The sequence below is a fragment of the Podarcis filfolensis genome (assembly GCF_964270895.1).
Source record: "Podarcis filfolensis genome assembly, chromosome: Z".
NCBI lineage: Eukaryota > Metazoa > Chordata > Lepidosauria > Squamata > Lacertidae > Podarcis > Podarcis filfolensis.
In genome coordinates this window covers 4,595,892-4,667,980 of record NC_139617.1, presented here as the reverse complement: position 1 = coordinate 4,667,980, position 72,089 = coordinate 4,595,892, and the positions used below count along the sequence as shown (strand labels likewise).

Below are 72,089 nucleotides of genomic sequence, written 5' to 3'. Positions count from 1 at the left end.
TGTTCCCTGCAGGCCACAGGCCACAACCCTTCCTTTCCCTTTTCAAAGGCATGTACCGGTAATCACAGATGACTCTCCAGCTCACACACAGACATACTGTCTACTACATGCTCACAAAACCAAGACTCAGTGTGCTTGATCCTGTGCTCTAAACACACACAACCATCCATATTTCAGTGTGTATGGGGAAGGAAATCCCTTTCCAGACACATTTCCTGGGCAACACATAGAATCTGAGGTTGAGGAGCATCTCAAAAAAGGCACATGTGCGTAAGTTACGCACAGCTAATCACGCTACATTTCTCTGCAGTAACAGCTAACCACAGGTTGCCTTTGTTGTTATTACATTAACACCTTTGCCTTTGTTCCGTGAATTCAGGGAACTGTATGTGGCATTCCTTCCCACCCATTTTATTCATACAACAACCCTGTGAGTTAGACCAGAGACAGACGTGAAAATCCAGTGGTATTTTGAAACCAGAAGGTTCCAGTTTAAATACCCAGAATTTCCACACTCCACACACATATATATGGAGACAGCAAGTGATGAGAAAGACCTTCTTTTGCCTTAGACCCTGGACAGCTGCTGGCAGTCAGAGTAGACAATACTGGGATAGACTGAAAAACAGTTTGAGCTTATATAATAAGGCAGCTTATTATGTTAGGCCAAGGGTTTGTGGCTTGTAGGGCCAGGGCTGCAGTTCTAAATTTTAGACTTAATGGCTTACATGAAATGTCGAGAGGGAAATGTATACTACTTAACTTGCTTCACTAGAAAATTGTGGTATTCGCCACTGATCATTTACAGCACCTCCCTTTCTTCTTTACTTTTTTGCACTGAGCACACAAAAGGTCAGGAGAAGGAAGAGGTATGTCTCTGTTTGTACACAGATAAGGGGATATATTGGCTTCCCTGAAGTCATTCCCCACACCCCCAGTGCCAAATGCTGTTGATATGCAGTTTGCTCAAGGTGATATTATACCAGCAGTTAATATCTCCTACATCTAGAGCTAACTCCTACTACATGGATGGGGACCTCTATGCCTGTGGCTGAATATGGCTCTCTATGTCCCTTAATCTGACCCTCAGAACTCTTCCCAGGCCACACCCTTCATTAGCCCTACATTAAAACCGGAGTGTTCTTGCTAAGGCAGAACAAATTATTGAGTATTGATAATGGCTCTTGCTTCAGGATCAGGGTAGGAGGTGAAATGTGTATAGAAACTATTCTACAACATAAAGGCAAAATGTACATTTGCTGCTCACTCACCTTTGCCTCTGGCTCCACCTACCATTGGCATGTGGCCCTCAGAAAGTTGTCTAGAAGGGAATGCAGACCTCAGACTGAAAATGGTTTCCCATTCCTGTCCTACTATCTAGATCAGGGATAGAGAGGCTCTGGCCTTTCCAGATGTTGATGGACTCCCAGCTCCCTGATTATTGGCCATGCTGGCATGGGGCTGATGGGAGATGGCACTCAGGAACCTCTGGAGGACTACAATTTTCCCATCCCTGATCCAGATCATCAAAGAGCCACATACATAAGAAGAGCCTTGATGGATCAGACAAGAAGGTCTGTCCAGAAACCTGTTTCCAGCTGTGACCACCCAGATGCTTTGAGGAAGTCAGAGCATGAAGGCATTCTTGATTACTTAAACTAAAAGACTAAAACTAGCCTATCTGATCTTCCTTTAAGCTGCAAAGGGATGGCACTCTGCTGAAGGAAGGAAGAATAATATCTAATAAATGTATCTTCTCCTCTCCTAGCATCTAATCACTTGCTGTATGCAACAACACACTTCCTTTGATTCCCCAGGCCTGGTTCCAGAATGAATGATCAGAGCACTGAACTTTGCCAGTGCTGATCAGGTCCTGAACTTTATCCACAACCCAGTCAGGCTGATTTTATTGTTGTCGGTATTTTCAGCGCTGGTCATGGTGGTGATGGCAGTAATTGTATTTTATAGGTCATTTCCACCCTACTTTAAAAGTATCCCCAAAATCAGCACACATAAAAGCAATAAATAAATATACACATTTGCAGGGTAATACAACTTCCCTATAAAATAACCTAATGGTGAATCAGATGGAAAAGCAGCAGGCTAAATGGGTCAGTGAAGGCCAGCTCATCCACAAACCTCATTCAGTGCTTAAACTCCAATCCTAGAGCATCCTCAGCAGATGGCTGACAACTTCAAGCAGGCAAAGACTTCTAGCCAGGGAGAGATCACTGCTCCTTCAGCTAATTGCCTCCACCTACAAATTACTCTTACCACAAAGTTTCTGGGCTGAAACGTTCATCCAAAATTGACTCTCTTATAACTTAAACACAAAAGATCTAGTCCTGTTCTCTGACGCACCAAAGGACATGTATTTGCCCTCTTCTGTGTGACAGCCCTTCAGTTATTTGAAGACTACTGCCACGTCCACATCCAAGTCTTTTGTTCTCTAAGCTAAACATAACCAGTTCAGCTTAGATCTCTTTATGGCTGTCCCCTCTCAGCAGCTGGTGAACTTTAAACTGATGGAAAGGTCTTCCAGAATTGGAAAGTCTTATCTAGTGACAAAAGGTGGTAAAATTTACCTTAGGAGTGAATGTAGCTGCCAGGAACATTTTGTTCCATGACAGGGGTCCATGTTGAAAGGGCCTGAGAGACCCAAATAATCCCAGGAGCTGCAACTATTTGGCTAAACACAAGTATTTGGTTGTTTATTCTTACTTTATACCCATTTTTTGCTGTATAAAGTGAGAAAGAGAGGGGAGAGAGAGAGAGATGATTCAGAATGTCTTACAACCACACTTTCTATGCTGCCTTCAAAACACCAGACTAGACTACCAGCATTGACTCCCTGCATGGAGCTACCCTTCTTTACTTTGTAGAATCACAAGTTTAATTGCAGTGGAAGAAGATTAGAGCAGTGCTCCTGCACCTGCTCTGGTTTTGACCTATAAAGCACCCAATGCAATCCTATGCTTACTTCAGTGATACTAACTTCCAAGTAAATATACACCAGGCATCCTTACCTCTCAGACGCCCATTCAGCCTGTGTAGCGTAGTGGCTAAAGACTGAACCATGGAATCAGGAAGTCCATGGATCAAACCTTACCTCTGCCAGGAATTCCCACAATGGCCTTAAGCAAGCTGCTCTGTCTGATCCTCAGTCCTTTCCATCTGCAACATGGGAGGTAATAATACTGACTTGCACTGCAGGATTGTAAAGGTTACAGTCAGGTAATATATGTGAGCTTAATGCTTTGGGCAGCTGGACACACTATTCTAGTGCTAAGTATTATTATTCTCCTTTGTGTCCAGGTGATAGCACCTGGGCACCAAATCAAGGCACAAACAGGCATCCTTTACTTTATGCCTCTGGAGCAAGCTTCTGCTGGAGCATTTTATTTCCATGAAAATGTGTTTTCTTTATCTAGGCTGGATTTCAAATAGGTATGGAGCAATACAGATGTATTGTAGGATTACCACCCCCTTTTAACAATGGGGAATATCAGATTCTGATTTTAATGTTGCTCCTCCATGCTGATACATTGAGATGGTGTTAGAAGACTATGCAAATCCGTGGAGGATAAGACTACCAATGGCTACTAACCATGGTGGCTATGTGCCTCAGGTCGCATTTGCAGACATTACCATTATGGCACCAGGTTGGCCACTGTGAGAACAGGATGCTGGACTAAATGAGCCTTTGGCTTGACCCAGCAGCCAGCTCTTCTTATGTTCCTAGGGTGGGTTAAAAATAAACTGAATTTTGAGAGAGGGGGAGCAAACTCTAGAGTCTGACTTTTTGCTTCCAAATTTCCAAACACATCATATTCAGATGATGATGATTATCCTCCATTTGTTACAGTGGGTTTTATAACTCTTCCATGACTTGAGATCACGGCTTTTTATCCTTAATGCTGCCACCACACTCTCCCTTTCACGCATAGAGTTCATAGTGGCATTTGCTAGAAGCCAGAAGTTGGCAGCAAGTGCTAAACCCATGAAATCCCTTGGGCTGCCACAGGATTTAAACCTAGTATGGATTATTCGTAAAGATAACATTTAGTTAGGAGTGCGCTCCTCCAGCTGAAACCACGTCCAGTCTTTAGGACGACGTATGCAGAATCTCTGTCGTCGTTGGACTCTGCTGAGGGCTATTGAAACAGGCAGGTGATATCTCAGGACCCTAACATCGGCTGGGAGCGAGTTCCGAGTTTCTCGAGAGTTGTAGCGGTAGTACGAATGGGCTCCCTTCGCGCACGCGGGTCATCACCTACTGTTGGAATTATCAAGCGGTGAATGGGATCGTGTGAACCAGCCCTAAGCCAGTGCTCCAAGGAAAGCGGGGCGGGGCGGTGGAAACAGTAGTCTAGTGAAAGCAGTTCATGCTTAGCATGTAGAAGGTCTCTAGGAAGGACTGGAAAGGACCTGGAGGGCCACTGCTTGGAAAACTCACAATAGCGTCTGCCTTCAACAGTAGTAGCGGTGGTGGTAGCAGCAGCAGAGATCTAGCTTTCCTGGGGTCCCAGGCGCCTGGGAGCTGCCCGCGGTTACTTAGAGAAAGAAAGGCACTTTGCACATCCGCAGAGGTATTACTTTCCCATGTGTCTTGGCTGACCCGGGCGCTAAACCACATGTCCCCCGCCCAACCTCCCCAACCCCAAATCTTGCTTCCTCTGATTCTCTGTTAGGGAAAGATCAGTAAACCCAGTCTCGAAGGCGAAAACGCTACTCGGAGGCAACTGCTTCTGAATGACCTGTACACTATATTCAAATTTGAGTTCTGCGGTTCAGTAAGGTGTATAGCGCCGAGCTGAGAGGGGTGTGTGTGTTAGATTTTTGTTTTATTTCCCCCTCTTTCTTACTCTTCCCGTTCTTCATCTTCTATTCCTACCACTTTCTTTCTTTCTTTCTTTCTTTCTTTCTTTCTTTCTTTCTTTCTTTCTTTCTTTCTTTCTCTAATTCCATTTTTCCCTTCCCCCTTTTCTTCCTTCTCTTCCTCTTTCCATCTTTCCATTTTATTATTCTCCCTTCCTTTTCCTCTTCCTTTCTTTTTTCTCCCTCCTCTTTCTTTCTTTCTTTCTTTCTTCTCTGCCTCTCACCTCTGAAAGGCAAAGACTCTGTGCTTTTACCCGCGGTCTGGCTGTCAGAAATTCAACAGGTGCAGCTCTCCCTCCTCCCCGCCTCCCTGCCTCTCTCTTATACAAGCCTTGCCACTAGAAGCTCGCCCTGCTCCCTTTCCGATTTCCCACAACCGTATTTTGCCTATGTTAACATTTTAAATTGTAAGCCGCCTTTAAAATTGTGAGCGGCATATAAATCAAGGAAGCACAAAGACCGAAGCCAACTGGTAAAGGCTCAATATCTCGCGGGAGGGAGGAGACACGACTTCCTGGAGGCCATCTATGAATGTCCTGAGCGTTTGTACGAATTCCTTAGGAGATGCAACTTTCACGCACATTCCCCCCGTCATTTTAAACCTTTGTTGAGATTGAGTGGAGTGAGACACGCACTGACACACTTTTTTTGGTCTCCCATACCTAATTTAATTTTGTTTATTGCATGTTATATGCCACCATTCTCCTCAATGAACTCGGTGCAATGCGCATGGTTTTCCCGTGCCCGTGTTGTTCCCACAACCACCTTGTGAGGTAGGATAGGCGGAGAGGCAATGACCTGTCAAGGTCACCCTGTGAGCTTCAAGGGCTGGGTGGGGTTTCAAACCCTGGTATTTCTTTCACCCTCTCGCTCCTCCCTCCCAACTGCATCTCCCCCTCAAACACCGAGAAAGACTCCCCGCTTTCCAGTCAGGGAAATGCCTCTCTCTGACGCTTGTATTTAGACAGGACAGCAGCTCACACCTCTGCCACCGACTCTTTACGTGGTCCTGGGCAAATTACATTGACTGGAGAGAAAACCGTGATTTACACGCCTTTGCCAGCTCAGGGTGCCCTGGAAAGTATAACTAGATAACAGGTGAAAGCAGGGCAGTTGCGTTTCACACTTGGGGTGGGGGGACACACTTGGGGTGCGTTTCACACTTGGGGTGGGGGGACACTCTCTAAAAGGCAATAGACAGCGCCCTTGGGCGTTACCTTCCTCGTTAATCTAAGATGGGAAGTGTCGAATTAATCGCCTCTCCCCAGCCGCTTGGAATCTGCTACAGAAAGATCCCGCAGGATCGAATGAGGATCCAGTTTACACCACCCCAGTTTACACCACCACTGGGAACGGGGGGAGAGAAGCAGACCACCACCACCCCTTGCCAGTAAATCGATTGTTCTAAACTTCTGCAGTGGGATACTCAGAAAAGAGAAATATGGAAAAGAGAAAGATCAGCAAAAGTATTAGCAGTTGATTTAACAGACGCGCGCGCGCGCACACACACACACACACACACACACACACACCCCGCCGCTTGGAACAGGCACGTGCAAAAACAATAGAATCTTAGAATCTGAAGAGTTGGAAAGGACCCAAGGATCATCTAGTCCAGCCCCCTGCAATGCAGGAATCTCAGCTCAAGCATCCATGACAGATGGCCACCCAACAACTGCTTAAAAACCTCCAAGGAAGGAGAGTCCACCACTTCTCGTGGGAATCTGTTACATCGCGGAACAGCGCTTGCTGTCAGAAAGCTTTTCCGAATGTTTTGTTGGGATCTCCTTTCTTGTAACTTGATACAAACAAGCTAAAATTCTGTAACAGTGAATGAGGACTAGTAGCTTACTGTACTCTTAAGACATAATGAAATGTAAAGTCATTTTGAATTTTTATCCCTTTAATTAACATTTCTTAACTATATCCTTAGAGCAACAGATAGTGGGGTGAAAATTAAGGGTAGCGGGTTAGGAACATTATTCCCTTAGAGCTAATATTATTTCCCTGGGGATGAGAAGTTACTTCTTGAAGCTGCATGCTCTGTCGTCTTCTTTTTAATAGTGCAGTCCTATGTATGCTAACTCAGAAGTAAGAATCCCAGTTATTTAAACGGGGCTCACCACAAAGGTTAGGGGGCGCCATTCGATTGCCCCTTCTGGGGTCTGTGAGAAGGAGGGCGGTGGTTGAGATTTCTCAGGAGTAAGAGAGACAGGCTCTCTGCGCATCTGGCACTGAGAAAAGAGATCACGGTCCCTTTGGGAGAAGGAGCGTTGCTCAGTGGGTGGAGCATCTGCTTTGCGTGCAGAACGTAGCGGGTTCAGTCTTTTGCTGAGATCCCTGCATTGCAGGGGGTTGGACTAGATGACGCTGGGGTCCTTTCCAACTCTAAGATTCTGTGTTTCTATGATAATCCCAGGTACTGCTGGGAAAGACTCCTTTCTGAAACCACAGTATTGTCGGTGTATTGACAATACTGAGCAAGGCGGACCAATGGTCTGGCTCGCCACAAGTCCTACACCCCTCTTTAAATAAGCCCTTAACCCAAAACCATGAGGACTGGAATCCTGCTAGTCTTCATGCCACAGCTCTAGAGCAAGTGTTTTCGCAAGCAAAAGCTCTCTGTTCAATCCCTGGCATCTCCAGGTTCGGCTGGAAACGATTTCCTGCCCGAAATCCTGGAGAGCTGCTGCCAGTCAGTGTAGGCAGTACGGAGCTGGATGGACCAATGGTGTGACTCGGTTAGAGGGCAGCTTTCTGTGCATGAAAAGTGAAAACCCGCTTCTCACTCAGAAAACCTAATGGTTCCTTGGGCTAGGATGGGATTATGTCTTTCGCCTCTGTCACCCTCCCCGGCTGGGCATCGGGAAGCCACAGACCAGTTCAACCACTGTATGTTCAGGAGTTCATGGCTACGTCGCTGCTTCTAGGACCAAAGGCAGCTTGCCGCAGAGATGGCTATTGTGCGCATACCCCGCTTGTATTGCACCTTGAGCGGAAAGGCGAGTTAAAAATCCAGTAGCAGCAGCAGCAACAACTCGATTTAGCAATTGGGGATGATTCACACATGCAGATAAATCACTTGATTTCTCATTGCACGGTCTCTCCTTACTCTAACTGTCTCCCTGAACGATGGGCATGAAAGTATTGCATTTCAGCTGACGTTGGGTGACTCGGAAATACCTGCGACTTCAGGGTGGCGAATCTGTGACGGCTCCTTCCTACGCCTCCACCCTCCACGCTGAAGGAAGGAACACGCGCTCGTGTGAACTGGCCGATAACCTTGTTGGTTTGGAACGAATGTACATTTCCAGGCTCTTTCCATCCTCTAGAAGCCTTTGAAGCAAGAATTTAGGCTCAACTGAGTCGTGGATCGGACTGTAGTCTTGGGTTCTCCCCGTCTCGCTTCCCGCCTTGGCAATCTCAACTATAAAACTGGTTTGCGCGCGTGTGTGTGTGTGTGCTGATTTTCGTCTGATGCATTATTTGTTGTAACACCGACATGAACATGACACAATATCACTCCACTCGTGTCTGCTCGAGCGTTTTTACCTCCAAGAACTAGGCTAAGAAAGCTTTAAGGAGGTGTGCACGTCTCTATCTCCACACACGAACACACAAACACACAGAGCCTTCCTGCTTTTCGATCAGTTTCCCTTGTGAAGTACCTGCAAAATAATTTAGCAACACCGCCCCCCTCAAGGAATTCAGCAAGGTTCTGGATGTCAGAGAGGAAACATTTGAAACAACATGTTGAAGATTTCAAGAATTAAAGAGAACTCACACAATGCTTCATCTTTACTTCCTTTATAATTTATGCAGTTTTGGCTCATCCCAATCAAAAGCCGTCGCTCACTTAAAAGGAGACGTTAATTTTCTTTATCTCTCCCCCCGCCTCCCCTTCCCACAGTCGAAAGGATCTGTCGGAATATATATTTAATTAGTTCCAAAAAGCCCTGAGATTCAGCTACGTCATTGGGGGGTTTTTTGGGGGGGTGAAGCAATATATACTTTTAGGGATCTTGGGGCGGGGTGAGGGATCATCCTAACAATCCAGATCTTTTTAAATGGAATGATGAAAATAAAAGGAGACCAAAACTCCAATGGAACCAACATTTTGTTTTCTTTCACATTTGAAGAATGAAGGTTGCATGTAATTGCAGCTGTACTCTGAGCAGACCTACTGAAATTAATGGACGTTACTAATTTAAGCCTATTAATTTCAGTAGGTGTACTCTGCATATAACTTAGTTGAAGAGCACATATTGTAATTTTTTTTGCGGGGGTGGCGGATATTTCGAGCAGAGGAAAATTGAAAATGTGTGCAATATATCTCCCAAGATCAAAAATCAGGCCTGGGCACACGTTTTTCTTTTCCTTTCTTTCCTATACCAAAACCAGCTAAATAATTCTTTAAGTCTTCTGGTTGTTATTATTGTCATGACGTGGTTACAAAGGAAATCAACTTTCCAGTCCCCCCCTTCAAATGAGTGGGGGGGGACACCTGCATTGATAGTAGGTTGGAATTCTAAACAGACCCCTGCACACCTAGATGCAATTAATGATGGGGGGGGGTGGAAAGCGAGGGAAAGAAAGATCCAGGAAGACCCAGTTTGGCCTTCAGCAAAAGCAAAGTTTATTTGGGAATCAGCTGAAATTAGCGCCCATTCTAAGTCACAGGTTGCTTGATGTTTCCGTTGCCTTCCAGCTCCACCGCCACCCCCCAAAAGGACCCTTTCCTCAACAGTTGTGCTGGCGAACCCCAGTCAGTTCCCCTCTCTGTTAAAGTGACTAAGACGATCCTAAGGTTTCGTGTGCCCGGAGACTAACTGTGGCGTTTTGCATTTCATTCGCACGTCCCTGAGACAAGCAGATGGCTGGACAGACGGACGATCCCTCGCGTCTAAAATCGAATATTAACAAGAATGCTTTCTAGTGCTGTTCAACAGCGTTTTTAAAACGTTTGTGTGCCAAATCCGTTTGAAAAATCTGACTACTTATTTCATTCTCCTTAATCAGTAGCAGATATTTCACTCTTAGTTTGGGTGTCGAGGGCTGCTCGGGTTCTCTACTTTCTTATATTTCTCTAACTTATTTATTTCTCTTTCTCCATCCTCCTTCTCTCACTTCACATTCGTTCTTTTCCTTCCTTCCTTCCTTCCTTCCTTCCTTCGTCTGCCCCACCCTCGTCTGCCCCACAACCTATTGTGATTTGGGGAGCGGTTTCTCCCTGCAGTAAAAATAGTAGGACTTCTCCAAACCCAGAACCGTCGAGGTCTGAGAGCTGGACCAAAGGGGGTCATACGGATTTCGACTGGAGTCTGTGAGGCCAACGAATGCAGGAAAGGCCCGCCCTAACCTGAGGCCACAGAGGGACCAGGTCAGCCCCAGATGGTAAATTTGAAGGTGCCATTAAAATGAGCAGGAGGAACTTCGGGTTTTCTGGTTCTAGCTAGCCAGATCCATCTTTGCAACACAGAGAACCTTCCTCTTCTACAAAGTGAGGTACACAGCGCAAAATTTGATTGGCAGATAGGCAGGTAATCATAGTTGGTTAGAGCGTTGGTTAGATAACGCCAAGGTTGCAGGTTCGATCGCCGTAAGGGACAGGTGCATATTCCTGCATTACAGGGTTGGAGACTAGATGATCCTCGGGGTCCCTTCCAACTCTACGATCCTAAGAGATAGGATAGGCAGACAGAAGGATACTTTGTGGGTACTTTGGTGCTTTCAGAATCGCATTGACACTTCAGTCAAAGGAGCAGGTGTGCATAGGCAGGGACAGCCGTGCTGTGTAGTAAATGTAAATTGTGGTGCTTCTCATATACTGTATATACATATACATACATACATATGTGTGTGTGTGTGTGTGTGTGTGTGTGTGTGTATGAGGTGCACCACAATTTACATATTACATATATGAATGAAATAAAGCTTCTGAAACCACCTCTCCCTGGAAAGGACTCCTGTGTGATCCGAAAGCTGCCTTCCAGCGTTTTCTGGTGTGTGTGTGTGTGTGTGTGTGTGTGTGTTTAACTTGTTGGTCTCCTCGAAGCACGGTGTATTTTGCTTCGCTGCCATGAGGGTTAGTTTCTGGGTCTCAACCTTTATTTGCCCCTCTTCTTCCCAGTGCGATTTGAATTAATATATACTGTGGGAAAAGTGCTTGAAACTTTCCTCCACCTGATACTTTAAAATAACGTGGGGGGGGGGGGGGGAGACGGTGATGAGTTACAAAAATGAAAAGAAACAGGGACTTCTCTCACTCACTCACTCACTCGCACGCACGCACACCCCAAAACAACCACACAAAATAACATTCCAACATAGCAGGCTATTTATAATTCGGTGAGATACATCGCAAAGATCTGCATAGTTCAAAACAGCTGTCGATTAAAAATAAACAAAATGCAGGTTTAGTTCCACATTAGTATAATATTACATCACACAATCGCGCGCTGGGGGCTGAGTTGGGTCAGGATCCTGGATAGCAAACTTCCAGGTATCGCTTCCATCCTCATACATTGACCATTTGCCCTTTAATAATTATATAGGGAAATAAATTTTGTGAAATAAATAAAAAATAAAAGCCCGGGGTGGTCTTGAAAGGGTTTTTGCGAAGTGTGTGGGGGGAATTTGATTTCAAAAAACCTTTCCCCGTCGGCCTAGATTCTGTGTTATAAATAGTAAGCACACACACGCGCACATACACACGATAGAAGGACGAAAAGGAGAGGGTTGGGGCGGCGGCGGCGGGAGCTGCTTTGCACTGAGGCAGGAATAGATACAGTAGTTGGATATAGATGTATCCCACAGCGCGCGCGCGGATGCACGCGCACGGTCTTCTTGCACTTTTTCATTTGCTCCTTCCCGTCTCTTTCTATTGCAGCTCTCCAGAATCCGCATCTCACACACCCTCGCTCGCCACTCTTATTTATTTCTCCCCCCCGCCTCCCCGCCTCTCTCTCGCACACACTAAAGTTAAAGGCGTTGTCTCTCAGCCTAGGTAAACACAGTTGTTTTAATTAAAAGGTTTTGGCGCTGGAAGGGTGTCGAAGAGAGAGACGGGGAGAGGAGGAGACGTAAGCGGTAGATGGGCTCAGCAGACACTGGATAAAAGGCGACGGCTCAGAATAAACTAATTAAAACATTGTGTTTGGGCCACATCGGAGTTCTTTTTTTGATCTTCCTTATGTTTTAAAGAAATGTCAACGCACTAGAAAGCCGTCGCGGGGAAAGAAACTCACACTCACCCTCCCCAACCCCCCCAAGCTCCTTTTCCTAGAAAGCGCGGCGCTTTTCAAAGGCAACGCCGGTAGATTTTCCGAAAGATGCCCCGCTGGGATAGCTGGCGTATCTCCTCTTTGCCAAAGTAAGCTGCTGTCCATCAACGGCTTCCGCAGCCAATCCGCGTCCTCCTCTCCTCCGAGCCACCCTTCCTGCTGTGCTTTTATGGAACACGCCTCAGCATGTTTAGAGGGAGAGAGAGAGGCTGTATTTCTCTTCTCTCTCCCCCCCCCCACTCCAGCCTGAAATCCCCCCTTCTTTCCCCGTTCTCTCTGCTACCCCTTTAAGGGGAGGGGGGCTCTGATGGGGAAGGCATGGCTAAAATACAGGGGACCCTCTCCCAAAATGCGCTCCTCTTTCTCTTCCTCCATATAAACACGCGCACAAACTCGTGACTGTTCAGATTGGTCGGTTTTGTGGTTGCTCTGGAGGGCCGCATTGATTGTGGACCCCTGCTCTTACTGAATGAATGAATGAATGAAACTGGGGCTAAATAATAATTAATTATACAGGATTGTGTGTCCATGGTAGCCCTACAACTGGCGTCCTTGAGCGGGGGCAAGGCGGGTGCAAAGATGAGTTGCCCCCTGCCCCGTGAACGATAATTCCCGGATTTATTTATTTCATTTCCTTCTTTTTAAAAGTAAGTTTCTAGCATTAACAACCTGCGATATGAGCCTAAATGTGCAGGCGCAATTTCTCACTCTCTTTTGTAAGAAGCCAGCTTGCTCTCCGCCCTCCCCCTTTCCAGCATGTTACTTCCCCCCCCCACCCCGCGCACTGTCTTGTGGGGGGGACCCCCTGCAGGTCTGGGGTTGCCAGTCCTCCAAGTCAGAATGGGGAAACTGCCACCTTTTTCATGGTGTGGTGATTGCAGCGGGTTGCGGGGCGGGGGGCGGGAGGGAAAGGGGCAGCTGTTTTTAAAAGTCGGAGTTCTCCCACACTGTAGCTCGCAGACCCTTCGGAACTGCAAGGAGGTGTCCGCATTTCCCTCGCCCACCCTTTGATCCTTCCCTCCCCTTCCCCGATCTTACTTGTTAGGACTGATCCAATCAGACAAGAACTCATCCAGGAAAAAATAAACAATAATCCCAGGGGCACCCCCCTTTCCCCGCCCCCATTCTTAGCAAATAAAATAAAATTAAAACGTCTCGATTCGGTGATGAGATATGGTCCTCTATCCTGACCTCGCCATGGCCTGGATTTAGTGCCTTGAAGTGCCTTGCGGGGCGGCGGGGGGGGGGGAGATGCGCACTGGTCATCTGAGCCAGCTGGAACCAGGAGCTGGAGAAAGGGCTGTCTCGGTGAAGTGAACCATCAGCGTCCCAAAGGCCCTTCCAGAATGCAAAGACGCGCGCGGCTGAAGGAAAACCCTGCTTTGGCACCTCTTAGAAGGGCGCCAGCAGCGCCGCCGGCACCACCTCGCTCAGGTCCTGGCACCACCCACAAGAAGATCGAGTCACCCTCAGTCTCATTTGGACTGTCCAGCAAGGGTGATCTTCGGGGGAAGAGGCCAGGAAACAGGCCACAACGTCACCACGGAACGCGACGCGGGAGAGCAGAGTGCCAGGGTGGCTCGAAGCGTTGCTCTGGTGGGGAGAGACCTTGTCAAGACAAGTGCATGCTGCTATGCCCCAGGGGCCAGAAGCCTTTCGCCTTTGCCCTACTCCTGGATGCCAGGGAGTTTCTGCCCGATCGGAAAAGTGGAGGATCCACCGCAGAATCCACACAGGTTAACTAGCGGCCAGCAGAAAAATCGATCTGTTTCTGGGTGAGTGCTTGGTTGTGCGTGGTGTGTGCGTGTGAGTGAATCTCAGTTACGTGCTCACACACCGCTACACATACACGACATCTCTGCAGTCCTACACGTATCTATTATGAGTCTCTCGCTCTTTTTAAAGGTGTTTATTTCATAGATACATAAATTCACATACATACCTATTTATCCATTTTTGTCAAGATCAACAACAAAACTATAACCCAAATATCTGAATATTCAGAAGTAAGTCTAGTTGTTTTTAATGAGGTTTGGTGCCAGAATTGCCCTCGAAACATACTCAAGTGGCAAAACTCATCAGTTTTCGTTTCCCTGGAGTAAAGCTGCAGTCCTTTCCACATTTACTTGGGAGCAAATGCCATTGGACTCAGTGGGATTTCAATTGTGAGTAAACACGCATAAGATCCGGTTGCATCGCATGTTTACGGATGATCGCCCAGATGTTATTCTTAACCTCAAACCGCAATATTATACTCACTTTTCTGGGAGAAAGTATCGTTGAAATCAGTCGAGTAGACTGATATTTGAGATATAAAAAGCAAAGGTAGCAGCGTTGTTCCAAGAAGGGTCCCCCCCCAAAATTCACAGCTGAGCAATGCCTTTATTAGGACCAACGAAAACGCCACAATATAGTGGCAAACTTTATAGAGTTCTCCAGAACTCTTCCTCAGAAAAGATGTTAGGCAAAGCAGAAGGGGTGGGGGAAGAAGGAAATTTTAAAAAGAAATGTCAAAAGTACAGGAATTTGGCTGAATAAACGCAAGTTGTACCTTGTGGAAACTATAATCAGCCAGCAAAACCACCATATAAAAGGCAATGTTATAGCTGGTTCTTTTTCATTTACACCCCAATGGATAGACATTCTACCTAGCAAATGTGTTGGGCGTGTGCGTGAGAGAAAGGGGTGGCGGCGGGGGGGGGCGGAGAGCTTTACCTTTCTGACCTGGAAGGCTGGAATTAACCCCAACGGAAGAACTTGTTCCAATCCCAACACTATTTTTAAAAGCTCCCCCCTCCTCCCTTCTTCCAAACGGTTGCACCAAAACTCGTACTAGCAAGAGATCTCTGTATCCTTATCTAAGCTTCTTCTTCTTCTCTTGAGAGTCCCATGGACTGTTAGGATGCAAGAAGATCAAACCTATCCATTCTTAAGGAAATCAGCCCTGAGTGCTCACTGGAAGGACAGATCGTGAAGCTGAGGCTCCAATACTTTGGCCACCTCATGAGAAGAGAAGACTCCCTGGAAAAGACCCTGATGTTGGGAAAGATGGAGGGCACAAGGAGAAGGGGACGACAGAGGACGAGATGGTGGGACAGTGTTCTCGAAGCTACCAGCATGAGCTTGACCAAACTGCGAGAGGCAGTGGAAGACAGGAGTGCCTGGCGTGCTCTGGTCCATGGGGTCACAAAGAGTTGGACATGACTAAACGACTAAACAACAACATCCACGTTTTGTATGAAGAAGCCCCATTCGCTGCCACCCTCTCTCTCGCCTAAAATGTCTTCCTGCTTGTTTCTAGCAAAGGCCACGACTCACCACTCCTCAAGTGGGTTATTAGGAAGAACAGCAACGAAAATCTCCAAGACAGTGTTTACCACGCCCCACTTTCTAAGACTGCGCAGCTGCGACTTCAGCTGTGTCTCTTCCTCTTGAGAGGAAGATATGGGAAAGAGGCTGTAGACTACAATACAAAGGAGGCTGTCCTCTTCCTCGCGCGTGTGTTTGTGACTTCAAATGTCAGTTTCCGGCACTTTGTAAAAAAACCTGCAGTTCTTCTCCACCCGCCCCAGTCAATCAATACTACTCAACTTAACCATTTTTTGTTTTTAAGAAAACACTCTCAAAACTCTCTTAATAGTCTTCAGAAGCGCGTGCGTTTCCTTCCTTGCCTATTTCCAATCTTAGTGTGTTTTGAGGATTTCCTGGTTGATTTACCGGTTTCAAAATATTTCTCCCCATCCAACCAAACGCACACATTTAAAATGGGATGGAAATGGATCTCCTGCGATCCTTCCCAACCATTTCCCCTAGAAGCGTGCCATTTATTGCCATTCATTTGTTTCTTACTGTTTTCTGAGTCTGTCACTTTTGAAGGAAACAAACAAACAAACAAACAAAAACCCTTCCAAAAAACAATCTCAAAGTGGTTTAACAGTGTGGGGGTCCCATCTCCCTACCCGTGGCATTTTTGTTTCCATAGAAATAAGAACGAAGACTTTCCATAAAACATTGAAGAGTGTAAGTGACCACCAAGGAATAAAGTTGCAGTCTTAAGCATGCTTGCTAGGGTGGAAATCTGCAGGAACTGAGTGGGACTCACTTCCGGCTAATCAGAAATCGAGGAGTAATTACAGAAAGATTTCAATTCGGTCGAAGAATCATAGAATCTTAGAGTTGGAAGGGACCCCAAGGGTCATCTAGTCCAACCCCCTGCAATGCAGGAATCTCAGCTCAAGCATCCATGACGAAGAGTTAAAAAATGAGATTTCCCCCCCTCCAGTCGTGATAGATGGATGGACGGAAGGAAGGAAAGAAGGACATGTACATGATACATACGCACACCTTGGGGGAGGTTGTCAACTTTTCTTGTTCTTAAACCCTTAGGTCCAGTCACCGACGACTCTGGAGTTGCGCCCTCATCTCCCTTTACTGGCCGAGGGAGCCAGCGTTTGTCCGCAGACAGCTTCCGGGTCATGTGGCCAGCAGGACTAAGCCGCTTCTGGCGAACCAGAGCAGCGCACGGAAACGCGGTTTACCTTTCCGAGGGAGTAGTACCTATTTATCTACTTGCAATGCTTTCGAACTGCTAGGTTGGCAGGAGCAGGGACCGAGCAACGGGAGCTCAGCCCGTCACAGGGATTCGAACTGCCCACCTTCCGATTGGCAAACCTTAGGCTCTGTGGTTTAGACCACAGAGCCACGCGTGTCTCTTTTCTTGTTCTTAGCACCCCAAATAAGAGAAGAGGGAAAGTTTACCCGTTACTGCATTCACGCGCATGCACCAGCTTAAAACTATTTACAAGTCAGGTTCTGAAGAACGAGGGAAAGGTTAAAAGGTTTAAGGGACTGTGTGAGAGGAGTTAGCTTCTCTGCCCTGCCAAAAAGAAAAAAAGAGCGCCTTTGATCTTAATCCGGATGTAGATCCGGGTTTTGATTTAGCGATGAATTACTTGTTGCTTACCACACTGAAGTTGAAATTATCAGAGCGAGAGGAAGACAGGCAGAGCCGCGCGTAGGCGGCGCCGCAGGCTGGGGTTTGTGTGTCAGCGCCCACCGCGCACAAGCGTAACTCGCGCGCATACAGGCACACACTTCCACCTGCCCTCGGGTGGAAGCGGTAATGAGAAACCAACCATTATTTGAGAAATCTAGCATATAAGAGAAAGGTCATCCCATTTCCTCAGAAGTGCATTATACCCCTCTATGACCCCATGGGCGTAGCCAGGATTTATTTTAGAGGGGAGGATTTATGTTACGGGGAGGAAACGAGTTATCTGCGATGCAATTGGTCAGTTAATTAAATCTTTTTTATTTATTTACTTGATTTGGAGATGGGGAAGCTGACCCCCCTGCACTCCCTGGCTACACCCATGATGCCTCCAGTATATTATTCTGAGACTGCCAGGGAGATGTGGGTGGTCTTCTCAGCAGCCCCTCGAGCTGAAGATGGTTCCTCTGTTCCTGGCGTGAATCCGCTCCTTAAGGAGTTCGCGGAAGTTCGTCAAAAGCAGTAGCGAGAAGCAGACCCGGGTTAACTCCTGCGTCACGGCCTGTCTGGACGAAGCAGGGATCCCACACGCCCCACTCACAGCCAACTTCTCCAGCTGTCTGAAGGACCACAGCTCAGTACTAGAACACCTGCTTTGCATGCAGAAGGTTCTAAGTTCATTTTCCATCCATGTACGTATGAAAGAGACCCCATTCTGAAACCCTGGAGAGTCGCTGCTAGTCAGAGTAGACAATTCTCAGCTAAGTGGCAGCTTCCGTCGTTCCCAAGACCAGGAGAAGATCTTCCAGAGGGAGGGGGGAGTGCCCATCCCTGAGACTTCCTTATGCCGCATTCGCCAATTGAGGGGACGCAGACCTTCAGGCCTGGTCCAAATGAGAGTCAAAAGTCTCCCCGCCAGAACTTCACTTTCCCAAACCAGAATCATTGAGTTGTTTTGTTTTTCCCGGGGGGCGGGTGCAAAGCCTAGACTGCACAGGAAGCACTCCGCCCTTCAAGTTTCTGCCTCTGGTAAACGCAATTTGGTCGACGTTTCTGTGGCGCCTTAAACACCACACAGCTGCCTTTGCCGCTGAGGATTCTTTTCGGCGCAGGCGCGTTCTGGCATAAATCAGCCCGAGCCAGTTCCTTCATTACAAGCACACTTCAGTATTTCACTCCCATTAACTTTAGCTGAAATGGACATCCAGATGGCGGCATGCCTCTCCCAATGTATTCAGCACATACCCATTCCTGTTCTCCAACGCACCCATTCTTAGCCACCTGTCTCCGAGGGACTTGCCTCTCCTCGCCGGTGCGCTCCTGCACACCTGCTCGTACATCCCAGCTGCCAGGCTACGGATACATGGGAATTACCCCATAGAACTCAGCGAGACTTGCTGCTGAGTAAAAATGAACAGTCGTTAAGAACGCAAGAGCCATGCAGCTGCGTAAAACCAAAGTCCGATCCATTCTAGCATCCTGTTCTAATACTTTGCGGCCAATTCCCCCATGGGAAGCCCACGAGCAGGACCTGGGAGCAAGAGCTCTTGCCACTTGTGATTCCCGGAGGCTGTTATTCAAAAGCTTACTGCCTCCGACAGTGGCGAGATAACAAAGCCAAGCCATCGTGGCTAATAGCTACGGATAGCCTTATCAGCCATTCATACGTTCATAACTTTGCGCTTTTTAGCAGTTGCGCGCCCTCATCCACCAAAAATACACACAGGCGAATTTTCTCTGGGTCTTCTGTCAACTCTTCTACTGGGACTCTTCCACCGTGTAATAATAATGACCACTGTTCTCTATCCTCCCGTAGCATCCAAACCGGTAAGTATGTATTTATGTAATTCAGTTAACGTGGAGGAACTGGCTTTAACGAATCTGTGGCGGGTAGGGCAGGAGGTTTCCTGCCTCACAACCTTTCCAGTGAAAATTCCTTAAATTAAAAATAGCAGACATTTTGGATGTGTGCCCCAGAGAGAGAGAGAGACGAGATACCCCTCAATTCCACTCCGTATTTGAATTTGACCTGCTTTGTCTGAACCGAGGACAGCGCCTGGAAGAAACCGGAAGGTTTAAAACTCACAAAACCTCGAAATGTGTTTCAAACTGAGTGTGTCTTGGAGATAGGCTGATGGATTGGGCGGGGAGTAGTCGAAAATCTACGTTTCTGATTGTGGCAGATCATTCTGGTACAGAGATACAACCACTGTAGTCCCTTATGAATTAAATCCCCACCTACCTTCATGACATTTTTCTTTTTTGCAATGGGAGACCCTGAGAGTACTTAATCTCTCTCACTGTTCCAGCCACTGTTGCAGTTCGGAATTGCTTTCCCCTGTCTGCTTCAGGAGCTGGTACAGGAACGTAGGAAGCCGCCGTATACAAAGTCAGGTAATTGGTCTAACAAGCTCAGCGTCTACACTGACTGGCAGCAGCTCCCCGGGGGTTTCTCACACAGCACCCTCTCCCAGTCCTACCAGAAAATGCAGAGGACTGAAACTGTGACCTTCTGCATGCAAAGCAAATGCTCTACCAGTGAGCTATGGCCCAACGACTGTGTGCATGTTAATGTGTAACCTTTAGAAATATGTTTCATAAATACTATTTAGGTTGGCAATCAGTGCAAATGGGAGATGGGCAGGAGCATGGGTGAAGCCAGGGGGGCAGGGAGGGGCAGCTGCCCCCCTAAATCAATACAAATCAATAAAAATACATAAGAAACTGAGGTTCTAGCCCCCCCAACAAAAGGCCTGCCCCCACTAACAAAAATCCTGGCTACGCCCATGGGCAGGAGGGTCATGTGCTCTAGTGTCTCAAGCCCAAAGGGGGTGTCAAATTAAACATTTGTACATTTTTTTACATTCTCTAAGTTTCACAATCTGTTTTTCATTTACAGCTGCAAATTCAAGCAAATAAGACATGTGGTTTGATGCCTTATTTGTTTTCATTGTGTCATCATTTTTAATTTTTCTAATGGCTTGGGACCTTGAAATCTAGAAATGGCCTGCACCTCCTGGACTTTTGAGAGGACCTGTTGGCAGCGATAACTGTCTAAAGACAACCCTTTGTGACATTAACACCATATACCTCTCTGACTAGCTGGTTAGGGAATTACACAATTTACACTTTCTCTCTTCCTTTAGTTAAGATGGGAGCTTTTTAATTGACTGGCTACATGTATTTCTATATCAACATCTTTGCACATAATTTTTTTTAATGTGTAATGGAATTCCTTTTCTATGGAGAAGCATTCAGTCACATGATTCCCTGTCGCACACTGAAGTGGTACAGTCCAGACACAGGATTTCCACTTCATCTGTTGTTTCTGGGAACTAGGACTATGATGTTCTTTTCAAAAAAATAAAAAAGTGGGGGGACAAGGCTCACTGTCTATTTTTACGAAGGCTCTTAAGAACTACATAAGAACATAAGAAGAGTCCTCTTGACCCGGTGAATGGTTCTCCATAGTCCAGCATCCTGTTCCTACAGAAGCCAACCAGATGTGTATGGGAAGGCCTCTCTAGCAGGATCAGTGCGCATGGGCACAGTCCTTCCACCCGCCGTTTCCAGCAACAGGCATTCAGAAGCATTGCTGCTTTCAAATATGCACAAGAAGCAGCATGATGGAGAACTCAAGGTAACTGGGATCCCTGGTCAAATTTGTGTACAGACGCAGTCTTAAATATGGGTATGGATGCCTTATAAATCTCCCAGGGAGTAAAAGCTTGATTGAAATTAGGAACCCGTTTCCTGCAGACAGGCTAGAGGATAGCCCACACCATCAGGACCCCAACTCATGATGTACATTCGTAGGGCAGCTTGTCAGGGATGATCAATGGTTGGCATGGCAACTAGCCTCCTTTCCCACAAGAACACAGTTCTTCTTATTAAATTTGGTTGGTTATTGATCAGTTCTGGATCCATGCATTAGAAACATGACAAATACTTAGCAGAAAACAAGCACATTTTTTTAAAATGAAAAACAATATTATACTTGCACTCCTTCAGAGCTTACAACGCAGTGCAGTTATGCTATATATAATGCCCTGAATCTTTTGTATATTGCATCCATTCCTTAATCCTGACCACCAAAAGACTGGCCACACACGAAGGTCTTATCCAGTAACCAGAATGTGAACTAGTAAATGCATTTGTTATCATTCGCCTTCTTTTACTGAGTGTGCATGAATCATAACTCTTACACAATCTCATTTTCAGATCTTTTGGCTTTGGCATCTGATCTCGTCCCTCAGTAGCTCAGATCTATTTATTGATACATCTCTCCTCTGTTTGCTTTTAAGTTAGCATCAGAACTGATTGTGTTCCATGGGATTACACATAGAGAGAGGGGTTTTTTTTCTTGTTGGCATTCCTGTCTCTTTTTCAAAGTGTGACCTTCTGCTTAGGTTTACGGAATCAGACCCATGCATCAGAATTGATTCACTGCAGGGCAAAGGAGACTGAAGTTTAGCATGTACTTTGAGAAGAGGGGGCATGGCTCAGTGGTGGAGCATCTGCTTTGCATGAAAAAGGTCCCAGACTCAATGCCTGGCAAGGGCTCCTTCCTAAAAGCCTGGACAGCTGCTGCCAGACAGTGCAGACACCATTGAGCTAGATGGGCCAAAGATCTGACTTGGTATAGGTATTAGGCCATTGTTAGGTGGTGGAGTGGCTGCTTTGCTTACAGTCTTCTGCTTAAAAGGATCTGACACCAGGTGATTTAAAAGACCTCTGATGGACAGCCACTGCAAGAAACAGCAGGCTAGATGAACCAACAACCTAATGTGGAATTTGTTTATTGCAATGATTTATACCCCACCTTTGCACATATTTCCTACCAAACTGGTTCACAAGCAATGTTCAATTACATTTTAAAAAACATCAACAATATCAAAAACACATAAGGATTCATCCCACAGAGGACAGTGGGTGGTAGATCAACCTGCCATTTCCCCCTGTCCACCCCCTTGCACCTTTTTCAAGCTAGGAGGTGATATCAGATTTGGGCACCAGAGGCCATTCCAGATTCACCACCTTCTCACTGTTGTATAGCAAGGCATCCCTGAAGGGAGCTCTATGGCCAGGATCCAGAAGAGCCTGGTCTTCCCTGGAGCATTGTAGAGCCACCCCCTTGAAAGAGAAAGGACCCTCTTCAGCAGTGCACATAAACTTGCATCTTTGTTCCACAGTGCTCTCCTGGTCCTCCTCAACCAAGGAAAGCTGCTCTTCCCATTACCTCATTGCCTAAGCAGCCTGAACAGAAGACCTTTCCGGTACATCCCAAAGAGGAGAGAATCCAAAATGTCTTCCTGCCACCCCTTTGCACCTTCTGAGCATCCACTAAAGACATACCCTGCTCATATCCCTTCCAGGAATGCAGTTCCCAGAATGAAGAAGCTTCTTTTGTTTCTTGGACCATGACTTATGCCAGGGGTAGGCAACATAAGGCCCGTGGGCCAGATGTGGCCCAATCGCCTTCTCAATCTGGCCCACCGATGGTCTGGGAATCAGCATGTTTTTACATGTGTAGAATGTGTCGGTAGACCAGCCCACGGCTGAAAAAGGTTGCTGACCCCTGACCTATGCCTACTTCAATTTCACACCTGCCCCTGGCCCCTCCCAGTAACCAGGGAAAAGGAATGTGTGCTTAGGTAGTGTATTCACACTAGAGACAAATTGCTCATACTGGGGAACAGGCTTTGAATTCAGATGCAGCTTTCTGGCTGACCCTTGCTGGAAAGAGGTGGAGCTTTTCTTATGCAGTAAGCCAGGATGGGGGATCTGTGGCCCTCCAGTTGTTGTTGGACTAGAGATCACGGAGTTTGATTTAGACAACCCAGGGAAGGGCCCAAGTGGACTGAGGCAAGCAAAACTGGGGCTTCAAGAGATGTTGGAGCTGGCAGAAGGGACCCGGATCAAAGTAAATCAGGAGCTGGATCCTGCAGAATGTTCAAGCAGGTTGTCACAGAGTGGTGTCCTGTTCCTGTGATATCAGGCACCTCCAAAAGGATCATCACTGGTCCCTCCTGTCAGTAAGGAGAGGGGAAGCACCAGAGAGTAAGTTGGATACTAAGGCAGCACCTCTGTTGCCAAGGACACAGAGACACCAGCACTGAAATGAACAACCCCACAGCCCCAGCCTAGTTGCAGTAGTTTCCATTTGTTTTCCCAGAGCTGAAGCACCTCTCATTTGCAACACAAAGTTTTGTGCTCACCCTGATCTTCAGAACATGTAGCTGGTTGGAAGAATATCTCAGCTTGCACTTAGCCATGCCATTCACCTGCTGTGCCTTCCCTATGTATCACTCAGATGTATGCATTAAATAATTTGACAGAAGCAGAAACTCAGGTTCCAGTTCTTCATCAGGCAGTGAGAGCCAGAACAGCTCCCACCACCCCTGATTGCTGGGGCTGATGGGAATTGGGATCCAACAATGTCTGCAAGGCTGCATGTTCTCAATCCCTGGTATAAAGTGAAACTCCTGATCTTTCCTTGGAAGGTACTCCACTTTTAGAATCAAACAACCAGAAAACATATGCTCAAGAATGAGTTATGGATCACGAATAATTCTGAATAATTAATAGGGTTTTGAGAAAATCCTACTGTATTTACAGAGAAGCTGTGGACAAGACCAGAGGTGACATTGTCACGATGAATTATTCATTGTCATCACTTTCATTCACTCCCACTCTCTCTACCTCTCAGTCTACAGATGGGAAAATGGCCAACTTGAAGATGAATTTGGGGGAATTAAAACTTATAGTGGGAAAGACCACAACCCAGCTCATTTTTTTCTTTTCTTATTTAAAAAAATCACTTCTTGTCAATGTGTATCTAGGAGGGACTACCTCTGGCAATCATTGGGCTCTCATTCTGGCTGAAGAACTTGAACTTCTAATTTGACGTATGGTAATTACATCCTTATGACCTGAAGAACACATAAACTTGAGCTACAAACTAAGCAAAGGTAGGAACTAAGATCACCAAGAGGCAGACATGTTAATTTGGTGATAGTATTCAGCAAGTAAGATCAACACAAGTATGGATAATGGTGCCATCACCAAGACAGGAACTGAGGAAGCTGCCCTAGACCAAGCAAGACCCTTGGTCAAGCTAGCACAGTATTATTCAGACCAACTGATTGAGGTTCTCCAGGGTTCCTAGCAGGTGTTACTCACATGACTACCTGGAAATGCAGCAGATTGAACCTGGGACCTTCTCCATGCAGAGCAGATGTTCTATCACTGAGCTGTGGTCCTTCTCCATTACTACACATTACTACATACTGCACTTCGCACAAGAACACAGATCCCTATGGAGTTTACAATGATAAATTTGACAGCAAAGGAAGGATTTTAAAAAACTGAGGCAAGAGGGGTAGAATGACTGGAATGTATGTATTTGTTTCCATGATGCACATAGCTCAGCTATAGTCAGGTCCAGGATGAAGGACTTAGATTTAAGACTATAAGCTTTTTGCATCTATGTTGCCAAACTGGTTGAAATCAGTATTAAAGGACTTAATTCATCAAGATCAGGCTGGATTTTTTATGGGCTGACAGTTGAAAGGCAGTGTAAGGAATATAATGGATGTTATAGAATACTTAAAAGAAATGATAAACAAGCGGCATTGGTGTGAAACAGAACACCAAAGTTTCAGGGGGACTCCTAGTCCCCTGCATGTGGGAGTCAATGGGTCCTGACTAGTAAGAACTACCATTGCTAAGTATTTCTGCCATTTACTGTCAGACATAAGTAGCTGGATTCAGCATGGTGGGGCAGAGAGGGAAGACTTATTCTTACCACTGTCAACCAGTTATGTTATGCTTCCAGCTTCAGAGTTGCCTGCTCCTCCCTGGGGAGACAGCCTCTGCCTTCTCCCAGCCTCTCCTCTATCCTTACCATGACACCTTCTGAGGTTTAGAAGCCACCAGGAGGAAATAGAGAGCTTGTAGCATCTCACTAACCCTACTGAGCTGCTTGCTAGTAAGCAGTTGATCTGGTGTAGGTGCAGCTAACTTCTGGCCCTCCAGATGTTGCTGGACTGCAGCTCCCATAAGACCCACCCAGCATAGCCCAATAGCCAGGGGTGATGGAAGTCATAAGCCATCAAGATCTGGAAAGCCACAGGTCATCCACCCCTCATCCAGCAGCTTCTTCCTCCTGTTCCTCACCCACCCACAAATAAAAGTTTCACTATGTGTTCAGCCTCTTAAAACTGTGCAGAGGAGAGTGGCAGGGTGTGTGTGGCATTATATGTGGCAGAGCAGTGGTGGCTGGTGCCCATTGGGACTGGTAGGGCAAAAGATGGGGAGACCAATAGTAGGTGGAACCAGAGTGAATGGTAGGCACAGCTGCTCCCTCACTGGTTGTAAGTAAGGAAACAGGGAGGTAGGGTCTGAGAGGAGAGTCTGAGGTTAGTGGGGCAGTGCACCATTCTCCGTAATGAATCAGCTGCCAGTTGTGGGATATTTAAATGCAGTCAAACCAACAATTCATGTTTTGCCAGATAGGTGCATGTAGCTGTTGAGCTTCACAGTGTATGCCTGTAAATTTGCTAGAGAGAACTCTGTGAGAACACTCCCCGTGTGTCCTAAGAGGAAAAGGCCTCAGCTATATATCCCTCCTGCCTGCCTGGGCAAACCCTCTTTCTGTTCTTCTTCACCATGCTTGCAACATGACAACATCTGCATGTCTGAGCTCCAAGTTCAGGCTCCATTTTTAAGCTAAACTTAAGTATGTCTTTGCAACTGAATTACAATTTTAAGCCTGCCTGAACAAAGCTGTGGTATCTGTTATTCTTCAAGAAACATAGAGTGAGTGAACATAATTTTTACCTTTTCTCAAAATTGTTTGTGAGTGGTTATTGTTTTAAGGGGGAGAAAAGGAGGGAAGTACCAGGAGAATCCAGTCTGCCTTAAAGCATCCTGGATTACTTAAACTAAAAGGCTAAAACTAGCCTATATAAGCTTCCATTTTAAGCTGCAAAGGGATGGCACTCTGCTAAACTTACAGACATGAGGAAGGAAAATATCTAATAAATATATATTCTAGCATCTAATCACATCCCAACACCAGGGGTGCAAAAAGATGCAAAACTTTTGTACAACAAAGTGTTGCAATGGCAGAAAGAAGTCTAAAGAAGTGCTTAAAAAATGACAAGGTAGGCTAAGGTAGGTAAAAGGATGGTTGCAATTTGGTTAAGTGCAAACAAGAAGACCTGGCAAATATAGGAGGATGTCAGTAAAGGAAAAAGTAAGCCTTTGACAAAGGACAATGGATGCACAGGTTTAGACAGAGAGGCAGAGAACTTTGCTTGCTTCCAACATGAGGATGAGTGGCAAGGGAGATATTAAATGACACCCAGTTCACACTGCAATAGACAAACAAGAAATTAAAACAGATGTAGACTGAAAGATCTGTGGGGTTAGCTGAGGTCCAGCTCAATATAATTATAAAAAGGGAAAGGGAGGACTAAACCTTTTGCAAATACATTTAAAACTTAATGTGCACATGAGGTTCCAGTGTTCTGAAAATGAGCAAATGTGACAGTTGTGTCTATGCATGGAAATGAATCTACAAGAGAAGTTCTCAGTAAGACAGTGGGAGCCTAGGAATCTCTGATGCAATTAACACAGAGGAATCTCAAGGTCCTGGCCAGGTTCTCCAATCCATGAGACATCACTCAAACCACTCCAGTCAACAGCTGTTTTAATTGATGGGAGGCTGGTAATCTACATGGTAAAAACTTCAGCATGGGGCCAGTATAATCCCACCCATCCATGCCAAAAAACATCTTCAACAGAAACTGTTCTGTAACAGTGGTAAGCTGAGGAACACCAAGAAGGCTGAGGTAGTCAGGGTGGTAAACCTATGGTTTTATCTCGCAAACTCCCATAAGCCCCAGCCAGCATATCCAATGGCCAGAATCTCAGGAGCTGTTGTTGTAGGCATCCATTTGTCTCAAGAGACAATAGAGTGCACCTCCAGGGGTGAAGTCAAATAGTTGTGTTTGCAGCACCAAAGTTACCTCTCTGGGGCACAAGCATGGACATTGTGCATGGAGGCCCTGGGCTCCCCAGAAGACAAAACCTTGGCTTCACAGAGGAGGTTGAAAGGAAAGCAGAGCAATACCTTTGGCACTGACTTGGCTGCAGGAATTCAAGGTGCCATCCAAGCATCTTAAGGACTCCACTTCAGATTTGTGTAGGGTTTACTTCTTAGACTTTTCTACTCTCAAAGATACCCCACAAGGCTGCAGAGGTTTAGGATCAGAGTTTTCCTCTGCCTAGATGGGCTCCCTTCCCCATGGTAGGGACCAAAGGTGGACAAACTACCCCAGAAGGAGCACAATGTGCCTCCACCAGAGGTACTAGCCCTTCCCTAATACCCCATACAACCCAATATTACAATGTTAGTGTAAACTGGTATAAATGGCACATGTCCTAGACTACACATGGCTGTTGGCAAGTCCCATCTGCCCATCACTTTCATCTACAGCATGTGCAGAAACTGCCTTCTTGACCATTGTACCCACCATTGCTCTCATCAGCTCAATCCACCAGAGCCTGCTTTCACATGCGGGGGGGAGTCCCTAACTCACAGAAGGTTTGAGATTCATTCACCTGGTTTAGCCAGCCAGCTGAAGTTGTTTCCCGGGGTGTGGCCTCTGTCACATTCTGACAGCTTCTAGGAACCACAGGTGTTTCAGTCAAACAATATTTGGGGAGTTACAAGTGTCCATCCCTGACTTAAAACCTCTAATGCTGCCTGGAAGCTGCTGGTGCAACAGTCTTCCTAGACCTGCTCCTAGTCTAGCAAACCTCCTGGACAGCTCCCTTATTTCTCAGTACTAGCCCCTGACAGAGGCTGCTGGACAGCTCCCCTGCCTTGCCCAGAAAGCCATACAGTTAAATTTATGGATTTCTCATTGTGCTTTGGCACTGTCTCCTAGCATACAGTTTTGGAACCTACCAGAAGCCCTGCTGGTCTTTTGAACTACAGCTCCCATCAGCTCCCAGTCAAGGTTGATGGGAGTTGTATACCAAAACATCAGGAGGGCACCAGGTTGGGGAAATGCTGTTCTATGCCTAGTGTGCCTGAATCTTTACATATACTTTGAATGGTACCCCAGGAAGGAATGCATCGCTGGCTTATTTATTGAGCTAACAAAGTCAGGACAATTTATGCGAGGGAGATTTCTTTACATCTTATCACAAATTTTGTTTTCCCCATTTGAGCAGAAGTCCCCAATAGGATAATTTCTCCTCATGATGATAATTTTGTTACATGCTTTTCATTAATCCAGTTATAACTCCCATAATATTATTTGGCAGCTTATTGAAGCCTTGAGGAACCATGGGGGTTCATATGCGCATTGTCGGGTTATGTTTTAAAATAATAATAAAATAAAATGAGTCCAATTAAAAATTCTTTTAGTACTGTATGATATAAGAAATTCCCCAAAGAAAGAAATGAAGCATCACCATTCTGTCCACATCGTTGCTTCTCTTTGAGAGACAGTGAGGAAAAAATATGCAAATGTTGATACCACATAAAAGTCTATCTATCTGACTACCTTATTTCCCAGAGATATTTGGCTAGTTGAAGAATTGCGGTGGGGTTTTTTTGGGGGGGGGGGTTGATGGGGTAGGACACATTTCTTTATGACTTAGGGGGGAATCTTTCTGTAGAACAGTTTTAACTCCCTCAAGCTTTTGCAAATATATTCAAATTATCATGGGTGGGAGGAGAGATAATTCACATCACTGAAGATAAATAGCTGGAAAACTATAATATTTACCCTGACATGTTAGGAAATAGTCTAGTGGTGTGTGCTGATTTTGGTTTTTGGGAGGGTGTTATTTGTAGGCTGTGCACAGACCCCCCCCTGATCCACCCTCTGATTTGTGACCCCCAAATGGGGCCAGTTCACCCTCTGCCACCCCAGAGACCACCCACCTAATTGTGAATACTTTTCCCAAACAATGGGGGTAGCTAAGGGTTTTTCTTAAGGGGTTCAAAACATATGGTTAAAATAGAGTTTTTAAAGGGTCTGGGTTTATTGGGATCATACAGGGTCAGATCCTGTAGGAATGCCACTTACATTCCAACCTGCACCTCACAGGATTAATGTCTCCACTCAACAGCTGCTGTGTGGAGTCATTGATCCTGCAAGGAAGCAGGAAGGAAGTAGAGTTGCAATGTTGGGCCTACCTTCTCCTGGGAAGACACGGCCACCAGTCAGGTAGGTCTCTGCTTTTTTGTGGGGTTTCCCCATCCAGCCTGCCTCTCCTTCCTGCCTGATGCCCCATCCCTTGATAGCCATGGATTGTTCTGGGACAGTCCAACCCAACTCACAACTTACTCACCTTTTCTCTGAATGAAAAAGCCCTAAATGTTATGGCCTTTCTTCAAATGGGAATTGTTCCATTCCCTTCTGTAGCCTCTTTTCTGAACCATATCCAGCTCTACCATATCTGGTGAGAGAGCCAGAATTATACTCAGTATTCCAAGTGTGATCTCACCCTGTATTTGTATAATGATGTTACGATGTGGGCAGTTCTGTTTTGGATGCTCAGGATAAAACTGCATTTGAATCAAGGAAATAGCAAATCCCACATTTAAATGTACACATATATTCAAGGCATCCCTTGCTCATTTGTAAGTTTTTGCCACTCCAGCAATTTATCCATACTTGAAGGCTCAGCTACCCATGCTTCACTGAAGGCATGAATTATTGCAGAGTGTGAACAAGGCACAACATGGTAGTAATAAGCAAAGGAGCCCATGTTTTTCTTAATGGCTATATGTTCCCATTATTAACCGACACTGTGTGACGTGATGGAAAGCCTTGCCTCCCACCCTCTCCCCCTCCACCTTTGCATCTGTCACATCACAATAATTGTGAAACAATCCATTCTGATAACACCATTGAGACTAATTGCCCTGGGACCTGCACAAGCCATTTTCAGATGTGTAGCAATCATGGAGTTATGATTATTATGAGACATGGATGTAATGAGTGGGTCCCTAGTGGAAAATGTAAATCAAGGTGGCATGAGGTCACTGTGCCCATCACAACTTTTTCAGCCTGCCTGCTTTCCTGACAAGGGAAATTTATGCAAATTGATTACCCTCAGAAGCTCCATTCATTATGGTTTTGAGTTTGTTCTTTGGCTTTGTTTATGAATGCCGTTGTCTTTCTTTCACTCTCCCCAGCAGTGCTTTGGAATGGGAAATGATAGTGATAATATCATTGATTGGATCAAATTTATATCCTGCCCTTCCTCCTGAATGAGCCCAGGGTGGCAAACAGATACAGAATGTAAAAGCAAAGACATTCTAAAACTGGCCAAAACGTCCTAAAAGCAATTACAATAATAATAATTTTAAAAACACACCATTGAAAAGCAGTTTCAGTTAAAAACATCCTTGCATCATCTGATCTCGGGATTGCCAGGGACAGTATTCCACCACCACCAAATGCTCAGGTAAACAGGAATGTTTTCAAATTCCTCCTGAAAGTTACTAAATGATGGAGACAGGCACACCTCACTAGGGAGGGCATCCCACAACTGGAGAACCACCACTGAAAAGGTCCTGTTATGAGTCAGCACTGCCAGCAAGGCCTGACCTGCCAATCATAGGGTTCGAGGCAGCTGGTACTGGGGATGATACTCTTTTAGATGGTTGGGTCCCACTAACAAGAACACTATTAAAACTGACAGCAACTAAGGGCCTTGTGCTAATGCTGGAGCCAGAGTCAATGCGTTACATTTGAAGCAACTGCAATGTCTTCCTTGTATAAAACAGACCTTGTACAGAAGAGCATGCCATTGAACTCCATGGTCTAGCCCAGCGATTGTCTATAAGAACTGGCAGAAACACTCCAAGGTTTCAGATGGGGATATTCCATGCCCAAGATGGAAATGCTGAGGATTGAACGTAGCACCTTCTGCAGGAGAAGCATATACTCTGCCACTGAGCTATGGCCCAGCACATCAGATGGCAATGCTAAAGTGGCCCATCTAGCATGTGTTGTCTGTACTTAATGGCAGCAGCTCTACATTGATCAAACAGGGAAACTTTTCCAACCCTACCTAGAGATGTCAGGGATTGAACCTTGACCTTCTGCATGCAAACAGTGTATGCTAAAATGGCACTATTGTCCCTGTCCTTAAAAATGGGTTTTAAGCTAGGAGTAGAGCAGTGTTTTCCATGCCTGGGTCTCCAGCTGTTTTTGGACTACAACTCCCATCATGCCTTGCTAGCAGGACCAGTGGTCAGGGACTATGGGAAAAGTAGTCCAAAACCAGCTGGAAACACTGGAATAGAGGTACCTATCTTATACCAGATCAGACTATTTGGCCCCAATATTGTCTGTTCTGACTAGCTGTGGTTCTGCAGGGTTTCAAGCAGAGAAGGATCCTTCCCATCAATGTCTACCAGATGCTGTTAATAGGAGATGCCAGACACTGAGGATGGGGCCTTCTGTTGAGTAGCCAACATTGCACATTCCAGATGTGGTGCACTCCAACTCCCAGCAACCCCAACCAACATAGCCAATGGTCACTGAACATGGAATCTGTAGGTCAATAACCTCTGGAGGACACAATGTTATCTGTCCCAATTCTGAATAAAGCATGAACTCTACACCGGTACTATCATTCCTCCCATGTTAATTAATCCGTAATAACTATCAGCCCCCTGAATGCTTACTATTTACAGCTATGCTTAGTAATATTAATTAAGTACACATATCCTTTCACCTATCATAAGAACAAAGAAAGAGCCTTCTAGAACCAACCAAATGGCCCATTTAGTCCCTTCTCTCATAGTGGCCACCCAGATATATTTATTTATTTATTTATTTATTTATTTATTTATTTATTTATTCATTCATTCATTCATTCACTGCATATGTATACTGGCTTTCCACACCTAAGGTGGTTTACAGTTTTAAAGAAAACCTGATGCCTGTGGGGAGCCTGAAAGCAGGACCCAAGCAGAGATTTGCAACTTAGTGGCAGAGCATATGCTTTTCATGCAGAAAGTCCCAGGTTCAACCCCTAGCATCTCCAGGTAGGGCATGGTGAATTTTTCACCTGAAATATTCAAGAGCCACCACCTGTCAATGTGGACAATGCTGAGCTAGAATGACCAATTGTCTGATGTGGTACAACCCTATGTTCCACAAGAGCACCCTACTCTCCTGTGGTTTCCGGCATGGAGGCAGAACACAGCCGTTGATAGCCATACCTTCAATGAGTTAGTCTAATCCTCTTTTAAAGCCGCCATGGGGAGCAAGGTGGCTCCTGATCAGACTCAGGAAGGTTGCTTCACTATGTGCCTTCAGAACCAACTGAGGATTTTGCATTTCTGTAACTTCAGAGTTACAGAACTTCAAAACACTCCACAAGCACAAGGGTATCCAATGCTAGGCCTACTCAGAGTAGACTCATTGATGTTAATGGCCATGACTAACTTAGGTTCATTCATTTCAAAGGGTCTACTCTGGGCAGAACTTAGTTGGATACAACTCATTTTCTTGTAGCCTGCACCACAATCCTAGCAGTATTGTCCCCATATTGCAGCTGGGGTGGGGGGTTCAAAGTGACTTGAGAACAGTCACATAGTGGGCCTTATTGCAGAGGCAAAATTACCAGTGCTATTAGTCACTATGCCAGTCACCTGTAAACCAGCAAGTTCCTTCTTTGTTTCAAAACACAGGAAGCAGGAACACTAGGAGAACTAGAACATGCTACAATGTCAGTGCAACTACAAAAATGCTTTATTTGGAATAACTTGCATAAGGGGTAGTGAACCTGTAGCACTCTAAGATGTTGCTGGACTACAACTCCCCTTGTCCCTGACCAATGGCCATCCTACCTGAGGTTGATGAGAGATGTAGTCCGATAACTTATGCAGGGAAACAGGTTTCCGATTTCTGGCTTTCATGAAAGGCTTTGGGGGCAAAAACGCACCCAAAATGCCTCAGCTGAAATGAATGCGAGCCATGCATAGACACTTGTGAGCAGCTGCACACATTCAATGCAATGGCAATTGTGCAAGGAAAAGGTGAGAATGCCTTTTTGTTCTCTTTCACAAAGGCGGCAGAACAGTCTGCAAATCCAGATCTGGCTGATAAATAAGGTCATGGTTTGTTGCTGCTTCTACAAGTAGTAATAGCAACACTGTAACTGATGACTTTTCAGTGCATTCAGCACACAAACACAACACATTGCATCCTCAGAAAGTGTAATAGTTCACCTGCTGGGACTAATTTTTTCAAAGAAGCAGACGAAGTAAGTAACATTGCCTTTTAGCCAAGCAAATTTATGGCTTTGGATTTTCAAAGAGATTTTTTTATAGACTAACATGCTTCCAGCACCGCTCAAGAGATGGGGCTACTGGGAGCTACAAGCAAGTGGCTGCATGAGCATGTCTGCATGATTTAGGAACAGTGTCTATTTCCACATCAAGCTGCACTTCCCTGCCTGACCCACCTCTACCCTCACCTATCAAGCTTTAGAGTTCATGACACCTCCCTGTAGACTAAAAGGGTTGGCTTGTGGATGGATCGCATCTTTCAATCAACCCACATGGATCACCTCTGGAAGGAAGCGCATGCTTTAGGGATACCCAAGGCATTGACTATCAGCCCCTCTGCCCACGCTTCCATGTCATAGCACAAGCTGCTCTTGCATGCCTCCCGTTTCAAAATTATTTACTGAATGAGTGAGACTTTCAACAAAATGTAACAGTGTGCTCCTGCTTAAAGTGGTCACCAGTCAGTCATGCCCTTTCCTAAGCTACTCCATTTCCACTCCTCCCGTTTTCTATTCCCCTGCCACACACGACAGTCAGCATTTCATATCCACTCAGCATGCTTAGTCGTCACCACTCTGGGTTTGTGTTTTGCTTGGGGTCAGTGGCGTAGCGTGGGGGGTGCAGGGGGGGCCGGCCGCACCGGGCGCAACATCTGGGGTTAGGGCAAATCCACGGGTTAGGGGGCGCAAATCCACGGGTTAGGGGGCGCAAATCCACGGGCTAGGGGGCGCAAACTACTTGCCTTGCCCCGGGTGCTGACAACCCACGCTACGCCACTGCTTGGGGTATTTATGCTCCACCACCTTTTTTGGTACTCCTACAAACCTTGGAGTTTCCCCAAGCTTCTTGATAGCTCCCTATTGTGCGTGGAATATGAGGTTTTGGCTGAAGCACTAGGGTTGCATGCTGAAAAGCCAGTGGAAATTCTTCTGAAGATCTTAAATATCCACTTGATCTGTACGGGTTCAGAAAGCAGGCTTCGGAGCTCTGCAGGACTCTAATTGACTTTAATTGCTGTGCAGGGAAGTGATTTTCCCTTTTCCACTTTTAAACTTATCAATTCACTGAGAACTTATCAGCACTTTCTTATCTATGTTATATGAAACACTCTGGGCAAGCACTGTGAGAAGCATCCTGGGCAGGCCGTTAGCTGCTAGCTGTTAATTGCCAGCTCCCTTTTACACTTTGTTTTTTGACTTCCTGGCAGTCATCACAGAGAGAAGCTCTTCAATAGAATAAACTGCACACTTTTTTCCTTTCCTCTCCTGCTAAGGAATCCTCTCTTTGTTTACTCATCACCGCATTATTATGCCTGCTTGTAAATGCTACAGGGATACAGAAGAGGCAATCCTTTCACCAGCTCTCAAACAATCAAAAAATTGATTTAATAAATCTGTTTTTAGTTTCAACAAAAAAACCAAACGGTTTTCTCCTCTTGAAGTTGATTGTGAATGTGATTGGAGTGGGGGTGTAGAACTAGATTCAGTGATGGGGCAAGCTGACTCTCAGCTTCAAATAGAGGAAGAAATAACAAGTAGGGAAAGCACCCAATTAACTTTAATTGCAAGAATGGTTGAACACATCTTCCAACAAATTTGAAGTATCGCCTCCCAAAAACTCAATTATCCCAAGAGGTCCATAGATTATCTGTTAATAATAAACAGGTACCAATAGACCACCAAAGCGAAATGGCGTCAACAAGAGTAGACCCCTAAGCTCAACACAGAATGTGTAGAGGTACTTAAAATCAACTCTTCTCATCTAATCTTTCAACCAAAAATGATCTGCATGACAATCTGTGGAAGTTCAGCTCAAACTCCTAACTGGAAAGGTGCCCAGCGTGCCAAACGACATCTATCAGACTTACTTGGAATTGGACTTACAGAGATCAATCTAGTTGGGACTGAATCCCTGAATACCACAAACCAATTCCAAAAAATCATGTTAACTTTTTCCTCTACCAGACTGCCCTTACTGATCCACAAGTTGAAACCCAGATTGTCAAGCAGAGGAGTTTTTCCAATCCGGGTATTTCACAATTCTATTGTCATGCCCTTATGCAAGATGAGGACTAGGGCTACAGAGCGACCCACAAAACCAAAGCCTGGATCTCCAATGGAAGTAATGACATCGCAAACAAACTTGATAAGCCGGGAGGAAACAGACATGCCCGAGTTGAATCCACAGAATCGTACTCAACATCAGTATAATCCCTTGGAAGATGATTTCCTCAACTCCTTTAGGAACCTCTCTCAGGAAAAGCAACAAACAGTTATCAAGAGGCTTGACCTTATGAGCCAGACGTTGAAAGAGAATAAAGAATCGGAGGTGGAGAATGATAACAGTCCAGTGTCCATAACTGCTTGATATCTACAAAACCACCGGAGTTCTGGACAAAGATGAGATATTTAGATGAGGCGGAGTTAGGAACTACGCTTAAGGAATCTCTGCTGGTGAGTAATTTGCAAAGTAAAGATCCAGTGAACACAAATGTGAGCACTTTATGCCCAACGACTGAAATTATTGAACATCTGGATCACACTACTAATATAAATGATACCCTGTTGCCTTAAAAATTGGCAAACTCTAAAAGCACAATGACCAGCAATTTACTAAGAGGAAATCACTATAAAACAATCAAACTTTTATCATGGAATATAACAGGGTGGCTGAACAAGATTCAACAAAGTGATTTCTGTTCCTATTTACAAACACATTATATCATTTTCCTGGAAGAAACATGGGCAAAAGAAGGTACTACGGTTGAATTACAGGGTTTTACAAGTTACACCCAACCAGCACTTAAAACTGCAAAGCACGGAAGGCCTAGTAGGGGGCTGGGGGGGGCTGGTGTCAACATCTCTTAATGTAATAATTCAACTGTGCCCCTTGCTGACCACCCCTAATTTTTTAGCATTGTCCCTCTCTGATAGTCTTCTGAGAAATACTGTATTTGCGTGTATATTCCCCCAGTAAAGTCCTGTGGGGAACTGAGTTCATATTGGGAAAGACTTGACCAACTACTCGAAAGTATAGATTCTTTGTCCCCCAACCCTCGGTTTGTCTTGGGGGGCGACTTCAATGCCCAGATTGGCCTTCTCTCCCCACAAAATACAATATTATCTGAACTAAACTTGGAGGACGAACCCGAAATCTGCCAGAGGGCAGCAATGGACAGCACCTCTAACCGCGCTGGGAAATACCTCTGTGAACTTATAATTAAGCACAATCTTCTGTTATGTAATGGGCATGGACAAGGGGATCAGGAGGAGTATTTTGCTTTAATTTCCCCCAGTAGATTTACTAGCACCATAGATTATATCCTAACATCTAATAATGTGCCAGTTAATCGAGACACCCTTAGGATAATCCGCAGAGCTGAAAGTGACCACTTTCCCCTAAAATATTGGATGAAACGGAATATCTGATACTTGGAAATAGAAGGTTAAAATGGAATGCACAGGTCCAGGAAAAAATGATCCAGATCCTGGATTCCCATGAGTTTGCTTTATTAAAGGGGGAAATGTTGTTAGAAACAGGAAATGTAATCAGACTGAGAATGTAATTAACCGAATGCACCCACTGATGACCACAACCAATGTGATCAAAAATAAAAAGTTCAAAAGACAGACATGGTTCAATAAGCAATGTCAGAATAGTAAAAAGTTTATCTAGGGAACTTAGAAAATTGAACTTAAAGCCCAATAAGCACAATCTTACTCTGCAAGCTGAGGTAGCTCAATTACGAAACAGTTATAAACTATTACTTAAAAGTAAGAAACAAATATATTATGAGCAACAGTGGAAAGCACTGGGAGATGCAGCACTTCAAAAGGACTCAGGGAAATTTTGGTATCTGGTTGCCCAAGGTACACCAAACTGTATGTTTCTCACTAAACTTTGTACATAATTGTCTATTGTATTATTTAATATTACTTTTAATATATTAGTGGCCCCGTGGTGATTTTAGCTTATAAATTTTATTGTCTGATGTTTCAATTTGTTTATTAAGGAGTTTCTATAGCTTTGTGCAGATTAGGTCATGTTTTGACAATGCAAATATTTTACGTTTTTGTATCAAATTAGTATATATTTTATTGAATGACATTGTATACATTGCAGCAGCCTTTGGCTATAAGCAATAAACTTGACTGACTGACTGATTTGGTCTGAACAGGGCAGTGTGTGCAGATCTGCCAGGTATTCCATAGGCATCTGATAGGACACTGTGAGAACAGGGTGCTGAATTAAATGGGCCACTGGTCTGATCCAGCAGCCTATTATTCAAAGCACATGACCTCCCTCCAAGAATCCTGGGATTTTAAAAGGTGCTGGAATTGAGGCTCTGTGGGAGGTAAACTACAGTTCCCAGGGTTCTTTGGGGGAAATCAAGTGTTTTAAATGTGTTTTGGAGTCCCTAAGATAGTTGGATGGTGCCTTCTACTCCTCCTTCTGGCAACTCCTGAAGCCAAGCTGATGCCAAACATATTGAAAGGATGGGACCAGCAGTGGGTCCAAAGGTCCAATGATCAAGAAGGTGGTTTTTGCACAAGCTGTGGAGGGAAGTGAGGGACAGGTGGGGCTCCTCAACCTGGGAAAGTAGCCCATCGAGGAGAGCTCTGATCCTAAACCTGCGCTACCTTGCTGGATAACTTTGGAAGAAGAAAAGGCTAAGGAGCAAACTCTACACAAATCCAGAGTGAAGTTCCTGGATGGCCTTGTATGCCTCCTTCTAGTAACTCCTGCAGCCAAGTTGGTGCTATTGCTCTTCTTTTCTTTGGACCACATCAGCAAGACTAAGAGTAGGGTCTTGTCATCTGGGCAGCCCAGGACCTCCATAAACACTGTCCAGGTTTGTGCCCTGGGGTCACTTTGGTAATGCTAAGGTAGCTGTTTGACCTCACCCCCAGAGCTGCACTTCATTGTCTTTCAAGACAGACAGATGCCAACAACAAATGTGCTTCAGATGTATGTTGTGTTAGCAGCCCATGAGTTTGCTACAAGAATATAGGATGGAACTACTTTAACTCCTGGCTTTTTGTCCATTGATTTCAGTCTAGTATTTTCCTCATCACCTGAGATGCACCCAGCCACTTCTTTCTTCTCCAAGTTGCCGACACACTGCTTGTCTTTGCCCTTCACTTCAAGAGCTCCTCAGACACTGTTTTGAGCCCTGTTTGTTTAACCGACACTGACTTAGATTCGATATGATGCTTGTAACCTGGAGGTGAAAGGCTCTAGATCCCATTACACTACCCATGACCTCATTCTGTAGGGTGACCTACCAAAAACAGTTGATATCTATCTTGACATGTATTGTTATCTGATGCACCACCTCTTGAGGTGATCTTTCCATATTGCCAGGTCAGATAGGCTCATGCATGTCACCACCGAGAATGTTTTAAAGGACTGTTATCTACGTAGTTACAGCTATTTGGTCCAGAGAGGTCAAGTCCCACCGGAAAGGTCTGCTGGAGCAGTGGTGGCAGCTTAAGAGAATTTCAACAAGGTCATATAATTTCACATCTTTGTTCAGCGAGTGCACTGACTGAGGTGGGCCCAGAAAATGCGACTCTTTAATTATGTAACAGAATCTGTATACTGCTTAACTGTATAAACCACACATGAATTAAAATGACCAACAAAAGTAAGATGTTAAAAGCAAGCTGGCCAAACACACACACAAAAACAAAACCCCACAACCCAAAATACAAATTAGTTCAGCTGTTAAAATACATGCATTATATATGATAAATACATATTTAAATGCATGCAAATATATATCAAGATGCATGCCAAATACATACTACAATGTACATGTCTGGTTAGCCTGGCCTATACCAAAAGGTTTTTAGCAGACATGGAAAACAGTGCCATGTAAGAGCTCCAGAGGAGCTGCCACACTGGAAGATCAGTTCATTCCAAGTGTGGAAAAGATGTGTAAGATAAAGGTAAAGGGACCCCTGACCGTTAGGTCCAGTCACGGATGACTCTGGGGTTGCAGCACTCATTTCGCTTTATTGGCCAAGGGAGCCAGCGTACAGCTTCTGGGTCATGTGGCCAGCATGACTAAGCTGCTTCTGGCGAACCACAGCAGCGCACGGAAACACTGTTTACCTTCCCGCCAGAGTGGTACCTATTTATCTACTTGCACTGGTGTGCTTTTGAACTGCTAGGTTGGCAGGAGCAGGGACCAAGCAACAGGAGCTCACTCCATAGTGGGGATTTGAACAGCCAACCTTCTGATTGGCAAGCCCTAGGCTCTGTGGTTTAACCCACAGCGCCACCCGCATCCTGGAAAGCATGTGTACTAGCACAAAATGCTGTGGCCTGGCTGGTCACAGGGGCAAACAGTTGCCATCATATTGTACAGGGCCAGGGCAGAAACTGGGTAGGGTGAGGCTGCTGCCTCAGACAGCAGAAGCCCTTGAGGGGGTGTCCCCATGGGCGCCTCCACTGGCAGAGGAAAAGGCATGCGGGGGGAGCGCACCACCCCCGGCAGCACAATCCCGGCGGGGTGCCATCGCTGCTGCCATGCCCCTGGGACGTGTGCCAGCCCCATCCCCGCCTACTCTCCACCCCCCCCCCTCCCGGTGCCGGAGCCTGAAGTTCCACCACTGGGCATCTCATCTGCCCACCAGCATCTGCAGATGAGTGATGAAGAAGAAGAAGAAGAAGAGTTTGGACTTGATATCCCGCCTTTCACTCCCCTTCAGGAGTCTCAAAGCGGCTAGCATTCTCCTTTCCCTTCCTCCCCCACAACAAACACTCTGTGAGGTGAGTGGGGCTGGCATCGGTGGCAATTTCTAGTGAGATGTTGCTAATTTCCAGCAAGAACTGTGAGAATGATAAGGAACATATCAGAGAGTAAACCCTTTTAAACTCAGTGGGATTTAATTCTGAGTAAAAATGCTTAGGATTGCAGTGTAAGGCTGCACAGTCTTTACCCAGTTACCTGGGAGTAAGCTCCATTGAATTCAGTGGGACTAACTTCTAAGGAGACATGTAAAGGCTTGCAGTGTAAGGATCAATTTACAATAAAGGAATAAACACTCCACACGTTTCCTTAAAAAATTGCTGGCTGCTGTAGCATTGCAATTAAATAATTTAAAGTGGATTGGTTACACTTTCCTTCAAAATTACAGGAAGAACTTCACCATTTCCTTCATTTTTGCACGCACATGCGCACAAACACACACACACACACACACACACACACACACACCTTTTACTTGTTCTCCAAGACATGAAGGGAAAGGAAATAGGAAAACTGGAACATTCCAGGGTCAAATCAGAAAATGGGATGGCTTCTGTAATTCCGGGATGGTCCTTAGAAGCTTTGCAATTTGATTCAGACTCCAGCCAAATCTGGTGCACAGCCCTAGTTTCCAGACACCTCACCTTCTCTGGGCATGCTCTAGTTTGTCAACTAAAAGCAATTAGTTGCTCTGGAGCACTTGTGCTGCTATTTTAGGTTTTGTTAAAGAAAAACATGTGCAAGCACCCCAAGGCCACAGAGGTGCAAAATCAATATCTGCTATTTTCTATTTGGACTCCCATCTGTCAGAAAATAGGGTGAAAGCAATAATAATTCCTTATAGATTGGAACACCTGAGAGGAGGGGGAGGGGGAGGTACAAGGGAAGGATCAAGAAAGTAGCCTAAATACAGTCTCAAATGCAAATTAAAATTAGGGTGCTCTTTCACACTTGGCCCAACAGCTGAGCCTTGCTGATTGTCGGCTGCATGTCTCTGGTTCTGGATGTGTGATTTGTGTGCCTAGAGTGAATGGTTGCAGAGTAAACGCCCACTCTGCTGACTCCATATTTAATCATGAGAAACAATGTCAGATGATTGCACTGTGCTCCTAGTAAGCCCTTTGATGTCCTACTTGTTTTGCTCCATTGAAGCAGTAGGTGGCTAGATTATTCTGAGAACACGAGAATGCAGGAATTGCCTTGTGAGATGGGACTGAAAGCCCACCTAGACCACTGCATTGTTGCCAACTGCAGCAGCCAGGAACTCGCAAGCAAACCATGAAGGTGATGCCCTTTCCTTAATGTTTGTCTGGTAACCAGAGGCATACTGCCTCTGAACATACCAGTTCCATTATTCAAGGGCATAGTGCTTGAAGCAGGAACTATTCTTCAACAGCAGGCAGGAGGAAGACTATTTCTGCCATCCTGGTTAAACCAGTAATGGGAAACATTTTTCAGCCCGAGGGCCACATTCCCTTCTTGGCAACCTTCTGGGGGCCACATGCCAGCAGGAGACATGTCCAGAGGTAAAAGTGGGCAGAACAACAATGCATTCCTCCCCCTCCTCTGTACAGAAAATTATTTTCCACACACACTCACTCTCTATTGTCCACCCAGCCAAGTAAGAGGCATTATCAGAGTCTGAGGGCAAATTGCAGCCGGGCAAAAACACTAAGAAGGTGCAAAGCAAGGCTGGATGTGTCTGAGTCTGAGGAGGGTTGTGACCTAGAGAAAGTCCTGACTGCCAGCTAGAGAGATCTGGAGGGCCACATTTGGCCTCTGGGCCTCAGGTTCCCCACCTCTGAGATGAAGTGACCATTTAGCACAGTGTTCCCCAAACTTGGGTCTCCAGCTGCTTTTGGACTACAACTCCCACCATCCCTAGCTAGCAGGACAAGCGGTCAGGGATGATGGGAATTGTAGTCCCACAACAGCTGGAGACCCAAGTTTGAGAAACGCTGGTTTAGCATATGACAAGCAAAATCTTTGCCCAAGAACTTGGAGAACTACTGCCAGTTAGAGTATGCAACACTGAACTGGATGAACAAATAATCTGGCATATTGTTAAACCATTCAGCTATAATGGCTAGCAGCCTTTGGCTAGGGTGACACATGTTCTTAAAGCCATCAAACTTTATGGACTTGTACAATCGCCTTACCCCATATATGCCTATTCAGCCACTTCTGTATGTGGAACTGGCAGGGTTATAAGTGTGATATCATACTCATTCAGCACTTGTAAGAAATCGATCTCTTATTGTGGCAGCTCTTACCCTTTGGAACTCCTTGCCTATTGACGGTAGGCAAACGCTTTCACTGTACTCTTTTCGGCACCTGCTTAAAACTTGTTTGTTTAGTCAAGCCTGCCAAGACATGTAGAATATCAACATCTGTTTAATCTCTTTTTCCTTGCTGTTGATTTTTAATCCTCTTTTGAATGTTTACAAATACCTGCTTTTAACTGTCTTTGAATGGTAATTTCAATGCTGTTGCGGTTTTTTTGTAACTGACTTAAGAGTTTTTATAAAAATAAACATGGGGGTGATAAATTCCGTAATTAGGCACGGTGTGGGGTGCCCCCTTCAGGCACAGCATCAAGGTGTGGCATGGCTGGGCATCTATCTGGGGCCCATACCCTAGCACAGGCTCCACAGACAGGAAGCCCCCTGGGTCTCGCAGCAGGGAGGAGGGAGATTCATTCAGAGAGGGAGGATCTATGGAGTGTCTTTCCTGCGGGGGGGGGGAGGCGTCTCTTGAAAACCTGGAGCCAACATTGCCTCCATCTTGGATCAGCCCAAAATCTTTGCCACCTGAGACTTCTAACGCAGCAAGGCAGAAGTGCTTTTCTTCATTGCCTCTTTCCTAATTTTATAAACTCCTGTCTTTTCTCCCTTCACCTTTTGAGTTTCAAGCTTTAGCCTTTCCTTGATGCACCCTTGATGTTTTGAGTTGTTCTTTTCTGTATCTTTCCCAGCACTATGATAACCCCTTTTCCCCCTTCAGATTTTCCAAGTTAAAAGGTAGCAACCTCAAGCAAAATACAGCTGCTTTCAACTGTGCAAACTGTCTGTCTGTCTGTATTGCAGTGTGCAAAGAATTAATTGATCCCTTACTTCAGTTTTCCCTTCCTGCATTAGTCAGGAGGCCCCTTTCCTTCCATTTGCACTGCAAAGCGTTTCCATTTCTGAACATTTCCGACTAATCACAGTAGGAGAAACCACCATTTTGTTTCCTTACCCCACAATTCTGGGTAAAATGGTGGCATGAAGATGAAATGCTGCCAGATCAAATACGCGCCTCATCTGTCTTTCATCACCTCCTACAGCTCTTCCCTGTCTGAGACGTCAATCTGAATTCTTAATCATGTTAATATTTGATTTGTTGGAAGTTAAAAACAACACCAAACAGTAGTGTTTACATTGCAGTCAAGCTCTGGCGAGAAGCAGGGGGGTTATTTCTCATTTCCCCCTTTGCAAATCAAATCGTTTACCCAAAACAGTTTATTAGAAGGGTTGATTCAAATTTTGAAATATGATAACTGTACCTGGGGACAGAGGGGCATCCAATGAAAACAACAACAACCCACATTAAATTATACATTTTCTGGTCTCAGTCACAGATGCTTGAGGAATTTCTTCTTTACACATTCCAATTCAAGCAGACATAAACCACCACTCCTGGATTAATGTGTGGGTTGGAATGCATTTAACCTTCGGATTTCACCATGCTCTGAATTTTGCATTGTAGCTCTTGGCTTAAACAAAAACAAAAACAAAAAACCTTATATAATGATGTGTATCCTAGGATAAAATAGGTTTAGAGAGATGAACTTTAAGAGAAGTGTGTCTTTTTGGAGAAAATTAGAATACATAAACTTATTTAAATACTGTACACTGATTTATTTATTTTTTAAAGTCAGAAATTAATATGAGAACAAGATAGGATTTACTTATAAATGACCCGCATATAAAAATGAAACAGACTGGAAATATTAGGCTGAGATTTTTCTGTGTCCCTGGTAAACCACTCTCCCTGTGGTTCTCTATTTCTCTCTTTTGGATATGTAGTGTTAATATTTAGTTTGTGAATTCCTGGAGTGGTTCTTCTTCAGGATTCATCTCCCCATAGAACAGAGGCTGTGAGTGGCAAGGTGGTGCCAAGGTCAGCATGGTGCAAACACACCAGTGAAGCCAATCTGGCAATCCTGCTGGCATGTTTGCACTTCACAACTGCCCCATCCTTCCATCCTGGTATGCAGCAGCAACTCAACCAGAAGGAGACCAAGTGAGTGGTGCAGACCCACCACGGCACCTGATACCTCTGTAGAAAAATAAAACATCTCATTGGTGATGGGTGGATCTTAAGCCCAGTGTACATAAATGAATCAACATCAATATGTCATTTTATCTGCTGCAAAAACTCATTTCAAATAATGTGTAAATGAACACAGCACATAACAGAGTAGATCTTTCACTATAATCAGGCTGCAGCAATGGGAAAGACAGCACTGCCGGGTCTGCCGTCTGTCTTGAGAGACCAGTTCCATCATGCTCCTCCTTCAGCTGTCATCTGCAGCAGCCATTCCATCTGGCTACATGAAATGGGAGGGAGTCAGGGTTGAAGGGCCTCTCCAGCAGCTCAGTTGAGAGACCTGCAACTTTTGGCTCCTCCTTTAACTCCTTCCATTCAAACTGGTCATTACTGCGTATTCAGACCCAGACACCTCCCCCCTAAATAAATTCACACCTGACTCAAATTTTAGTTTTGGTTTTTGGCAGAATTTAGGCCACAACTTTATTGATTACAGAAGGTGAGTGGTTGCATAGGCTCTGGTTCGACTAGCTCCCTGAACCCTTGCAGGCAGCGCTGACCCAGGGCACCAGCATAGGTCAGCCAAGGGTGAACACCTGGGTAGGCAAAAAGCCGGGAACAGACTATGTTCACCACCCAGATGCCCCCCTGGACTCAGGCATGGGCACAACTCCCTCTCGGGAGTTGACCAAACCAGTTGAGTCCCTGGATTCCTTTAATGGAATACCCTTCACATAGGGATAGAGAGACCGCTCTCCCATCCCTATCACCTTGAACCAGTGCCTAGCCATCACACGAGCACTGCGTTCGCCACCAACCACTCACACCTGTAACCAATCCCTTAACCCTGCTGACACTGCTGTCAGCCACAAATCATTCCCAATTACAGACAGATCAACCCCATCAAGCCTGTAACGGGACGCATCATGGAAGGTAATGCCCGGGTGATGGATCACCGTCCCGCCCAAGGCCAGAACCTTCTTGGCCACAGTGCTCTGGATGCGCTTCCTGGCCCTCTTGGTAGCATCTGTGCATTGGCTACCACACCACACATGTCGCTGTAACAGCTGCGACCAAAAAATTTTGAGTCCAGGAAGAGCTGCCTTCAACTCTTCCAAGTCCTCCTGCATGTAGGTCCGCAGGCTCAAGCAGGGGGCTTCCGGCAAATCGTTCTCACCAGCTGCCTTGTTCTCTGAATGACAATGGCACCCACCTGAGAGGTACCAGTACTGAGTTCTGGCGAGTTCCTGCTGAAAAAAAAGCCCTGCCCTTTTGTGTCATGTCATTTAGCTTGTAAACATTAGGGCTGGGGCTGTCTTAGTACCAATATTTGTAAGCTGCTCTGGGATTCCTCCCCCTCCCCCTGTAATATGTAATGGGATGGAAACATCAATCGGACAGTACAGTATAGCATAATATAAGCAGGTACGTAGGTTCAACCCTGGAAGGTGTGGTTAAACCTCTAAACATATTATTACAAGCAATCTGAAGCTGGTGGAAGGGATCCAACACCTTGCCAAGCCTATTATCAATGTTCCCTTTAATATTATTTTATAGCCTGTCTTGGGTTAAATCCAAGCAATTGTACCTAAATGGCTTGCGGATTGAGCTTACATTCCAAGTACGCTTCTTCCACAGTGAAATCAAACTGTGGCGGGAGGGGGACGAAAACAGAGCAATTTTAAAATATGCACAAACCCATGTTTAGACAGTTCTGACTTTGTATTTTTCTTTTGTGCTGGTGAATATTTCATGCACTGATTTTTATTTTATGGCAGGATCATAGTTCCAGCAATGTAATTGCAAGCAAGGGAACAGTTATGCTTTCTACAGTACAGAAATGAAAGTCTTTACCTTTAAACTAAGACCTGCTCCACAGAATCAAATGCCTACAGGGACTCAGGAACAAGGGCAGAGGGGGGCGTATAGGACTGAAGATAGCCTTTTAATGGGTTCACATGGGCTCCCCCCCCCCAAATAATATATGAATGTGGCCATTGTTTCTCTCTGCTTCATTTTGCTTTCAAACCTAGTTTAACAGTACAACCAGAATTTTTTTGCCAGTTGTAAATGACGGCTTGACAAAATAATCTGAAATGAGGCTGTGCTGAGTGTAATTACAACCCGTGTTTCCAAAATTGAAACTCCTGAAGGGGTTAGCCTTGGTTAAATTTTTAATTCAGTTATTTAAAGTGTCTGACTTACTGATCAGAATATTGTTTTAAAAGAGTGCCAGTTTAACACAGCACAGAGTAGATTTCCTCCTTCTGTAAGTAGTGCCTCCTCTCATTTTTGAAGTTGGCAGAGGTTCAAAGTCAAAATATTGTATTCCCAATAACGTCTCTCTCTTGCAAGCATTTCCCTTGCAAAACACTGATCCTTTAAAAAAGATTTTTAAAAATGCAATTTGTGTGCATTATTTCTTTGAAAACGTCCAGCTATTCTTACATTTTTCCTGATTTATTTTGGTCAAATAGCTGAGTTGGTTAGAGCATGGTGCTGATAATGCCAAGGTTGCAGGTTTGATCCCCACATGGGACAACGAACTATTCCTGCATTGCAGGGGGTTGATCTAGATGATCCTCAGGGTCCCTTCCAACTGTGTGATTTTATGAATTCTATCCCATCATTATTCCATCATGGAACCCAATACGGAGGTCATGTGAATGGGAACCACTCATCCAGGAACTGTCCAGACCCAGATGTGGTTAGCAGCAGCAAAATAGTACCCTCCTGTGCCTTCGGACCATATGCTGGACCATTGCTATAAAGCAACCTCAAAGAGGAAAGGTCCATTGTTGTGTATCAGCCATGACTGCTGAATAGAAACTCAGAACTCAGCAACCATGGAGACTTTCATGCTTTGTGAGTTTCTCAGAGGGATCCAACTGTCCAACACTGGGTGATGGATGATGATGGGCTATATCAGGGGTTGGGAACCTTCAGCCCATGTGCCTAATTAAGTACAGCATAGGCCTCAGTTTGGCCCAATAGGCAGTTTCCTTCAAACCACACCCATTTGCCCAACACCTGCCACCATATGTGATGTCAGGTGACAGGAAAGGAAATATGCAGCTGCCAGTGTCCAAACAGGAGCCTTAAACTGCACTCCTAATTGCACATTGGCCAGGGAGCCTTTCTGTCACCAGTCTTTGAAACAAGCCTATCAGGGAACAAAAGAGGAAGTGAGAGAGGAAATGCAATAATTGGTTTGCCAAGCAGTGTGATGTTTGTTTAATGGGCTAAAAATATGTTAAACTCTTTTGCAGTCTCCAGATACCATGGTGAGATGATATAAATTTTCATTATTAAGAAAGATAAATATATATTTATATGGTGCTTCCTTTGCTTCAAACCCTTCTAATTAAATGCTTAGTTTTCTTTTTACAACTGAAATTTGCCAGGGACAAAGCTGATTGCCTTAATTGATTAAACAGATTCACTCCAGTGCGACCGCGCTTGATTGCCGAGTTCTTTTTATCAAGACAGTTCACGAGGGAAACAAAATGGGGGTATCCTTAGTCAAGTCAAATGAATGGCAAATATATGTTTTTAAAATGGCTGGAGATTAACTTCTTCAACATTGTCACACACATAAACAGGGGATGTGTTTCAAAATAATAAGGCTTTGAATAGTTTTCCCTTTTTAGTTTATATTTCATATAAGAGGAGATGAAACAAGGGGGACCAGCAACAAAAGGTTGCAGCGCAGAGTGCTCCTGTTTGGGGTGCCCGGCAGCCCCATTTTTCCCCATTACCCATTTTCTTCCACTCAGCAAGCATTCAGCATTCCATGGCCACTGAGCATGCTCAGTCCCCCTTACATTTCCCCCCTAACTTTATCCTTTCGCAAACCTTGTGGAACATCATCAGCTCTCACACCCAGGCGGTGCCATTGCATAAGGATCAACACTGAGGGGTAAATTCACTAATCTTTTATATATTTTTGGAAGTAGCTTATTCACTATGCATATGGACACTTCTGAAGATAGCATGGCCGCATTTTGCATGATGGTCCCTGAGATCAAGAAGCAAGTTTTGCCTATGTTTGGATACAACTGGAAGCCATTTTGAAGCAAAATGGTGGACTGAACTTTCAAAATTGCATTGATTTTAACCACTGATTTCCAAACGTCACTAAGTTTCTTTTTGTTTGTTTCTTTTCATTCCCAAGCAGTGACAAACGTGAAGTTTCAAGTACAGGAGACTCCCCACTTACACAGGAGTTAAGTTCTGGGCCCCTACACGCCTAAGGGAAATGAGCACATGTGGGGTGCACCCTTATTGAAGTAGGGAGTCCTTGTGGCTCATGAAGAGACCCTCCCCAGAGCCTATTTGGGCTCTGGAGAGGGTCTCCTTGTGAGCCAGAGTGGCAGCGGTGCTTTGTTGAGGCCGTTCAGCATCCTCACTTAAGAGCTGACATGTGGGGTATTGCAGCAGCCACTGCTGCTTCCCTGCACATCAGCTGAGCAGCCTCAACAAAGCCCCGCTGCCCCTCTGGCTCATGAGGAGACCCACCCCAGAGCCAGAAGTGGAAGTCCTCTTCAGGCTCTGTGGAGGGTCTCCTCGTGAGCCACGAGGACTCTCCAGGGTGCTCCCCACTTCTGGGTTCCCAGTGCCGCACATGTGCATGGTTGCACACAAGTGGAGAGCTGCCTGTAACATAAAGAGCCCAATTCAAAGTGCTAGTTTTGACATATAAAGCCCAGTATACATTGGTTCATGACCCCCAACATCTTTCAGAGCACCTTGAGACAACTGCATAGAGGGCAATTGATTAATGATAACAAATAACAGCAGCAACAATTTATGCTCTTAAAATGTTTTAAGTAGACAAATGAATAAAAGACTAAGAAGAAGACAAAGACAATGAAGAAATTTCACAAACATGCCATTCTAGCCAGCCACTTCTGCTCATACTCTTGCTGCAGACCTCCTGGGCAGGGAGGGCCAGCTAATGTCATTCTGTATGACTTCAAGAACAGGCCACATTCACACCGTATATTTAAAGCACTATAATACCACTTCAAAGACTCATGACTTCCCCCAAAGAATTCTGGGAGCTGTAGTTTATGGGTCCTGAGAGGAGGCATCATAGAGTTACAAATTCAGAGTACCTTGCGAAAAGGAATTGATTTTTAAACCACTCTAGAAATTGTAGCTCTGGGAGCAGAACAGAGGTTTCCGTACAACTCCCAGCAGCCTTAGCAAACTTCAGCTCCCAGAATTCTTTGGGGGAAACCACAACTCTTTTAAGTGGCACCACAGACCTTCAAAGTGTCCCTATTTTCCAGGGACATCCCTGATTTAGAGAAGCCGTTCCAGTTTCTGATTTAATCCTGGAATGTCCCACTTTTCCTTGGGACGTCCCTATTTTCATTGGAGAAATGTTGGAAGATATGGAACTATCTGACCCCTGACCCGTCTGAATGCAATCCTGTATAGGGAAGTTGTTTTGTTTTTTAAAAGTTCAATGTTTAATTATGTTTTTATGTTTTGGAATGTTATGTACTAAGCTTGGATCCTAGAACAATAGGCAGGTAGGATCCTAGAATGCAACAACCTGATTGACCTGCAGGAGCAGTGCAATCAGATCCCAGGAGGAAGTTAATCAGCCTATTAGGCCAGTAGGATACTAGGCTGCAACAACTGATTGGCAGCAACAATGCCTCTATGCCAAAGAAGGACCTAACGTTCCAGGTTGCTTTGGAGGAGGCCTTGGCAACTGAAGCTGCCGAGAGGTCTGCGCAAGATTTCCAGCCGAGCCGAGCCGGTCGCCCAATCCAAGGGTCCACCACGAGGACCTCACCGACGACTCCGAATCCAACAGGGAGGACGTGCACCAAGTGCAGTGATGCACACAAGCCACAGGCCCACCACAACTGCCTCAGCTGGAAGAGGGGAACTGCGCAAGCTGCGGGGAGAGCCACGACCAGAGGACTTGCCGTTGTCACAATGCAGAATGCCGACAATGCAGAAAAGCGGGACACATTGCCCAGGTGTGCTGTGCCCGGCCCAACCACCGCCCTGCAGCAGATGGCCGACCCAAGAGTCCCAGGCCCCATGGCCTGACACACCAAGGCAACTTGATGGAAATCACAGACTGTCAGGTATACCAGTTGCCCTATTCCAATGCGGGGGGAAATTGCTTTGAGGTACAGATAGAGAGGGCCCCATGCTGCATGGAGCTCAACACAGGCTCAACCCTGTTCATAATCTTGGCACGGACATTAAGAAAGTTGTGCCCAACAGGGGTCCCAAGCTCAGGCCGGCCCCATTCACTCTTTGGGACTTTCAGAAATGTAAGGTCCCCATGATGGGGGTGGGAACCTTCAATGTAAAATATCAAGGGCGGAAGCAGCATTTAGACTTGATCGTGGTAAAGGGGCCCTACGTTAGCTTACTGGGACTGGTGTGGTTTGAGCCACTGGGATAGCCATCACTGGGGTGAACCGTACCATTTCCACATGGATGTGGATGCCATATGTAAAGAATTCCCAGAGGTTTTCAATGGGGCGTTGGGACAATATACTGTCCCCCCCCCCATCAGCTTACAACTTTACCCTTCAGTATGACTCATCAGGCTCAAGACCCACCGGGTCCTGTTCGCCCTGAAACCCCACATAGACAAGGAATTGTACCAGCTTGTGGAGCAAGGAGTGCTCGAGCAGGCACCCGACACCCCCTGGGAAACCCCGATCGTCACACCCATCAAGCCCAACAACTTAGTTCGCATCTGCACAGACTACAAATGTACCATAAACAAGGCCCTTACGGCCCATGCATACCCAGTGCCAGTGGTTAGCCAGGTCCTCTAAGATGGCAGGGTCTAAGATTTTTGGCAAGCTAGACTTGGCCCAGGCCTACCAGCAGTTGCCAATTGACGAGGCCACTGCCGAGGCACAGACGATTGTAATGCACAGGGGCGCATTCCAGTTCAATGGTTGCAATTCAGCGCCAGCGTGGCGCCAGGCATATTCCAAAATCTAATGTACTCTCTCCTCAGAGGAATTCCTGGTGTCACCCCCTTCTTTGATGATGTGTTGATCGCCGGGGCCATGTCAGGGGAGTTCGGCGACCAACTCCACACCATCCTGCACCATTTCCAGACGGCCAGCCTCAAGGTGAAGCGGGAAAAGTGTCTGCTAGGAGTGCAACAAGTGGATTTTCTGGGATTTACAGTGGATGCAGATGGGGTCCACCCGACTGGGCACAAAGTGCAGGCTATTTGCGACCCCCTGGCACCTAAGGGTAAGGCCGAACTCCAGGCCTTCCTGGGACTATTGAACTTTACCACACCTTCTTACCTCGTAAGGCAGCGGTAGTGGAGCCCCTACACAGACTGTTAGACAAGCGGACCCCATGGGTGTGGGGGCAGCGCCAGGAGGCAGCATTCCAAGCAGTCAAAGACTTGCTTGTCTCAAACTCGCCTGGCACACTTTGGCGAGAGGCTGCCGGTGGTGCTGGCATGTGATGCCTCACACTACAGCACTGGTGCCATCCTGGGGCACCAACTCCCGGATGGGAGAGTCGTGCCGGGAGCATACTTTTCCCAGACCCTCTCCACAACCAAGAGGAACTACTCGCAAATAGACAACGAGGGCCTGGCAATTGTGAAGGGAGTCAAGAAATTCCACAATTTCTTGTATGGACAGACCTTTACTGTGGTGACTGACTACAAGCCGCTGCTCGGCCTGTTCGCCCCCAGGAAGCAGACCCCTCAAGTACTGTCACCCCACATCCTCAGGTGATTGGTTTTCCTTGCCGGATACCAGTATACCCTTGTCCACTGACCCACAAAGGCAATGGGCCATGTGGAAGCCCTCAGCAGGCTGCTACTACCAGAGACCGGCCCCGACCCAGCACCCACACAAAAGGTCATGAGCCTGGAACAGCTTCCCAACCGACCCATTCAGGCACCGGAAGTAGCGTACCACTCCACAAAGGATAGGGTCATCTCCTGGGTCCTGGACTGGGTGTGGCGGGGATGGCCCAACAGCAACCCCAGGCCGGAATTCGCAGGGTACATAACCCACAAACACGAGCTGTCGGCCCACAAGGGGTTCCTGTTATGGGGAAGCAGGGTGGTCATTCCCCAGCTCCTCCACCAAAAGGTCCTCACAGCCCTGCACAAGACACACCCCAGGATAATGAGAATGAAGGCCCTTGCAAGGAGTTATGTGAGGTGGCTGGGGATCGACGGGGAGATTGAAGCCTGAATTAAATACTGCCAGACCTGCCAGGAGTCCTGCTCAGATCCCCCAAGGCCCCCGTCCAACCCTGGGAGTCCGCCCAAGCATCATGGTCTGCATGTGGACTTTGCGGGCCCCTTCCAAGGAAGAACCTTCTTTGTAGTGGTGGACTCATACTCCAAATGGCTGGAGGTCACCCTGGTACCATCCACTTCTATGGCCGCAGCCATCCGAGTATTACGGAGGCTGTTTGCGACCCACGAGCTCCCCGACACTCTCGTCTGACATTCATGTCAGAGGAGTTCCAGACTTTCACAGCACAAACGCCATCCATCATGCACATTCGGTACCATTCCACCCTGCCACCAATGGCCAGGCAGAGTGCATGGTGCGGACCACCAAGGACACCCTCCAATGCATGACACAAGGCAACTGGAAATACCGCCTTGCCGCATGTTACGGCTTGGTCTCTCCCACAAACCCGAGATGACTCTGGCTGTTAATTATTTCAGATTTATTGCTAAAACAACAAACTAGGATGGAGCTCCTCTACTCTTCATCCTCCCGAGAAGATGGAGTTGCCTGGACCGATCTCCTTCCTCTTCCCCAGCACGGAAGCCCCCATCTTCTCTTCTGGTATCTTTCGCGTGTCTCTGCCACTTTTGAGATCCTACGAGATTTGGGAGAGAATGTTTCCTGCATTCTAACCAGGGTGACAGGCCCCATGTCTTACAAGTGTTAACGGAGGGGGGCAATGCTGGTGCCGCCACTGCGACCAACTATGGCGATTATTCCCAGGGGGAAACCAGGTGGAGGGCTGGACAGAGAGGAATCCCAAGGGGACAGCTGGGAGGTGAGACCCATAAAACAGGAGGAGCGGGGAAGGGAGGCAGAACCAGTAAGCCCAGCGGTGACCCCCAAGGCCGAGCAGCCACAGAAACCAGAGCCATATCCAAGTGGACCAGTGGTGCCCGACCCAATGGCCCCCATCGCAGCCAGCAGCCCTGGAACAAGAGCCAGAACCAGGAACCCCTACCAAGGGACACCCCAGACCACAACACATATGTAGGCGGCCAGCATACCTAGATGACTATGAATGCTAACCTTCCGGGTGCAACAGGAACTTAGAGGGGAGGGGTTTTATGTACTAAGCTTGGATCCCAGAACAATAGGCAGGTAGGATCCTAGAATGCAACAACCTGATTGGCCTGCAGGAGCAGCCCAATCAGGCTCCAGGTCCCAATCAGTCAGACAGTACTCATTGTGTAAATAATGTATATAAAGCCTGAGGCTTGGGGGGAAATTCAATCACTGTTCCTATGAGCTGAAATAAAGAACATGAAATTATTACTCGACTCTGAGTATAATTCATGGAAGCTGCCCATGGTGGCTGGGGCAACCCAGTTAGATGTATGGGGTATAAATAGTAAAATTCAAATTATGGAATGGGACATCCCTATTTTCATTGGAGAAATGTTGGACAGTATGGTACCATAGTGCTTTAAATGTGTGTGTGTGTGTGGCCTTCTCCACACAGAGTTGTTCCAGCTCCACACAGAGTTGTTTGTACAGCAATCACAATTGTTTGTGGATTACTTGAGGTCTTCCACAAAGAAGAATTGTGTGGATGCTGATGCGCCCAAAAGGAGAACAGGGTGGGGGGAGAGAGAGACCTGAGGAAATTGGGATTTCCAATATGGAATCACGGCTGACACAGCTCTCCGAGCAGTAGTAGAGCTCAGTTACCATGGGGTGTTAATTGCATGTTCTCTGTGTTGCCATGGAGATCTGCACCACGGGGGCTTCCAGGTCACAGCGTTCTTCAGGGCGGTCTCTCTCCTTTGCCCCAAAGAACCACACAGATCCCGATTGCCACTTTGCACCTGTGAGAAGGTACCGCAGTGGACACGTCAACCGTTTGGCCTGAGGCTTCAGAACAGAGTGTGAGGAGGTGACACTCCAAATGCATGGCTGCCCAGTAGATGCCACACTGAGGTTGTCAGTTATCTTCAACTACAGAGACAAAAGGCAAGCTGTTTAAAGCAGGGAGCTTTTGAGAGGATATTTTTTTACTGTGCAGTGGTAGAAGAACAGGAAACAGAAGGAAGGCCAAAATGGCACTGGCCATAATGGGAATGAGAACGACTATAGAAAGTGGTAGCCCACAAATCTAGGCCATATCTGCACCTTACATAATAAAGCACTGTTGATACCACTTTAAACACTTATGGCTTTACCCAAAGAATCCTGAGATTCTTGATTCTGTGATCCTGCTCCAGGTGGATCACGTTTAGTCAAAACTTTCCACTATGACCTGTCCGTCTTGGGTGGCCCTGCATGGCATAGCTCATACCTTCTCTGAGTTATTCAAGCCTCTTCACCATGACATGGCAGTGATCCATAAAGGAGAATCAAATGGTACTGCAGCCAATAAGGCAGTTACTTGCCACTTTGGTTGTAGTACTGTTTGATTCAAATGAAGAAGGACAAGACATTCATAACATTAATATCCCTATTGCGTTAGTCACTGTGATATACACACATTTTGATACACAGACACCACATATGAGTGGTTAGACGTGTGATGTCTGTGTGTTATATACACAAACACATGTCCTCACACTGCTGACTTGAGGGGCACCCTTTTCCATTGAGTAAAAGTTTTAAAATTGATTGATCTAACTGAGCCATCAATTAAACACTTGACTCCTATAGTCCATATAGTCTATATGGAACTTGCTGAACTGACCGGGAGACTCTGAGACCAGAGAGAAGAGATGGTGGAAGAAGTTTAAGGAATATTTGAAAAAAATATGTTAATATTTAAACCTTAGAATAGCTTTGGAAGTGGATATAGGCTGTAGGGTTAGAAGTAGAAGATAGGGTATTTTAAAATGGTATTATTTGTAAGTGATAAAATGTGAAGTTATTTTAAGTGTGATTTAAAAAAAAGATGGTTAGAAATTATATATATATGTAAACTGCTAAAGATGAAGTAAAATGAAAATCAGATAGGTGGGACTTGGGGAAACCCGCTTAACAATGTTTAGAAAAATAAGGATATGACAAGAATTTGTTCGTATTGTTTGTCTTTTCTGTTTGTGTTTATTATTTGTGTTATAAAATGAATTTTAAAAATTGGGAAAAAACAATTAAACACTCGACCCCTATTCCACAATCTGTTGTGTGTGAACCAGTCAGTTTTTTGTGACTGGTAGCTGAACTTGTGAACTGATCATCTGTGGTGCTATATCTGGGGATGCCCATTCACATTATGCAAGTCCCCACTGGTTGTTGCAGGTAGACATACAAGTATAATCCAGTCCCATGGACAAGCTTGAAGGCATGGAGACTCTTTGATGGGGCTGGTCTCTGCTGGACATAGGGAGGTTGGACTAGAGTGCCTGACTAAGGACAGAAATTGGCAAGGATAATTGAAGTACAGTCATACCTTGGATTCCGAACGCCTTGGAACTCGAACGTTTTGGCTCCCGAACACTGCAAACCAGGAAGTGAATGTTCTGGTTTGCGAACGTTCTTTGGAACCTGAATGTTCAATGGGGCTTCCACAGCTTCCAATTGGCTGCAGGAGCTTTCTGCAGCCAATCAGAAGCCGTGCTTTGGTTTCCGAATGTTTTGGCAGTTGAACGGACTTCCGGAACAGATTCCATTTGACTTCCAAGGTACGACTGTATGTAAAGCTAGGTTTACTCCAGGCATGATGGCAAAGTCTGGTCCCCAGTGCCTCTCTGCCACTATTTACTCCAGCTTTTACTTAATAACATCTATAGATTAAGTCCACGTTTGAAAAGACAGAAGAGAGATGGCATCCAAGATCACAGACGGCAAGCTCAAGGCCTCAGCAACAATAGCTGTCAAGTCTCTAAATGTGTAGAGTATTAATGTCCTTGCACAAACAGGGATGGGACATGAAAGAAAAGTTTGTTTAAGTTGCACCTTTGTAGAAAATTAATTCAGGGCATGTGCTCAGAGTTTCGTTGGCAAGATAAAATACTTGCCTGGCTCCTCCTATCAGCTCCCCTGTCTTCTCTCTGCTGGCTGAACAGGAAGGTGGGAGTCAATGTTATCTACCGGCAAAGGTACACCAATGGAACAAGGCTGAGGCAGAGGGAGGGATCTTCTCCCTTCACAAAGAGAAGATCCACTCCTTCTTTCAACTGATTCCTAAGTTAACAACTATCCTGAAGCTTCAGTTGTGTAATGCTGCTGGCCTATTATTATTATTATTATTATTATTATTATTATTAATTATTTCAACATATTTGTTGCCTTCCACGAAACCTCAAGGTGACATACAATAATGTGGTTATACTACCCTGCAGCTGAAGGATTCATATATTATATAGCCATCAAGTTCTTGCTTGGTCATGAAATGCAACAGGCTGATTCTTTGTCAACAGGGCTCTCTCAGCCCTACTGACCTGGCAAGGATAAGATGGCACAATATTCACGTACAACACCTTCCTTGGAGCAAGACCAGGAATGAACCTGATAAAACAGGGGTGTTGACCCTCCTTGTGCCATTGGGAATGTCCCATCAGTTGCAGCAACCAGCATGGCCAAAAGTCAGAGGCTATAGCAGTTGTAATGTAGCAACTTCTGGCTGGGTTGCAAACTTGCGTAAAATATTGGGGGGAGGGCCAGGTAAAGCCCTGCCCCATATAACTGATCACATGACACGGCGTGCGCGCGCACACACGCACACACACACTGTTTGAATGGCAATGCCCATCAACTTTGCAGGAGCTCAGCCCTCTCAAATATTTAGTGGGGGGGCTGAAGGAACCTCAGCCCCTGGGAGTTTGCTGCTATGACTTCGGGGAACATCAGGTCCACCATCCCTGTAATTAAAAAAAAAAAAAGCTTTTTGAGAATGATTTCTTTCTAGGGCTGTTACCTGATTAAAATAATTACAGTTGATTAACCACATGGGGTTAATCCATTAAATCCACTTAATGTATATTCTGGTTGAGTTGTGTTGTCTTGGTTTTAACTAATGTTGGGGTTTTTGAGTTTATGATTAATCTGTTCTTATTTGCTGTTTGATATAGTTTTTTATTATAGTTTTTTTAAAGGGTTTTGCTGTACTTATTGCAATCTTGCCTTTGTTACTTTATTGAACACTGCCCTCAGATTACAATGTGATGAAGGTTTTTTTTATATAAAACTGGTCAGTAAATGACAAATAAATAAATAAAAAGTAAATGCAATAAAAATGCAATAAAAAGTAGAGCAATAAATAAAGCAACAATTCCGGAGGGAAACACATATTTTATGTTATTTTTTCAGAACTACTGTGCACATTTATTGCAGCCACAATGAGGTCAGTTGGAAAAGGCATTCCCTTCCGCATGTGAGATGTGAGGGCCGCTTCCAAGATTTGTAATTTTACATCATCATCATCATCATCATCAATGCATTATAGTGTCACTGATTTAAATGGCACCCTACAGAATATAAAGAGGACAGGTCTCTGCCTCTATGAGCTTGCAGTCTGAACCAGCAGAGGCAAAATAGGAGAGGCAAGGGACTAGGATCTAGGAGAGCAGGGTTCAAATCCCAACTCAGCCATGATGCTCACAGGGTTGTTGTGAGGATACAAACATGCATGCACCAGAGCTAGGGCAGCATAGTGGTTAGACTGTTGGAACTAAGACCTGGGAGCCCAGTTTTCAAATCCCTACTTAGCCATGAAGCTTGCTTGGTGGTTTTTGGCCAGGCACCGCCTCTCAGCCTAACCTATGTCATCAGGTTGTTGTACAGATAAAACACAGGAGAGAACTGTCTACTTTGAGTTCCTTGGAAGAAAAATAGACAATAAATTGAATAGAAAGCTGTTTTGGTCTATGTAGTACAAAATTGTCTACAATGACTAGCAGTAGCTCTCCAGAATTCCAAAAAGGGTTCTCTCCCAGCCGTACCTGGAGATGAGAGGGATTGAACCTGGGACCTTCTGCATAGGTGCTCAGCACTGAGCTACAGCCCTTCCCAAGAAAATGCTTTGCAAGTATTTTATGAGTACTTCTATTAAAAATAATTCTAAAAAAGAAGAACCTACCTGTGTGTGGGAGAGAGTTTATAGATTTAGTTCTTATTCTTATTCATCGCTGAGGATAGCAGAATTCATTCTGTACTTTCTCCCACACACATTATAAGCCCACAACTGTTTTAACCAGCTCTCCCGCTGCCAACCAAGTTCAACTGCTAGACTCCCTCCCAGCCAGACTTTTCAAGAGTTTGGTGTTCAATCTTATATGACATTGTGAAAATGAACTTTGTGAAGGTCCAGTCAACCTGAAAGTGCCTCATACATGAGGCCCAGGATGACTTAACTACAAATATTTGTTCCATTATTTTCACCTTCATCACTCCTTTTCTGCGACCCTAATACTCCCCCCCCCCCAATATTCTTATTTTTATTTCACTTCCATTAGCCCTTAACTAGGGACAAGACGCACCTAGAGACAAGGGTGAAAATCGAAGCAGGGAAGACTTCATTCCCAGGTAATCTAAAACACTTTTGTCTCTGGCTCCTTCCACTGCCATCATGTGGCCCCTGACAGATTTCCTACATGGGAATGTGGTCCCTCACAGGGAAAAATGGTTGCCCATCTCTGTGCTAGTTACACACACACACACATTTTGGGAAAGCATTCTAGTGATTTCCCAGGACAGGTAATTAAATACATGGACTATTCCTTGGAGCATTTGGACAAGGAGGTGTCATCACTGGAAGCCATAAGCCTCTGGTCCTGGTATGTAGTGTGTTTAAAGAGAGAGGCTTAAAAATAAGGTTGGATTCTGAAAAATGGACCAGATTTGAATGTATGTACATGGTGATGACTATTTTGGTGTGAACCATCTCTTTCCTACTTTACTATTTGCAGTACTTGGCTTTGATCTTGAAGGCATGAGATCATTCTCTGTCCACCCGAAGCCTTCTAGGTGTTAGGATCATTCATCAGTAGAAAAAACACACACAAATCCCTCTAAATCTTTGACAAACTTGCAGTAAAAGCAAACAGCAGAGTTATCTAGGATTACAGTAGTTAAAGTTTAATGTGTTCCCTGGTTTTACAGCAATTCTCAGGCTAGAAGGATCTTCAGTTTGGGCCATAAATCAGTCTTCAAGATGTATAATAAAGCAGACCCTTGGTTGTGTGTACTCTAATAAAGATAATAAACATTCTTCTCCCCTCAAAAAGCAGAAAAGTAATTGCATGAATTGTGTATTTTGCATCTATTGTACAATTTACATCTGCCACGGAAGATCAGAGCTAATCAAAGCTCATTTCCACTGAATCTGTTTAAAAATAAACAAATCTTGTATGTGGAAAGCTAGCATGCCAATAAGAAGATTGTGAGTCTACAGGAAAAGTCTGGCTCTTTCTCTTTCTGTATACAGTACTTGAAGGGATTTTGGAGGGAGAAAGAGAGAAATTCTAAGGGCTCTAATCTTTCTCCATTACTACTACATGAATGGCTTAATGCAAAAATAGTATCTAGGTGGCTTACAAACAGAGTAAAAATGCAGAGTTTAAAACAGAGCAATTGAGAGCGGGGTCTTGTCACCTGGGCAGCCTAGGACCTCCATGGACACTGCCCAGGTCTGGACTGTATCAGCAACTGCTAGAGACCAAAAGGGACTGCTTCCCACCTCCCATATCAAAATAACTAAAATTAAGACATTTGTCTGCAGTGGTCAGGATGCTGGACCAGGAATGCAGAGACCCAGATTCAAATCCTCACTAAGCCCTTTAGCTCCCTGGGAAACCGTGGCCCAAGAAATGCCTAGAACTGCTTTCTCCTGCTAAGGATACATACCCAAGCACTTCCCCATCATCTCAGACGACTATCCATTGATGGAGGCTTGATTTTGTCCCCTGTAAGTTCTATTAATTGACAGCGCAACTGGTAGGCTGGACACTTACATAACCCTGAAAAAGGTTTTGCCTAAATTGCTTTGATCTATAAAACCTTATGCAGCTCAGGGCCCCAATACTTCAAAGGCTGCCTCTCCCCACATGAACCAGCCTTCACCCTATGTTCACCATCTGAGATCCTGCTCAGTGTGCCATCTCCAAGGGAGGTGAAGAGGGAATGGCAAAATGAGAATGGGCCTTATGGAATGCTGTCTTGAGGGAACTGCGTCTGGCACCATCACTGGCTAGTGTTAGGCACCAGGCAAAAGCATTTTTCAGCCAGCCTTTGGCCTTGAACTTGGAGAACTTTAGATATTGTGGCCTCCTTTAGTAGGTGGGATGTGTTAGGCCGCCTTTCATATGTGTATGGATGTTTCTAGCTTTTATTTTGCTTTAGTTTTACACTGGTTTTAATTTTTAAATATATTGTAAGTTGCTTTGAGGTTACTTTTCGTTAAAATAAAGTGACTAGCCAGTGTGAACAACAACATCATAATATGCTAGTTTAGAACAAATGACCCTAGTTTAAATTAAAATACATCTCACCATAGTGGGTGATTTGAGTCCAAGATACCTCAGCAGCTGCCTGATACCTAATATCCCTGCTCAATCTCTAAGATGGGACTCATTGCTAGGGGTCTCCCATGGTTCGGATGCATGCCTCATGTCCAGATGGAGACATGCATTCAGTATTGTGGGTCCAGTTTTTTGGAACTCCCTTCCAGTTCAGGTCAGAAAATCCCCCTCCCTGTTGAACTTCTGGTGCTTAATGAATATTTCTTTTATTCAATCAGACCTCTTAGCTGAATTCTGATTTTACAGTTTTAACTCGTACTTTACTGTTATTGTTGTGGGTTTCTTGTACACCACTTAGAGAGATGACTGTGGTTAAGCGGCATACAAATCGTTGAAATAAATAAAATGAGCAATGTAACAAGGAATTTGCTTCTAGATTTCTCAGAAAAAGGACCAGAAAAGAGGAAGAGATGGAAGGTATTGTCTCACAAGGATGCTAGTGTTTTCTGGATTTTTTCTCCATGCCAGGTAAACAGTAAAAATGACGAATGCCTGAAAGTAAACCAATGATATATTCTTGGGATATTTAGGATTAGCTCTAAAAACAAGTGTAATTGGGGAAGGGCTCTTCTTTCTTTCTTTTTTAAAAAAGAATCCCTTGAAAGAGGATACACTATTAGAATCATAGAGTCATAGAATTGCAGAGTTGGAAGGGACCATCTAGTCCAGTTCCCTGCAATGGATGAATATGTAGCTGGCCCACACGGGGATTAAACCCACAACCTTGGTCCTATCAGCACCATGTTCTAACTAACTGAGCTGGTATCTGAAGAAGTGTGCATGCACACAAAAACTTATACCAAGAACAAACTTAGCTGGTCTCTAAGGTGCTACTGGACAATTGTTTTATTTTTTATATATATTTCAACTGCATCAGACCAACACGGCTATCTACCTGAATCTACAACTGAGCTAAGCAATTGAACAGCACTGCTAGATAATAATAAAAAATGTTATCATCAAGGTTAAGTTCATGGGATGTTAGGGTTGTGAATATATCTATCCAGGAGTTTTCTCATCCTTCTAATATACTGGGATTTGATGATTGTTGCATGGGGGGCAGGATCTCCAACGCATAAAACATGTGGTCATCAGGACCATAATTTGTTGGTCCATCTAGCTCAGTGTTATCTGCACTGACTGGCAGCAGCTACCCAGGGCTTCGGACAGTAGACTTCTCAACCGTACCTGAAGATGCTGTGAGTTGAGCCTGGAACCTTCTGCATGCAAACCATGCAGTCTACTGCAGAGCTATGTCCCACTCCCAATTTCTTCATCAAGATTTCTGATTTATGGTTTCTAAGGTGTGTATGAAGGTCTGTCATTGTTTCCCCCTCCCCCAATGTACTGGAGGTGGCATTTGTGGTATCAGCATTTTGCAACACATATCTAGTGAGAACACTAGTTTTTCCATGGTCATACTTGTTTTTGACCCTTTGGGAGGGCACGTTACCTTCACAACACAGCAGTTTCTCCCTTCCCACCCACAATGGGCTCAATGGGGAGCCTATTACCCAACCATTTCCAGAAGTTTCATATGAACTTCATTAAGTCAATTACAGGGTGAACACATCACCGTTTCGCTGCAATTAGTATCAAAACGCTTCACTTTCCCTAATATAAAGGAGCAGATGCAGACACAGACGGAGCACCGTGTTTTCGTGAAATATATCTCAGCTCACATATTAAATCTCGCAGCCAAGCTTGGGGGGGGGGAGCCTCTCCAGACCCTGCAAATGTTGGAACAGATGTAGACTGATGATACCCATTTAGGCAGGTTGGATGATGTTCTGCAAGTATTTAAGGAAAGGTGCCCTAATTATAAGTAAAGTCCACCCAATGAGTGGGTAGGAAAGGGACAGCTTTGCCATTAGTTGGATGGGGTAGTGAAACCATATTGTGCTGCCATTTTGCAGTAGGAAAGGTGAGCATTGGGGAGAGACCATGGTTCAGTGGTGGCCAAAAACAGGCTTTGCTCATGGAAAGTCTTCAGTTAATAACATAACAGCATAAGAGTCTTGACAAATCAGGTCAAATGCTGATCAAGCCAAGCATTCCCATAGATGGATGCCTATGTGAAGGAGGCAATCAGGGTGTGAATTCAACAGCACTCTCTCCAGTTGAGATTCCCAGCAGACCAAGAATATAAGAAGATTGTGTCTGCTGGCTCTGGCCAATGCCCACCTAGTCCAGCATCCTGTTCTTACAGTGGCCATCCACATGCCCCAAAGGGAAGCCCACAAACAGAATCTGAGGGCAACAGCAACCCTTCCCAGTTGTGATTCCCATCAATGGATATTCAGCGGCATATTGCCTCCAATAATGGAGAGAGAACATAGCCTTAGGAGACAATGAAATATCGAAACTGTAGGTGCTTTGTATTAAATGCATTACATCAAATGTGTCAAACTATTTAATAAGCAGCTTTCAATTAATTGGTTGTATTTAAGGTCTTTGGTGTTGACTAATGATGGCTGCCATGTCTTGTTTTCATCTTGCAAGATTTCCAGATATTGGCCTGGATAGAGTTACCCCCAGTAAGCAAAACAGCTATTGAGAATATTTTTTTTTTACCAGCACTGAAACTACTAATGCAAATTGCTGGTAAACAGTGATTGCATCATGAATACTGCAATTGTCTGCAACCTAGCAGAATGGATGGTTTAATAAGAATATACCCATGAAGATATGAGCACTTTGACGGGAATAAGGAACTGTTTTTCTTGCCAGACTGAGAGGAACCTGTTCAAAGACCAAAGCCAAATGTGTGTGTGTGCATGCGTGTGTAATCTGATAAAGGAGAAAAATGATCTATTGCCTGCTGATGAATGGGTTTAATTATTAGTTGTATATATTTAATGGCATGTTATTTCAATGCTTTCATCATTTGGATTCTGTTGTATTTGCATGAAGTGAGATAAGGAGGATAATAGATTTTAAAATGTTTTAAAATCAAAACCCATTATTTTTGCAAATATAATTGCCCTTAAATATCTCTCTTCTCTCTCTCTCTGTAGATAAATGATAGATTTCATCTGGGGAAATTCTACCTCTGGCACCATACCCTAAAGAATATCATTTTCTGCAATTGCCTCTGTACTATGGAATGCCCTCCTTCCCTCTGCCATATGTGTAGCAGGCATCCATCATTTGCTTTGGACATCTTGTAAAGAGATATCTTTTTTGCCCAGGCTTTCTCTGATCCTGTTTTTATCTGTCTGGATTCCACGAATTCCTGTTTTTATTTGCTTTTGTATGCTTTATGCTACTGTTTTACTGGTTTTATGTTGCATTTCTGTTTTAATGATATGGTTTATTGTCTTATGTTGTAAACCACATGGAGATTTCTTAAAATATTAAGTGGTTTACAAATGCTTTTAAATAAATTAGATGGAGCGATGATACATAGACATTTAGGGAGTTAGTTGTTTCCTTGTGGTTTAATGGTAACTTTTTATGTTGTTTTATAATATCGGTTCATTGAACTGCTTTCTTGCGCATTGCCTGGAGCAGCTGAATTTGCCTTATGTTTATCTACAAATAAATGATTTTGCTAAATAAAATTGCAAAGCATCCTTGCAAGGGCAGATTCTGCTGACCTCCACCCAGCTGTATTCTCTGCAGTGGAGAGGACAGTTTGTTTGTTTTTCTATGATATGAAAACTGAGAATCACAAGCAGCCAATCACACATCTACGACTGCAGTGGGAACAACACAAAACAGAGCCTGCAAAACTTTGAAAGGGTGGTTTAAGGTGCTTTTGGTCATCCAGGCAAAGATGACCCATTGTGCTTCCTTGCTCAAAGCCTTCTGTTAATACTATTAGAGCCAAAGTTTCGGATTTCAGATGAGGCATGTTGGCAATTACAGGCTGAAACAGATGCCCTTGAGAATGTGGGTCAAGTATTCAGGGCTCCAGTTTCATGGTCAAGGGGATCACAAGAGACAGCGACCTAAGAAGAACAGGAAGATCTCTTCAATGACCAAATATCTACACAGAGGGCAAGGGAAACGATGATGGAGGAGAAACAACATATTTAAACTTGGCTTCTGGTCTGGCAAATGGTACACATCTCTATTCAACAAGATTACACACAACTTGCTGGACCAGGCCAAGGTGGGTGGGTGCAGACCAGCTATGAAATGTTCCTGGTCTAAGCCATCTTGGTGGGATTTATCTCTTGGGAGATGGGAGGTGGAGGATTGTACTGAATACATAAATGAACAGAGCTTGCTTCCCACAGCAGCCAACCAAATTCCTCTGTGATGCTTTCAAGCGGGGCAGCGGAATGTATGAATCAGTTGATTTCAGTTTCTCCCTGTTTTCATGTTTTCCCACCTTAACTTTGTAATAAGAATTGTAAGGTCTTATATATATAATAAATGTTCATAAATGTACCAAGCAAACATGTACATAAATATATAAACCTCATTTCTGAAGAAGCACAGGAAGACAGTCCTGAAACCATTTTGACTCCCAAACTGACCAAATGTTTTCTCTGCAAGGAGGGAGGGGGTGAGGGAACCTTCTCATAGTCTCAGGAATTGGGTAATCACCATCTCAAAGGAATGGCCAGACTACCAGGAAAGGCAATCAGATAAGGCATTATCAGATAACCTGGCAGACAGGAAAAAAAACAACATTCAAATTTCTGTTGTAGACCGCCTTTTCTGTGATGTAGGTTTGATGTTTGTGGGGGTTGGCGTTGGGTTACACCCCTTCTGTGATGTATGTATGATGTATGGAGGGATGGTCTTGAGCTCTAGGGCAGGGAATTTCAAAATAGCTATATAAGGGCAAGCACATATGGTTAGTGGTCCTCCTCCTCTCTCCTGCGTGTGAGGGAAGCACCCTGTTGCAACAGTTTAATAAATTAATTACTAGCTGCTTTGCTTCTCAGTATTCTCTGGTAGGCCTCTGTTATTTTCTCCTACCGATGGAGAACCTACAAAGAACTCTATAAGGGCTCTTGTGTACTCCATAAGGAAATAAGGGGAGATTTTGTTTACAACAACTTCACCCTATTTTTACATCAATTGTTTTGAATTTCCAGTTAAAAAAGAAAAATCTACACAAGAATGTGCATACATTTCCACAGTGCTTTCCCCCCTAAAAATACGTTTAGGGGTACTCTCATTTTGACTCAAGAAAACCACCATTTTATAGTTCAAAACAGGGAAAATAAAAACAGTAAATGGACAAAAATACAAAGATTCATAAAATGTTTAGGAATATGTGTACCCCTGTACCCCACCCCGAAAAGCACTGCATTTCTGTGTATGTTTCTCCTAATATTTGCATTTTCATTCCCTGCCCCGATGCCCCAATTTGCCCTAATATAATGCAGTTTTATACATTCTTTTTACAAAGATGTGGACTTTTGTGCACATTTTTTTGGTTAGAGAGCAGGATTTGGAGAAGTGCAAAGTACAAAGTATTTGCACTTCTCAGTTCAGGAAGTGCAAATTAAGTAGGCTCATATTAGAACAAGAAATGGACGTATTTCTTCTCCCAAAGCTATTGCTCTCCAGTAAACTGGCATTCAGTGGCACACTGCCTCTGAACAAACTAGATTCTACATTTGACTAATAAATAACTAATATCTATGGACAGATACCACCACCCCACCCCACCACAACCACCATACATTTGCCTAATTCCCTTTGAAAAGTCATCTAAGCCAGGGCTGAAGGAGACGTTGCCTGACCTATCTCTTGTCCAGACAAGGAAGTCCTATAGTCTGTTTGTGTTGTTAATGAGCCTATGAACTACAACACGAATTTCTATTGGGTTTTTGAAGTCATATATTCATTTACTATGTCAACGTTTGCAATAGATATGGGGGAGAATTTCAATTCATTTCACATTGAAAGAGGAACATGCCTAGTCTGCACTTCCTGGAACAATGTGTGAGCCAAAAACATAGCCACTCTTAGAAATTGCTCCCATGTTAAGGTAGTGATGGCCACCAACTTGGAAGGCTTAAAAGAAGACAAATTCATGGAAGATAAGGCTACCAGTGACTACCAGCCACTATGTCTCTGAATACCAGTTGCTGAGAATCCCATGCGGGAAAAGTGCTGTTGCTCTCACATCCCACTTGTGAGTTTCCTATTGGGGCATCTGGTCTGCCACTGTGAGAACAGGATGCTGGACTAGATGGGCCATTGGCCTGATCCATCAGGGTTTTTCTTACATTCTTAATCCAATTAAATAAATAAAGTGTTTGCCACTGGCAGATCTTCAACATACAGAACCTTGCACTGCAAAAGCCCCTTGAATGGACACAAACCTTTGCTTCAACATCCCTCACTTCATTCCTCCTCAGGGCTAGGGGCCATCTCACGCTCCAGTCACACAATGGCACCAAAGCCTCGTTTCATGTCTCCGCTTTCAGAGAAGAAGGAAGAAGGAGAAAAAACAAGCTTTGTTTGGTTTCTGCCTTTCATTTTGACTGTGTTCCCCCTTTTCATTTGGAGCGCTTTTACAATCTTCTCGCTTAACGTCCCGCTTGACAACTGACTCCCCCTGTCTCTGTCTCTCTCTGTGTGTTTGAGAGAGAGAGAGAGATGAAGAAACATATTTTATTTACTGCCTCCTATAAATTATTTACTAGTAAGGCTGAGGTAATTCCATTAAAGCTGCATGGTTTGTTTAGACTAAATAGTTACCTGGGGACTCTTTTGCTGCTATAAAGACACATGATTACAGGAGGGAATGGAGAGGGTGGCAGACGGATGGGGGGGGGCAACAGTTCAGAAGGAGATGTAAAGAAATGAGCTTTAGAGAACTGGACAGAAGGAAGGGGGACCAAAGGATGTTTTGCTCTCTCTCAGTTTATAAGGCCAATGGCTCCAACAGGATTTCTTATTCCCTCATGGCCTATCTAAAAACCAAGCAGATTTCTGGCCTCCTCAAGTAGAAAAGAGCATGGCCTACTCTTCAAAATAGTGACCTTGGTGGCTCCCATGACAACCTGGCCTCACCTGCCTGTCCCTCCACCCAGTCCACACTAAGTACGTTAGGTATGCAGCATCTCATCTCTGCCACCTATGTTTTGTCTCTGTATTTATTTTTATTTGTATGAATATTGAAAGAAACCCACCCACCCCCCATATAAAAGGCCAGGACCCAGTACTACCAAACTGACAAGTACAATCAGTGCTTTTTTTCTGGGGGTATGAAGTATCAGCACTTTCGCGCCCCCCCCCCCACCAAATGTTAAAAGTGTGGCACTTACCGTAACAACTTCATGGAGAGTACCAGCACCTTTTTTTTCTATTTTTTTAAAAAAGCACTGAGTACAATAAAACATAAAACACCATTAAAACCCGTACAAAATAATAATACATTAGACTGACTCATTATGAAGAACTGTAAACAATTGAATAGGCTTGTCAGAGTAAAATGGGTAAATTCTAGTGCTGTGTCAAAACCTGTCCCTTAATTACTCAAATGCTTTATTCTCCTGTGAAAGAAGCTTCTATTTTTCTGCCTGTTTCTCAGGGCAATTAGAATTTCTCTAGACAGTTAGTGAGTGCAGAGTTGAGCTTATCTTCTTCTTATGAGGTAGCTACAGATGGGTGAGAGGGTGTTTCTTCAGGAACATTTCTCCAGAACTCTGCCTCCCCTTTCTGATTTAAAAATCCTCATAGGACAATATTACCTCATGGCATCTTCCCAGAAAGTTTAATCTAAGCACAGCCAGCCAGGGAGGCAGATTACTGAGCACCTCAGAGTGGTGCAGTTGCTGATTTTGTTTTTAAGCGAAACTCTTCCTTTCACCCTTTAAAAAAAATCTTTCTGTGCTGATTTATATAGAAGTAAAAAGACATCCCTTGGGGAGGGGGCGAACAGCTGTCAGTCACACAGCAGGCAGCCTCCCCACCTGCCTGCCCTTACAGGAAAGCCCAGCTGTTTTCAGGCAGCACGGGCACCCAGGGAGGCTGCGAAATGCAGAGCACTGAAAGAAAATTACAGAATGAAAGAAAAGACACTCACAAACACACTTTATACATAATGCATGCTCAGCAAAATCCTTGCACCCTACCCAGGAGAATTTCCTAAACAGAAAGCTTCCACACTGCCACATTTTGTTGCATTCCCAAGTTTTGTGTGTGTGTGAGGGAGAGAAAGAGAAGGAATTCACCAACTTTTAAAGAAAGTGTCAAAAACCCGTAAGTCTTCCCTGGCTTCTAGTAGAAGGTGCTTTTGCATGTTCAGACCCAGAGACCTCCTCCCTAAATACACACTTGACTCAAATTTTAGTTTTGGCTTTTGGCAGAATTTAGGCCACAACTTTATTGATTACAGAAGGTGAGTGGTTGCATAGGCTCTGGTTTGACTAGCTCCCTACACCCATGCAGGCAGAGCTGACCCAGGGCACCAGCATAGGCCAGCCAAGGGTGAACACCTGGGAAGGCGAAAAGCCAGGAACAGACTATGTTCACCACCCAGATGCCCCCCTGGACTCAGGCACGGGCACAACTCCCTCTCGGGAGTTGACCAAACCAGTTGAGTCCCTGGATTCCTTTAATGGAATACCCTTCACATAGGGATAGAGAGACCGCTCTCCCATCCCTATCACCTTGAACCAGTGCCTAGCCATCACACGAGCACTGCGTTCGCCACCAACCACTCACACCTGTAACCAATCCCTTAACCCCGCTGACACTGCTGTCAGCCACAAATCATTCCCAGTTACAGACAGATCAACCCCATCAAGCCTGTAATGGGACGCATCACAGAAGGTAACGCCCGGGTGACGGATCATTATTAGTGCCAGGAATAAAATGGGCAGACACAATATTAAACCTGAGGCACCGTAGCACAAATGTGCGCAAAAGGGCAGAGACTCTGCTGGGGCATGACAACTGCCTCGCCAAAATGCTCACCATGGCCTGATTATCGGACCAGAAACAGACCCACTGGTCCTTGAACTCCATGGTGCAGATGTGCACTGCTACTACAAGGGGGTGGAACTCAATAAATGTTAAATCACGGGTAATGGCTGTACCCTGACAGTGCTCAGGCCACCGCTGAGCACACCAACGGCCACGGAAATAAAGCCCCAAACCCAAGGATCCAGCAGCGTCCGAATGGACCTGGAAATTGAATTGCAGATTCAAAGTATCCTGCCACAGGAATATGCCATTGAACTCCCTCAGGAATTCCAGCCACATCTTGAGGTCTGCCTTGACCTCGCTGGGCAATCGCACCCAATGATGTGGTGACTCCAGGCCTGCAGAGAGTCTTCAGGCCGTATCTGACCCTGTGCATGTTGGCTGTACACTGCCACACCCACCTGGGAAGGCCCGAAGCCCCCCTCACCATGATCCCAATACAGACCCAAAACTGCTTCTGAGGTCTGAGAAGATGTACCAGTAGACGAGGAGGAATCACTATCTCTGCGCCTCTTAGCCCTGCGTTTGGAGCGATGACTCATCTGCCGCTTGCCACCCGAAGAAGGAAGTCTAGGCACTGGGAGATCCTCCTCTGAAGACTGGATACTGAGTGCTTCCCTCGAAGGGGCCAACCGAACCTGCACAGAACTAAAAACATGTGAGGAGCTTGGTTGGGAGAAATTCATAGAATCATAGAATCATAGAGTTGGAAGAGATCACAAGGGCCATCAAGTCCAACCCCCTGCCAAGCAGGAAACACCATCAGAGCACTCCTGACATATGGTTGTCAAGCCTCTGCTTAAAGACCTCCAAAGAAGGAGACTCCACCACACTCCTTGGCAGCAAATTCCACTGTCGAACAGCTCTTACTGTCAGGAAGTTCTTCCTAATGTTTAGGTGGAATCTTCTTTCTTGTAGTTTGGATCCATTGCTCCGTGTCCGCTTCTCTGGAGCAGCAGAAAACAACCTTTCTCCCTCCTCTATGTGACATCCTTTTATATATTTGAACATGGCTATCATATCACCCCTTAACCTCCTTTTCTTCAGGCTAAACATGCCCAGCTCCCTTAGCCGTTCCTCATAAGGCATCGTTTCCAGGCCTTTGACCATTTTGGTTGCCCTCCTCTGGACACGTTCCAGTTTGTCAGTGTCCTTCTTGAACTGTGGTGCCCAGAACTGGACACAGTACTCCAGGTGAGGTCTGACCAGAGCAGAATAAAGTGGCACTATTACTTCCCTTGATCTAGATGCTATACTCCTATTGATGCAGCCCAGAATTGCATTGGCTTTTTTAGCTGCCGCGTCACACTGTTGGCTCATGTCAAGTTTGTGGTCAACCAAGACTCCTAGATCCTTTTCACATGTACTGCTCTCAAGCCAGGTGTCACCCATCTTGTATTTGTGCCTCTCATTTTTTTTGCCCAAGTGCAATACTTTACATTTCTCCCTGTTAAAATTCATCTTGTTTGTTTTGGCCCAGTTCTCTAATCTGTCAAGGTCGTTTTGAAGTGTGATCCTGTCCTCTGGGGTGTTAGCCACCCCTTCCCAGAGCTTCCTCTTTTGGCTCGTGCATTCGGAACAAGCTAACAGCGTGTCCTCTGTGCAGCCGAGAGTCTTACCTTCAACAGATCATCTTTGGTGATTTCTTTCTGTTATCTTTCTTTTTCTTTAATTCATTCCTTATTTATTCCCCCCTTTTTAAGTTGATCCCTTCCCCTTCCTTCCCCTTCCCTTCTTTCCAGCAGGGCTTTCACCCCACGGGGCTTGCAACCCCTGAGCACTCCTGGTTGCAGGACCTGCCGCTGCCCATTAATCCTTGCCCTTCCTTTTGCAGTGCCATTAGTATTGTGAACATAAATTCATTACTCCCCACCCAGTAAAGAAGGGATTGAGATGCCTATCAAAAGGAATCCCAGTCC

The 72,089-nt window shown here is 45.1% G+C and overlaps 2 long non-coding RNA genes across 2 annotated transcripts; one reads left to right on the top strand and one right to left on the bottom strand.

Moving 5' to 3' along the window:
* Positions 1–23,964: 23,964 nt before the first annotated feature.
* Positions 23,965–56,242, bottom strand: LOC310754134. The gene is made up of 3 exons (XR_014543645.1): positions 56,199–56,242; positions 29,527–29,634; positions 23,965–24,083 (listed from the first exon to the last, which is right to left on the bottom strand). It is a non-coding gene; the product is annotated as an uncharacterized lncRNA (long non-coding RNA).
* A 5,315-nt stretch (positions 56,243–61,557) lies between these two features.
* LOC310754135 lies at positions 61,558–65,952 on the top strand. Its single transcript, XR_014543646.1, has 3 exons — positions 61,558–61,764; positions 63,717–63,803; positions 64,284–65,952. It is a non-coding gene; the product is annotated as an uncharacterized lncRNA (long non-coding RNA).
* The last annotated feature ends 6,137 nt before the right edge of the window (positions 65,953–72,089 follow it).